The sequence below is a fragment of the Peromyscus eremicus genome, chromosome 23 (genome assembly GCF_949786415.1).
Source record: "Peromyscus eremicus chromosome 23, PerEre_H2_v1, whole genome shotgun sequence".
NCBI lineage: Eukaryota > Metazoa > Chordata > Mammalia > Rodentia > Cricetidae > Peromyscus > Peromyscus eremicus.
The window spans coordinates 5,312,626-5,382,814 of NC_081438.1; the positions used below are offsets into that span (position 1 = coordinate 5,312,626).

Genomic DNA, 70,189 nt, shown 5'->3' on the forward strand with positions numbered 1-70,189 from the left:
GGAAGGCTGAGTGTGGTGGTGGTTGCCTCTAATCCCAGGGCTGGTGCGGTGGTGGTAGAGGGAGAGACAGGAGGATGAGGGGCAGGGCCTGCTGGCCAGGAAGTCGCGCCAAAATGGGTTGCTCCAGGTTGAGAGAAGCCGTTTCCAAAACGAAAGCGATCTAAAGCGACCTCTGATCTCCACACCCATATACACACACACAGGCGAGTGCACCTCCCCAACCCGCACATACATATGCATGCATATATATTAGCAATAGCGTAGTTTTAGTTGAGCGCATGTATGTATATATAATAGTACATACACTGTTATATGTACATTATATGTTATATTTACATTATACTACATCTCTGGAGAAGATAGGAAGAGTGAAGATGACCAGAAGGTAGGATGAAGGAAATTGCTGAAGGAAAGATAAGAGGCAGTTATACCACGATTCACAGAGAGCCCGTTGGACTGAGTACAGCGTGTAGCAGAGAGCTTCCCTGGCGTGTGCAAGGTCCTGGCTTCCACCCCCAGAAACCCTTTCAAGAACAAGAAAGATTATTTTCCTTCTGGCATGGAGGTGCACACCTTTAATCCCGACACTCAGGAGCCAGAGGCAGGGGGATCTCTGTGAGTTTGAGGCCAGCCTGGTCTCCAGATTGAGTTCTAGGACAGCCAAGATTACACAGTGAGATCCTGTCTCATTAAAATAAAATAAAAAGTTTAAAAATAAATAAAAAGCAAGCCGGGCGGTGGTGGCGCACGCCTTTAATCCCAGCACTCGGGAGGCAGAGCCAGGCGGATCTCTGTGAGTTCGAGGCCAGCCTGGGCTACCAAGTGAGTTCCAGGAAAGGAGCAAAGCTACACAGAGAAACCCTGTCTCGAAAAACCAATAAATAAATAAATAAATAAATAAAAAGCAAGCATGATCTTCATATGTTATACCATTATATATATACGTGTTTTTTGTTGTTGTTGTTGTTGTTGTTTGTTTTTTAAACAGTTTCTTTGTTTGGTCTATGCTGGTCTCAACTTTGGAATCCTCCTGTCTCCACTTCCTGAATGTGCTGGGATTACAGGCATGTGCCACCACAGCTGGCCCATGACAGTAATTCTTTTAAAAGAATAAAAGCCGGGCTGTGGTGGCACCTGCCTTTAATCCCAGGACTCGGGAGGCAGAGGCAGGAGGATCTCTGTGAGTTCAAGGCCAGCCTGGTTTACAGAGTGAGATCCAGGACAGTCAGGGCTACACAGAGAAAACCAGTCTTGAAAAACAAAACAACAATAAAAAGGAGTGGGCTGGGGCTGCTGCTTACTAGATAGAGTGCTTGTCCAGCATAAAGTCCTAGAATGGACCCCCAGAACCACGTAAATCAGGCACGGTACTGCACACCTGTGACCTCGGAACGTGGGAGATGGAGGCGGAGGATCGGGGGTTCCAGGTCATCTTCAGCTACATATTGAGTTCAAGGAGACTTTGTCTGGAGAAACTCCAAGACTAGGCTTCCTGGGTTCAACTCTGACTTTCTGGCTGTGTGTCGTCTTGGGAAAGTTACTGTATTCAAACACAGGAGTCTATGGAGGCCATGCCTGTTCAAACCGCAACACTCCTTGACTTGACATCTTCAAGGGAGAGGTCATAATAATCAAGAGCATTTATTGCATGCCTACAGCATGCAGGTTCAATGCTCCTTGTGAACCTGCTCTTAACTAAATCAGGAAGTGTCTACCTTCACTCTACAGAGGAAGAGGCTGAAATGGAAGGACCTTGGGAGTAGAGCAGGATGTGAGGGCAGGCATTCACCCACCAGCACAGGCCGACCATTGAACCTCGTTCACAAAAACGAGCTAAACATGGAGTTCTTGTAGGATTTCCGTGTCTATGAAATTCTAGAAAAATGCAAACTAATCTATAGCGACAGAAAACTGATGAAGGGTTGCCTTGGGAACAGGGGGAAGGACACTGACTGTCAGGGGCACGTGGGGTGTTTTCTGGGAGATGGCAATGTTTTTCATATGACAGTGAACTACTCCGGTATGTGCAGTTGTCAATGTTCATTGAACTAGACACTCAAAATGGGTGTCTTTCCTTGCTTATAAATTATTCTTCAGTGAAGCTGATTGTTTTTTTAAACAAGAAAATATAGCTGTGTACTAGATTCCAGGTTTCTACAACCCATCTTACGTTATTTGAGTATCTGATTTCAACCTCATTTTCATGCAGAAACTATATCAGATTCCCCTCAGTTCTCAGCAAAAAAATTTTAAAAAAAATTTTTTAATGACTTATTTTTATTTTATGTACATTGGTGTTTACTCGCATATATGTCTGTGTGAGGATGTTGGATCCCTTGGAATTGGAGCTAGACAGTTGTGAGCTGCCATGTGGGTGCTGCGAATTGAACCCGGGTCCTCTGGAAGAGCAGTCAGTGCTCCCAACTGCTGAGCCATCTCTCCAGCCCCCGGTAAAAATCTTTAAAAAAATATTTATTTTGTGTATATGTGAGACTGTATGTATGTATGTCTGTGCATCGCATGTCTGCAGGGCCCAAACAGCCTAGAAGTCGACAGATCCCTTGGCACCGAGGTTAAAGATGGTTGTCCACCTCCATGTGGGTGCTGAGACTTGAACTCTGGTCCTCTGCAAGAGCAGCCTGTGCTCTTAACCCTGAGCTATCTCTCCAGACCTTCAACAAAATTCTTTTTTGTTTCGAGACAGGCTTTCTCTGTGTATCCCTGGCTGTCCTGGAACTCACTCTGTAGACCAGGCTAGCCTCAAACTCAGCTCTGCCTGCCTCTGCCTCCCAAGTGCTGAGATTAAAGGCACTAACTACTCCAAGTTTAGCAAACACTTTTTGCCTGTCAGTGCTGGGGATAGACCCAGAACCCAGGCAAGTCTTTCATCATTGAGCCACACTCTCAGTCCCTGGCCCTCAGCTTGGTTCTTAAACCCAAGATTCAGATCAATAAATAATTCACAGCCACCCTGGTTTTGCTGGATGCCAAGGTCACCGTGTCTGGTGGGGAAACAGACAAAGACGGACACATGGACTCAGTGCAGGGTGATAAATGGACTAATGGGACAACTCGGTACTAGGCCACACTAGTATTAACAGATCTGCCCCTTGCTAGCGCTGTGCGTTTGGGGGTTACCGCCCTCAGCATACCAGACCTCCATTTCCATCTCTGAAAAATGGAGGTCACCACGGAAGCTCAAATCTGGAGGAATGCTGTGTGAGTTGAAGGAACCTGGGGTATGGCATGTGCTACACTTCTGTAGAGCAGGGGGGATTACCAATTTGAAGCTAGCCTGTGCTATACAGAGTTCAAGCCCAGCCTGGGCTACATACACACTGAAGCGCTGTCTTAAAAACAAACAAACAAACAAACAAACAAAACAAAACGCACAAAAAAAAAGCAAAAAAAAAAAAAACCAGAACAAAACAAAACAAACGGAAAACAAATAAAAAAAGGATCCAGCCGATGTCAAATGCTTGGGGGCCCTAGGCATAGAAAGTGCTAGGTAATTGTTAGCTGTCCTTATTGTGATTGAAGAGCTGGGGGCTGGAGAAGGGCACAGAGGGAGGGGGGCTCCCTGCCCAACCTGAGGTGGGAGATGGGCCAAAGATGCTTTCCCAGAGAGGTGATGATACTCGGAGAAAGGATTGGCGGGTTCAAGTGGTCTTGGGAGTAGGAGGGGACGGGAACAGCCTGGAGCAAACGCTCAATAAATATTTACTCAATAAATAAATTAAAAAAAAAAAAAAGAAAGAAAGGAAAGACTATTCGAGGAGGCCTGCCGGTAACCAGGGGGACAGATCTGACGCGCTAGGGCGGACTGGGGGGTCCTCAGGAGGCGGAGTCTGGGTGGCTGCACTGTTGACACGTTCGACCCCACTCTGTCCCCAGATGGACTTGGGATCCCCCCCTCCTCCACTCCCCGATCTGCGGCCTGGAGCCTATAGAAGGGATGCTACGGAGGAGGGTTGGGGGCCAAGGGTCCTCGAGGGCCTTCGCCCCTAATGAGAATCGGCCGAGTCCCCGCGAGGCGCCTCTCCCGTTGTCGGAGCCACAAAGGAGAGGGATCAATGCAAGGCGGGAGCGGCCGAGGGGCCTCCTCTTTGTGCGGCTGTCTCGGGCCTGTTTGCGCCGCCGTCTCCGCGCCCCCATTGATCAGGCATGTGGAAAGATTCCGCCTCCCGGGCTCCCTTTGTGGCCGCGTTGCCAGGCTGCGGCCGGCGTGACTGCGCGGCGCGCAGGGCGCTCCCCCTGCGGTGGGCACGGGCTTGCGAGCCGGGCGGGGTCCCGGGAGGGGGGCGACCGCCAGATTTAGTGAGCGAAAATAGAGGACGCCCTGTTAAGTTCTTGCTTATGACAGATAACAAAAGGGGGGGGGGAAATGAAGTATGTCCCAAATATTGTATAGGGCATGCTTGTACCACGTGTTGTTTATCTGACATTCAAACTTCGCTAAGTAGCCTGGATCTCATTTGGCATCCTAGGAGACAGGGATGCCGGCGTTTACACGTCATCCTGTGGGATTTTTGTTTGTGAGCTTGCTTTTTGTTTTGGCCATGTCTGCGCATACTCTCTGAACTCCACCCTTATCCCCATCCACCCCCCTTCCCGCCCTCCTACTCACCAGGTCACTCTATGTAACACAGGCTGGCCTAGTACCTATAGCGTGGCCTGGACTGGCTTCAAACTCAACATCCTGCCTCAGCCTCCTGAGAGCTGGGAGCACAGGCCTTTGGCCCATTACCTAGCTAGGCTAAATTGAATTCAAAATTTTTACTGTGCTGGGGGTTGGACTCTCCAGTGTATTAGCGCTTGGCTGCTGAACCACACCTCCAAACATGAACTGCTCTTTACTTATTTCCTCCCTTTCCTCTCCCTATAGCCTCCCTCTTTCCCATTATCCCCAGCTCCCCACACACTGACATGGTCTGAGGTAGCCCAGGCTGGCCTCAAACTCACTGTAGAGCGGCAGACAGAAGCCCTTGAATTCCTGGTCCTCATACTTCCATCTCCTAAATCAGGGATTAGCGGTACCACAGCTAGCGCTGTTTACCTTTAAATGGAAAAAAAAAAAAAAGTTGTTGCTGCTTGAGACAGGATCTCACTATGTAGCCCAGGCTGGCCTAGAATCCTCCATCATCCTGCTTCAGCTTTTGGAGTGCTGGAATTACAGAATCGCTTAAATAAGAACAACTATCATCATCATCATCATCATCATTATCATGGTTGGGCAGTGGTGACACACATGCCTTTAGTCCTAGTGCTGGGAAGGCAGAGGCAGGTGGATCTCTGTAAGTTTGAGGCCAGCCTGGTCTACAGAGTGAGTTCCAGGACATCCAGGACTGTTATATAGAGAAATGTTGTCTTGGAAAACCAAACCAAACCAAACAAAAACAAAACAAAACAAAAACCATCATTATTGTTGTTTTTATTGAGATCAGGTCTCACTGTGCACACCAGGCTGGCTCTTAACTCCCAGAGATCCACCTGCCTCTGCCTCCTGAGTGTGATGACTAAAAGTGAATACTACCACATTTGGCTAGCATGAAATATTTTTTAAATTTTTAACTTATTACAGTGATATAATAATATATATTAGTGTGAATAGATTTTTAAAAAGATTTATTTTATTATTCATTTATGCATATTTGTGTGTGTGTGTGTGTGTGTGTGTGTGCACAAGCTCTCTAAACCTAGCACAAGTGTCCATGGAGGTCAGAAGAGTTCATCAGAGAGCTGAAGTTAGTTGTGAGCCGCCCAATGTGGATGCTGGGAACTGAACCTGGGTCCTCTAGCAGAGCAGCAAGCACTCTTACCCAAAAGCCCTCTTTCTAGCCCCAAACATGGATAAATATTAAATCTACTTCCTGGCAAGTGGTTACCTTTGGGGACACTGCCGTGAGAGAGACTACATCCACATCAGGACGTATAGAATGTTCCCATTGGGTTGATTGGAACTCATTCCCTGGTGATAAACGGTCACTAGTTGGACATCTGTACCAAGGACTGACATCGGGCGTTCTTGAACATCGTCGGAATGGGACTGTGTAGTCCGTACTCTGAGTCTCGCTGTCTCTTCTCAATGCTACGCCTGGGAGGTTCATCCATGCCGTAGGTTGGCTCCATCTTCTGTGGCTGAGGAGTATTCCGTGGCATGATCATATCACGTTATGTTCTCCCGTTCTCCAGGCGAAGAATGCCTAGCCCCGGATCTTTCCCGGGTTGTGTTTTCTTTTTGAATCAGGGTCTCAATATATAGACTAGGCTGGCTTCAAACTCGGAGCTCTGCCTGCCAGATTAACGGTGTGCGCTCCCACGCCTCAGCTCTTTCCAGCTTTGCTAGGACCACATTCGTACCAGTCGTTTCAAGGTCTTCCACGTATTTCATCCAAGCCAGACTGTGGTCCGAAGACTTCAAACGCTACTTTTATGTCTCTTCCTGCACATGCGCTGTGTCTTAAACTGTTCTGCGTTTATGGGAACTCTGCGAAGACTGCCCTCTTCTGTAGCAGCCACCGCCTCAAGCCTTACTGAAGTAGTTGCTAGAACAGGCAAGACGAGAGATGTGACTTTAGAGCAATTGGCCAGCATACGCCAGGGTCTCAGTCAGCACGTGTCGGGAGAAAACAGAGCGGGCTGACTTAGTGGACCGTGGGCAAGAGACACCCTCCGCTCCCAGGCTTGTGCTTAGGTAAGGTGGTGGGATGGTGTTAATGATCTCCCTAGGTGGTTGGGTAGCCTAGGTGGGTAATGCTTAGGAAAAATACAAAGCATGGCAGCGCGTGGCAGTACTGTAATCCTGGCACTCAGGAGGCCTAGAAGTTGAAGGGTATCCTAGACTACATGGGGCAGTGCTGAATTCCAGGCTAGCCTGGGCTACATAAGAGCTGGTCTTAGCCGGGCATGGTGGCGCACGCCTTTAATCCAGCACTCGGGAGGCAGAGGCAGGCGGATCTCTGTGAGTTTGAGGCCAGCCTGGTCTGCAGAGTGAGTTCTAGAATAGTCAGGGCTACACAGAGAAACCTTGTCTCTAAAAACAAAACAAAACAAACAAAAAGAATCTGGTCTCAAACCAATAGCAATTAAAACAGCACAAGGCTAGCCCATAGTGGCTGATCCACATGGGAGTTGCTATCACGTTTTTATTATTGTTTTTGTGTTTTGTTTTCCATTTGTTTGCTTACTCACAGTGGGTGGCATGCAGGGACATGTGTGTGTCACGGTGTGCATGTGACAGTGAGAGGAAAATGTGGGGGAGTCGGTTCCCTCCTCTCACCACACAGATCCGGGGGAACCAAACTCAGGTTGTCACACCTGGCAGCAGGAAGTTTCGCCTGTAGGGCCATCTTGAAGACCCTCGTATCGAGTCCTTCATCCCAGACTGGTGAGCTGGCACATCAGATGCCTGCTTTACTCCAGCAAGCCTTTGAAGTAGATGCTATTCTCACACACCTATTTCACAGATGGGGAGACAGGCTAAGAGAGGCCAAGCCACTTGCTAAAAAAGCATGATAAAGCCGGGCGATGGTGGCGCACGCCTTTAATCCCAGCACTCGGGAGGCAGAGCCAGGCGGATCTCTGTGAGTTCGAGGCCACCTTGGTCTACAGAGTGAGATCCAGGACCGGCACCAAAAACTAAAAAAAAAAAAAAAAAAAGAAAGAAAGAAAGAAAGAAAAAAGAAAGAAAGAAAATATGATAAATGGTAAAGGTGTGGTTTCCTAAGCCAGGCTCGGGAGGGACAGATATGGCTCCTGCTTGGAGAGTAGGGCCGGTTGTACGGATGAGCTGTTTACCTCCTCCTTCCTGCCTCTGTCCCCTACTGGTACCCACCTCAAAGGCAGGTGGGAGGAAGCTGGAGGAGAGGAAGCCCAGCCCTCCTCCAGTGGCAGCCTCTGGGCAGCGCTCAGAATCACTACCTGCCACCTGAAGGGCACAGGAACTGATGATCTCAGCGGATTAGCGGAACGATTCTGATCCGATCCTCAGCCCCGAAGCTGGGTCTGCACAATCCCATTTCAAGCCAGCTTTCTTTAGCCAGCTAATTAGGGAAGGAATATGGGGGCATAACCTTAAAGGGCCTCTGCACCTAAGGCCCAGTCTGCAGCTCGGAGCTAAAAATGGACCTGACCATCCCTTCAGCCCGGAACAGTGTGAGTGGCCCCTTCCCCACAGAGTCTCCCCCAGGCTGAAGGCATGTGCCCACACCACAGACTTGACTGGATTTCCTCTTTCCACGTCCTTCAGCCCTTCTCCAGGGCAGCCATCAGGCCAATAGATGGAAACTCCCTTATGAGTTAAGACACCTTTCTTGTTATCCAGGCTGACCTTCAATTCCTGAGTTCAAAAGAGCCCCCTTCCAGATCAGCTCCCTAAGCAGTGAGGACCACAGTCATAGGGGATACTGTGAAATATAACTTTCTTTTTTCTTTCTTTCTTTTTTTTTTCTGACACAGGGTCTCCAGCTCCAAGCTATCCTCTAATTCCCTATAAGGCCAAGAATGACTTTAAGTTTCTGATCCTCCGGCCTCTACCTCCCAAGCATGCACCCTCCAGGACCTCTGGGTTTATGCAGTTCCTGCTAACTAATCTCAGGGCCTTGTATATACTATGCAAATAACCTGCATTCTCACCCTCAAATATATATATTTTCAAAAATGTTTTTCACTTTTAAATTCTTTTTTTAAATAATTTATTTTTATTTTGTGTTCACTGGTATTTTAGCTGCATGTATGTCTGTATGACAGTGTCATAAACCTTGGAATTGGAGTTACAGATAGGTTTGAGCTGCCATGTTGGATGCTGGGAATTGAACCCGGGCTCTCCAGAAGCAGAGCTAGTGCTCTTAGCCCCTGGGCCATCTTTCCAGCCCCCTATATTCATTTTTTAATTTGTGTATGTGCATGTGGATGTAAAAAAATGGAGAGAGGGGTCTCACTATGTAGCTTTGGCTGTCCCGGAACTCACAGAGATCTGCCTGCCTCTGCCCCCTAACGCCCCCAGCCCCAAGTACTGGGATTAAAGGTATGTGCCAGGAAACTTAGTCTCAGATATGTTTAAAGTAATTAGAGCACAGAGACAGTGGTCCAGAACTCAGCCCTCTACCTATAATACCGTAAGGCCTCCAGCTGGACGCTAACGGGGGGACCTGGGGTGGCCCCTTCCATACCTGCTTGTGCCACTTGGCTGTGGCTCTGGCTGCCAAGTTTCAGAATTCAAAGAGGACAACGGAGTTGAAGAAGACAGAGCACAACCTTTGGGGTGAGGTAGAGCTGGTTTTGAATCCTGACTCTGCTCCTTCCTGTGTGTTCTCGGGCGAACTCTAAACCTCCCTGAGACTATTTGATCATCTGTCAATAGGACCGATCGAGTCATGCTGGGGACGGGGGTGTGGGGGGGTGTGGGGGGTGTGGGGGGGTGCAGTTTAGTTGGTAGAGTACTTGCCTGGCATACTCAAGACCCTTCTTTTGGTCTCCAGACACGTAGGCAAACAAACTAAAACCTGCTTCGGAAATGACCTATCAAGCCAGGCATGGTGTTCCGCACCTGTAATCCCAGCACTCAGGAGGCTGAGGCAGGAGGATCAGGTTAGTTTTTTTTTTATAGCTAGATGGTGTCTCAAAAACAAAAAAACAAGGGAAGGAAGGGAGGGAGGGAGGGAGGGAGGAAGGGAGGGAGGGAGGGAGAGAGGGAGGGAGGGAGAGGAAAATGAAGTTAGAAGTTTGCCTAAGGCACCCCCCTACAAAGTTTCAAAGAGAGGCCCGAGTCCACCTGACCCTAAAATCAATGGTTTTTAGGCAGAGGAGGGATGCGCGCTGTGGCAGCCACCGCCCTTGCCCCACTTAGCCAGGCAGGCTCAGGTGTCTTAGTCACCACTCCGGTGAAGCATTGTGCTGACCTCCGGGAGAGAGAGAGCTCAGAGCTCGGCACAAGATGGATGGGGCATGGCAGGTTTCTCGTTTCCCTCTGAGGGGGTGGTATCTGGGATTACCGGATCAACAACGTAATCCTGTAGGTGGGTGGGAAGCAGGTCAGGTGGAGGGACGGGCAAAGGCAGAAACCCAGAGGCGAGATCCAGCTTGGGGACTTGGAGGAACTGCGAAGCGGGCAGCCAGTGTGACGGAGAGCTAGGAAGAGCCTTCATCAGGCAGGACGGTGGACCACTGAGAACTTTCTAACCTTTCCCTGGTTTCCCTTCTCGGCTCCCTTTCTTCCTCCAGTGCCTTCTATTTCTCAGGCCCGGGGCCAGGCTGTCTTCCATTCTCCCCACTTTGCATCCTCCCTCCTCTGCACCCCCCCATCCTCTTCTGAACAGCCGCCCCACCCCCCACAGGTCCAGTTCACACCCACCCCTGCCCCTCCCTCCCCTCTCCCCCTGACAATGAGGCCTGAACCCTGAGACCAGTTAGCCCACAGCATTGTCCCTTTAAGGAATACCGAAATCCGGACACCCCTCTCCTCCCCCACCTGAGAACCAATTTGGGTTCCCGAATTCAAGTAGAGGCTTTTGTGTGTCACGTGCTTGGGGAACAAAGCCCTCTGCGGCAGGAATAAAAGCTCCCATTCAGGGGCCCGTTTGTTCTCATTCTAAACGTTTCCACTCCAGCCTTGCCTCTTTCCCGGGTTCCCAGGGCCGCCCAGCTCGGCCTCACCTTCTTGCCTCAGCACCAGGCATTAATGCCCTACCCAAAGCAGGTGGCCACAGACCCGGGGCTCTGCCCACCCCCCCTCCCACCCCAAAGAGATCAAATGACACCAGCTGGCCCTGAGCTGTGCCCTGTGTTCTCTCTCTCTCTCTCTCTCTCTCTCTCTCTCTCTCTCTCTCTCTCTCTCTCTCTCTCTCTCTCTCTTTCTGTGTGTGTCTGTGTGTGTGTGTGTGTGTGTGTGTGTGTGTGTGTGTGTGTGTGAATGTCCCCAAGGCATCTGAGACCCACAGAGTTTAGGTAGTTGTCTGAAGTCATGCTGCTGACCAGAGAGGGAGTCTGGACACTTAGCTGGAAGACAGGACAAACTACAAGACACAATGACTTTAGCAAAGCAGGCAGCCTGTGGGGTCAGTCACCTGCTGGGAGTTAGAGCCCCCACTCACAGTGCCTGTGAAGGAGGTCACAGTCACAGGCAAGCCTGAGGCAGACAAGTTGGAGCTTAATCTTTGAGAGAAACAGTGGGTTGGTCAAGTCTAGGGTGGAAGAAGAGCCAGCACCAGGGAGAGCCGCATGCTGGAGCCGTTAAAAAGAATGTACTGATATTTGCCTGATGTGGTGGTGCGCACATCTTTAATCTCAGCACACAGGAAGCAGAAGCAGGTGGGTCTCTGTGAGTTCAGGGCCCGACTGGTCCACATAGCAAGGTCCAGGCTAGCAATGGCTACATAGTGAGACCCTGTCTCCAAGAGAAAAAGGGAAGGGGAAGAATATGTTGATCTGGAATGGTAATTGATACGTTGCCAGGAGACTTGGTGAATACCGTGTAATCCGGTCTGTGTAGGAAAACTGGAGAGATGGCTCATGGGTTAAGAGCATATACTTCTCTTGCAGAGGACTTGAGTTCTGTTCCAGAACTCACAGCAGGCAGTTGACAATTGCCTGTAACTCCAAGTCTAAAGGATCCAGTGCCTCTGGCATCTGTGGGCATCTGCACTCACATATACATGTTTTATTTATTGTAATTTATTTTTTTCTTCCTGCTACCTCAGCCTCCGTTGCTGGGGTTGCATGCAAATATACCTGGCAAACAGGACTTTTTTTTTTTCTTTTTCTGGTACTAGGCATTGAACCAGGGTCTTCCACATGCTAGGCACACATTCTACCATGGAGTTACATGCACAGCCCCCAGTTAGCCACCTCAAAGTGTGCATCGTAGGACCATCCCAGTGTTGTGCATCATTGTTTCTACCATTTCCTCCTTGTCCTCGCCTCACCGACAAGCCTGTGGCTCACTTAACCATCACTCCACTTTAAAAAATTTTTTTTAAAAAAAATTCATTTTACATACCAACCACAGATCCCCTTCTCATTCCTCCTCCCTCTCCTCCCCCTGGACCCACCCCTCATCTCCTCCTCCAGAAGATTAAGTCCTCCCATGGGGGGACAGCTAAGGCTGGTACATTCAGTTGAGGCAGGACCAAGTCCCTCCCCGCTGCATCAAGGGTGAGCAAGGTGTCCCACCATAGGTAATGGGACATCAGTCCACTTTTCTCTACCCCATGGAGGTAGCCCCTGACCTGCCTGCTGCTTCTCTAGCCTTGGCCCCATTTTGATAGGTCAAGTAAATGGAAATACATGACATTGTCTAGCTAAAAATATCTATGTTTACTTAGCATGAGTTTTTTAATGCATGTATATATACATGTGTGTGCAGGTGTGCATGAACTTGTGTGTGTAGGTTATCTGTATATTGGTGTGTGATACTGCTAGCATGGGGTGGGTGGTGGTGGTGGCGTGTGGCAACCAAATCCTGTGTGCCTGTGGGTCCAGCAATGGAAGCTCCATGCCATTCAGGTCCCTTTTATTTCATTTTGTATTTTATTTGAAAAGAAAAGGAGCCAGGCGGTGTTGGCACATGCCTTTAATCCCAGCACTTGGGAGGCAGAGGCAGGTAGATCTCTGTGTGTTCCAGGCCAACCTTGTCTACAGAGTGAGTTCCAGAATAGCCAAGACTACATAGAGAAACCCTGTCTTGAAAAGGAAAGAAAAGGAGAGAAAGTGAGAGAGAGAGAAAGAAAGGGAGAAAGGAAGGAAGGAAGGAAGAAAGAAAGAAAGAAAGAAAGAAAGAAAGAAAGAAAGAAAGAAAGAAAGAAAGAAAGAGAGAGAAAGAAAGAGAGAAAGAAAAGACTCACTTTGCATCCAGGCTTCTTCTCATACTACCCCAAGTCCCAACACCACCAGAACTTGCTCTGTTCTGTATACTGTGATGAATCCCAGTGTACACACACACTGCTGAGATCAGAACCCTAGACTAGCTCAGGTTCCCAAACCAACATCTGCAGCTTCATCTCATCCCCAGGCCAGATTCCCTTTGCTTTTATTCATTTTTGTCTTTATTAATGCCAGGTTAGTTAATTATTTTAATTTTAATTTTTTTAATTGTGTAGGGAGGCCAGAAGCTTTGGATTCTCTGGAGTGGGAAGACATAATAGAGGAAGAAAAAAGAAAGAAAGAAAGAAAGAAAGAAAGAAAGAATATCTTCCTCCATCACTCTTTATTTTTATTTAGTTTTTTGTTGTTTTTTTATGTGTATACTATATATCCATATGTGTATGCATGTTCACAAATGTGTGAGCACACATCCGTGTTTGGGTACATATGCGTGTGTGTGTGTGTGTGTGTGTGTGTGTGTGTGTGTGTGTGTGTGTGTGTGTGCCTGTCCCCCTTGATTGCTCTCCAGAAGAACCAGGAACTCACTAATTCTGGCTAGCTTAGCCAGCAACTTGTCCAGGCCTGCCAGGTTTTATGTGGGCTCTGAGGACCTTACTCCAGTCTTCACACTTGCATGGCAAGTGTTTTATCCACTGAGTTGTCTCCTCAGTCCCTCCACCTCATTGAGAAGGGTCTCTCACTGAACTCCTCAGTCCCTCCACCTCATTGAGAAGGGTCTCTCACTGAACTCCTCAGTCCCTCCACCTCATTGAGAAGGGTCTCTTACTGAACAAGGAACTTGCTGACTCAAGCAGGTGTGCTGGCCAGCAAGCCCCAGGAATCCTCCTGTCTCTGACCCTGCAGTGCTGTGATCACAGGCATGTGCCTCTGTGCCCAGCTTTACATGCATGTTACCGCTCTAACTCAGGTCCTCTGGCTTGGGAGGCAAGCTCTTCATGAGCTGAGCCATCTCCCTAGGCCCCGCTTATGTGTAGCATTTATCAGCTCATCGTTCCCCGCCCACCACCACCCTTTTTTCCCCTTGCTGTTGGGACATAGAACTCAAACTGGCAAAACTTTCTGTGAGTTAATTAAAAAAAAAAAAAAAAAAGTAAATAGGGGCTAGAGAGATGGCTCAGCAGTTAGGAGCATTGACTGTTCTTTCAGAGGATCCGGGTTCAATTCCCAGCACCCACATGGTAGCTCACAACTGTCTGTAACTCCAAGATCTGACACTCTCACACAGACATACATGCAGTATGAACCAATGGACATAAAAAATAAAATAATAAAAGTAAATAAAATAATCATTGAATGGAAAAAGAAACTTTAAAGTGATAGGGGTCAAATCCAAGTTCTTGCATAAGCCCCCTGCCACTGAACTACATTCCAAGGTTGTATCTTGTGTGTATGTGTGTGTGTGTGTGTGTGTGTGTAAATACAGTGTGCATGTATGTGTTCACATTCATGTGTGTAAGTGTGGGTGCACAAGCGCCACAACTTGTGTACGGAGGTCTAACTTAGATGTCAGTCCTCACCTCCCACTTGGCTTGCGACGGTGTCTCTTTGTTTTTTGCCACTGTGTGTGCCAGGCTAGCTGGCTCTTTAGCTTCCGAGGAGACTCCTGTCTCTACGTCTCATCTCTTCATGAGCAGCTATGGATGACCTTGAAACCCCTATGCTGTAATTACAGATGTGCCCGACCACACCCCAGTCAAAAATATCTGGGTGTTTTTTGTCATCAAATATGAAACGTGCCAAAAGTATGACTGTACAAACTTAAACCCAATAAATACAAAGAATACATATCGACGAACTAGGCTTCTCTCTCTGGATCATTCATTCTCAGTGGCTCCCAGGGACTCTGGCTTCTCTGGAGCCTGCTAATGCTGATGACCCAGCAAGCACAGCATTGCTACAGGGACAGCTGGGTCAGTTGCAGTAAAGCAGAATCGGGAAGTCCTTGCTTTTCGGGTTCAGCATCTCACTTCTAGGTCACAGTTGAGAGGACAGATTTTGAACCCTGCTGCCTGCTCTTTCTAGGTGCTGTAATACTACGTTAAGGAGCCGCTCCCACAGACTTGCTGGTCTCCCGATGGTAGCTACAGAGTTCAAGGCAGAAGCCCGTTGGTGGAGGAACTGAAGGGACAAGGGGGCAACATGGACAGTCCCGGAAGCACCTCTGTGAGGTGACACCAAGTGATTGTTGTGGTGTACCTGGGCCAGAAGAAGAGGCCTGGGTAGAAACCCTGCTCTCCTTCTTACATGTGATGCCACTTTAGCCAAGGAGGGGCGTGTCTCTGGACCTCATCTCTCATATGGATATACTAGTAATTAAAACAGCATCAGAGAGTTATCTGATGAGCCAATGAAATAGCATGAGAAAGTGCTTAGGCTGCTGAAAGAGCTGAATAAACCATAGTGGTCATTATTATTATGTCCAAAGGCTTAAAAAGGGCAGTGGGTCCACCACATGGCGCATTCAAGATGGAGTGCCTACTGTGTGCTAGTCCACACCATGGGGAACAAGAGAAAACAATCCTTGCTTTTGGGAAGGATTTAATGAGGCTGGGATGTAACTCAGCCGGCAGAGTGCTTGCCTAACATGCACCCTGGGTTCCACCCCCAGTGATCCATAAACTGGGATGGTGATGCGGTGGGGAGGTGGAGGCAGGAGAATTCCAAATTCAAGTTCATCCTCAGCTACGTATTGAGTTTTAAGCCAGTCTGGGTTACATGAGACTCTGTGCAAAGAAAAAAAAGAAAGAGGATTAAGAGGGGGAGGGGGAGATTCAGGGGCATTAATCAGGAGACACATGCACACAGTCACATGGGCACGAAAACACACAGTTGTAGCAAAGGCTGTAGGGAAATGCAAAGGGCAAGGGAAAGTGAAGCAGAAGGTCTCCGTGGGGAAGTGACACTCATTCTGGACAGAAAAGGAAGAGGGAATTTATGAGGCACAGGAAGGAGAGGAGGGTGCAGTCAGGGGATAGAAAGCTCAGGCTGAGGAAGAGTGCCCAGGCTAAGATGGGTTTGCCCATAGCAGGAAGATGCTGCAGAATGGGGAAGGGCGCTCTAGGTAGACAGAAGAAAGCTCCGGGAGAGAAACATAAGGGATGGGTATTCTGGCCAGGGAGAAGGTTGTTGCCAAGGATGAGTCTGGCAATTTCCAGATTCTTCAAGGTCAGTTAATAAAAAAAGAGGGGTAACAGCTGTAGGACAGATGAGGCAGGGGCCAGGCCACCCTGAGCTTTGTCATCTGCTGGCCATGCTCAGCGAGATTTGCTCTATAGGTTCGAGGGAGCTGTTGAGTTTCAGCTAGAGCAGAAGGCAGTATGACACCAGGTCACATGTTGTCCTATGTCACTGAGCTACTCTTTTTACTTTTCTATGCCTGCATGGGCCAGTGGTCTATGCACATGTACCTGTTTGTGAGTGCGTGCATGTGCATGTAGAGCCCGGAGGACAGTTTCAAGCATCTCTCTCTATTGTTTTCCATCTTAATTTTTGACACAGTCTCTTCACAAAACGCCGAGTTCTCCGATTCAGCAAGATTATCTGGCCAGCGAGCTCCAGGAGTTCTCCTGTCCCGGCCTCCCCAGTGCAAAGATTACAGGCATGTGTCACCAACCTTGGCTTTTATTTAGTGCTAGGGAACAGAAGTAAGGTTCCCACCGTCGCGCAGTAAGCCCTTTTATGGACCTCACCATTGTCCTAGCCATCCTAGGTCAATATCGCCCAAGGAAGGCAGCTCCTTGATTCACTTGATAGACAGAGAGGTAAGACAGAAGTAGTTGGATTCAGGTGGGACGACTTAGAGTCTATGTTCAAATCCTGGCTCCCTATTTGTTTGCTATGTGGCCTTGGGATTCTATGCATGTTCTCTGGGCTTGGCTTTTCTCTACTGTGTGAAGTTAATGGGAGCTGAGGGTGTCAGTCTCTAGTGGAAGACATGCCTGGTATACTGGGATCTGAGTCTCACAGACTCCACCCCCCCCCCCCCAAAGCCTCATGTCTTGAGGAATGACTGAATGAATCGGTTGGTGTGTATTGCTTAGCAAGCCCGTGGGATATTCTGTAAATGGCTGCTACCTGCTGCTATCTTTGTTTATCAGGAAGAGAGGGAGGGAAAGTCGGGCTTGGCGATGGTTGGCCTAGTGGAGTCAAGTCCCAAGGAAGAGCACTGAGCACTGTGCTTGGAACATAACAGACATTTATTAAACATTTGCTGAATGAATAAACTCATGCACTTGATTTTTTGAGATGGACTCTGTTGTAGCCTGGCCTCCGAGAAGAGGAAGACCTTGAACTCCCAAGCCTTCTGCCTTTCCCTCCTAAGCGCCATGAGCACAGCCTGACTTCCTCTCCATTTTTGCGAGAATAAGTTCTAGCCTGTGTAAGTCGGTGACCCTGGTTGAGCTTTACTGTAGATGGAGCGCCATGGCAGGTACTAGAGACAATAGCTGGGCCGAGGGGAGAGACACCAGTTCAGGAGGGTTCTCTCCTCCATGTCTGCCTCAGACTCTGCTCGAGTGCCAAACTTCTTCCCTCTCCATCCACTCTCTTCTTCCTTTGAGCCTCCAAGGTTCCCTAAAGATCTCATTCTCTGTTATAACTTCTTATAATATGTCCTTGGGTTGGAGGCTAGACTCCATGAGAACTGGCGGAAGGTCTTACTCAGGTGGGGTACTGACTGCTGAAGTAACAGGCGTGCTGGCAAAGGTGAGTTTGATTCACTGAATGAAAAGTCAAGATTCTTTTTTTGTTTGTTTTTTTGTTTTTCAAGGCAGGGTTTCCCTGTGTAGTCATGGCTGTCCTGGAACTCACTTGGTAGACCAGGCTGGCCTCGAACTCAAGAGATCTTCCTGCCTCTGCCTCCTGAGTGTTGAGATCAAAGGCGTGCGCCAGCACCGCTGGCCAGGAAGTCAAGATGCAAAGACGGGGCCACCAAGCTAGTTGTATGGCCTTGGACAGAACACTTCCTTGTCCGGATCCCCGAGCGTCTGTCTCCCTGTCAAGTGAGAGGGTGGCAGAGCCTCTCCATGGTAACATGCGCTCAACCATTTTGAAACTGGTACACTGATGACGGACAACTTTCCCATGTGATACACTTCCGTGGGTATTCAAATAACGCCACCTGAAGTTCTAAGTCCCCACCAGGAGAGTTTGTCTAAAGGCTGAGAGCAGGAGTGACATCGTTAGTGGATGTAACCTTGACGCCACTCTCTCTCTCATTTGTCTCTTTGCTCTGCTCGCCTTTTCCTTCACACCTTTCCAAGACTCCGTGGCTCAAAAAATGAGACCAGGGTTTTAGGGAGATGACTGAGTGGTTAAGAGCACGGGCTGCTCTTGGAGAGACCAGAGTTCAGTTCCCAACACCCCTGTGCCGGTACACAAACCACCCATAGTAACTCCAGTCCCAGGGAATCCAACATAGTCGTCCAGCTTCCAAGGGCACAAGGCACGTGCGTGGTACACACAGAGCACTCGGAGAGTTTCAGGACAGTCTGGGGTACATAGCAAGTTCAAGGCCAGCCCAGGCTACAGAATGAGACCCTTTCATAAAAAGAGGGGGGTGGGGCATTGAGGATGTATGTGGCTCAGAACAGTGCTTGCTTAGCATGCCTGAGGCCCTGGGTCTAATTCCCAGCAACAACAACAACAACACACACACACACAAACACATACGCACACGTTTTTGTTTTTGTTTTTTATTCCATGGTTGGTTAAATTCATGGATGTGAAACCTTTAGACACATCTTGCCCTATTCCCCAATTACCTGTATCCATGGCAGACATTGATAATCAATCACAGATTTCCATCCTCACCCAGCCACAGCTACTGCCCGTCAGTAGAATAACTGAGTTCAATTTCCCATCTCTAGTATAATTTGGCCACTTTCCATTTTGCACATGAATAAACTAGGGCTCTGGGAGGGAAGAGCGTGCTTCAAGGTCAGAGACAGAGCCCCAGGCTCCGGCCTCCCTGTCAAATGCTTTTTCCTCTTTATTCGCTGACTCCAAAAGCTATTTTCTCTGGGACTGCTGAAAACCTGATCTCTAGGGAGAGGGCACAGAGCAGGGGACCCTACCCTCTAGCCAGCCCTTCATCTTTATGCCCTGCCCGAAGTACAGGGGAAGCCCCTGCCCACAGCCTGCCATCCCCTCCCCCACGGGCACCAGCAACAGACCTGTGGTTTCTGTTCAGTTTCCCAAAATAAATACTTATACAAAATGTTTTTTTTTTTTTTTTTTTTTTTTTTTTTTTAATAAAGGAAGCATGCTTTTAGCATCTTCGTGTTTGGCCCCTGAATTGTGGGATTATTAATTGACCAGACTAAATCAAATAGTTAATTACAGGCAGGAGGAGGCAACTCCGGTGGCCGAAAACATACAACTCTGAAAAGCAGCCTCACCCCCCTCCTTTCACTAACACATCAGACTCGCTCTGGTTGTCATTGGAAGCGACAGTGAGAAGGTGAAGAAGAGGGAGAGTCAGCAGATCTGGACACACTGGGTGTTCTCAGCCGGGCCAGCAGAATCGTTCAGTTAATTCCCTCATGCCAGGGCAGGGGCACAAAGCAGGGGGGGGGGGCAACTCATGCTTCAGTCAGGCACACGTGGGCTCTTGAGGTGGCGGGCTGTTTGATCTTACCTGGCTTGTCATCCTGGGCACCTCAGCCTCGGTTTCTTCACCTGCAGGACAGGCATAAGACCATAACCTATATGTCTTGAAATGCTGCCCTAGTTCCCATAGGGATGCATAATTACAGACCTCTACTACATAGTGAGTAGAGGTGCTGGCCGCTAAGCCTGCCAACCTGAGTTTGATCCACGAGCCCAACCTCGTAGAAGGACGTAAAAGGCTCTTGAAAACGGTCCTGACCTCCACATGCACACGGTGGCACACGTGGGTGGGCATACACACATAAATGTTAAAGAGGCGTGCCATTATTACGTATCCATTAAAACCGAAGTTATGGAGCTGGGAGTGGTCATCTCTGTGATGACGACAGTATAGGGTGCTAGTCCCAGCTACTGATGAAGTTAAGGCCGGTGGCTGGCTTGAGCCGAGGGTTTTAAAGCCTCCTGAGCAACACGGTGAAACCCCCCCCCATCTCAAACCAACGTATCTGAATACAGCACCTGGGTCTGTGGGTATATATCGCCATGGGACAAAGCATTGCTTGCATGTGTTGCAGGTGTAGGTCTCTGGGTTTGATACCCAGGACCAATAAAATAAGATAAACATAGAAGATATTTTGAGAGAGAGAGAGAGAGAGAGAGAGAGAGAGAGAGAGAGAGAGAGAGAGAGAGGGAGAGAGGGAGAGAGAGATTGAGATTCTTATGTATGGAACCCAAGTCTAAAAATAAAATTCATGGCTGGGCAGTGGTGGCCCATGCCCTTAATCCCAGCACTCAGGAGGCAGAGGTGGGCAGATCTCTGAGTTTGAGGCCAGCCTGGTCTACATTGGGAGTTCCAGGACAGGCAGAGCTATACAGACAGACTGTGTCTCAAACAACAACAACAAACAACCAAACAAAAAAAAAAATCCCAAGTAACTCTGATCACAGTAGTGCATATAATCTCAGATCAGAAGTTTAAGGTTGCTGGGTGTGGTGGTACATGCCTTTAATCCCAGCACTCTAGAGACAGAGGCACTCTGTGAGTTCAAAACCAGTCCAATGTACATAGTGAGTCCCAGGACAGCCAGGCTACATAGATAGACCCAGTTTCAAACATCAACAATAACAAAACAACAACAACAAAAGTTTATGGTTATCCTCAATTTGAGTCTAGCCTGTGGTATGTGAAACATTTAAAATAATGTCTTTCTCTTTTTAAAAATAATGGTTTTAGTGGAAGCTGCAGACCGGGGTGTGTGGACCAGTCCTTAGCCCTCACCGGAGAAGCTTCTTTTTGTGGAGACCTACAGCTAGTCAATGTGCAGAAAAAAAAGAGAACGTGATGTGCTCAACTCTAAATGGGACACCTGTATCACACCTCCGTCCCCCAAGGCTCTGGGATCATCTCCAAAGAAGGGGCAGGAAGACTGTAAGAACCAGAGGGAGTGGACATGGGCATCGAAACTACTTCCTGGACAGGACAGAGCAGCTGCAAACACAACTCACTGCGGCCGGGCTGCATGCACAAGACTTGCACTAGATCAGGCTAGCCCAAACCCCGGCACAAGTGGGGGCAGGGCTGGTGATGACATTCTAGCTCTATCTGAGGATCTCTGCCAATCGATAGCTGCTGGGGCATGTGTGTGTGTGTGTGTGTGTGTGTGTGTGTGTGTGTGTGTGTGTGTGATGGGGAGAGTTTTCTTCAGGGATGTGGGCCCTGAGAGGCTACCCATGTTGCAGTGGATGGTCGCAGATCCATGCACTAAGGCATGACACTGCGACCCTTTAATACAGTTCCTTGTGTTGTGGTGATCCCCCCAACCATAAAATTATTTTCATTACTACTTCTTAATTGTAATTTTGCTACTGTAATCATCATCATCATCATCATCATCATGTAAATATTTTTGGAGATAGAAGTTTGGCGAAGGGGTCGTGACCCACAGGTTGAGAGCCACTGCACTAAGTGGCCTCAGTAGGTAGAGCACACGAAATTGGGAGAGGGGAGTGGTGGGGCTAGGAGAGGGAATGAAGAAGAAATGGGAGGTGGGTTTGGTTAAAATGCACTGCATACATGTGTTAATATTAACTATTGTTTTAAACTTTACTGTGAAATAGTTGGCTGTGGTAAGCTGTCAGGGGCCTCACATCCTTGGTGCTTGACTGTCTTGATCACATCAAGAGAGCACATCAAATGATCGACTGTACCGTTTAGGTTGACATTCACACAACAAAACCCCTCAGCTCACCTCTCAACACTGCATCGCTGTTGGGAAGTGACATGTGGACGTATATAAATCTGTGTTCCGGTTTGTGAGTGTGGGAATTGCTGTCTTACTTGCCATCCCATGCTACCTAACTGAGATGACCTTGAACTTCTGATCCTCCTGTCTCAGCCTCCTGAGGGCTGAGATGGCAGGCATGTACTACCATGTCCAGTTTATGTGGTTCTGGGGATTAAACCCAAGGCAATACTCTACCAACTGAGCCACACCCCCAGCTTCTGACCTTGAACTTGTGGTCCTCCTGCCCCCCCTCCAGAGCGCTGGGATTACAGGCAAGCATCACCCCACCTGGCCTCTGGGTTAACGCTTAAGTACTCAGTATCTGTAATACATGGGTCCAAAGGTGGAGAGGGGGATGGAAACTTCAAAGAGGCTTAGAACAGGGTGCCTGCTCTTAGCAGCTCTCATCCTAGCACAATAGATAATCCAGAACCATCTATGATTACCAGGTGTATTGTGTATACTTTAAAGAGGTGGGTAACATGGTACAGTGGTTTATGATGGGAACAGTGACATCATAAACATCTCTGACGTCCCCAGCTCACCCACCTGCTAACCATCTGACATTTGTTTATTTATTTGTTGTTATTTTGAGATAAGATCTCACCACGTAGCCGAGGCTGGCCTCAAATGAATGGTCCTCTTGTGTCTGCCTCCAGAGTGCTGATACGACAGATGTGCACCATCACAACTGGCCGATCGGAGCTAATAGGAATATATTTGCTCCTCCGTGCTCCTGTTTCCTGGTCTATGAAATGGAGTCCTGCCCCAGAGTAGTTGTAAGCATTGAATGAATGTACTGGCGCCCAGTGTTCAGTACAGGGCCTGGTACATCCTGATTGCTCAATACACCATTACATTGAGATGTTATTTTATCATTTATTATACGACTTTGGACAGATTGCTTAACTTGGTGCCACTTGTTTTCTTGGTCAGGAAAATAAAAATAGAATAAAATTGCCAGGAGGACAAAATTGGAAAATCCTGGGAAGTGCTTAGGACCGTGTCTGACGGACGAAAAGTGCTTCATAATGTTTCGGCGATGATAATGAAGGAGAAAGCATGTCATGGCGGGGGGGGGGGGGGGGGGGGCGGGGGGGGGGCGGGGGCGGGGGCAGTACATTCATTTTTGTTGATAGGCACTAGGTTAGGGACAGGGTCACACTAGGTAAAATTATACTTTTTTTTGGCAACATCTTTACTGCAATATAATTCACATACCATCCAATTTACCTACTTCAATCCTTAAAATAGACTCATAGAATTTTGAAACATCACTATAATCAATTTTAGAACATTTTCATTATTCCAGAAAGGAGGCTGAAGCCAGGTGTAGTGGCACGGCCCTGGAATCCCAGCACTCTGGCGTAAGGAAGAGGATCATTTCAAGGTCATCCTCAGGTACAGAATGAATTCAAGAGGCCAGCCTGAGGGCCAGTGGCACAACTCAGTGGATAAAGATGCTTCTCGCCGAGGCCAAAGATGTACCGTGATCGATCGCTGTTGGACCCACAAGGGAGAGGGAGAGAAGTGAGTTTGAAAGTTGTCCTCTGACCTTTGCACACATGCACATGAAATGTAATACATTTTAAACAAGAAGCTAGCCTGAGCTACATGAGACCATGTCTCAAAAACAATGATAAGAAACAAAACGGAGCTGGAGAGATGGCTCAGCAGTTAAGAGCACTGACTGCTCTTCCAGAGGACCTGAGTTCAATTCCCAGCAACCACATGGCAGCTCACAACTGTCTGTGACTCCAGTTCCAGGGGATCTGATGCCCTCACACAGACATACATGCAAACAAAACACCAATCAATCCTCAGAAAATAAAAATAAATTATTTAAACAAACAATCAAACAAAACAGCCCTTCCGAGGTAGAGGCAGGAAGATCTCTGTGAGTTCCAGGCCAGCTGAAGCTACATAGTGAGACCCTGTCTCAAAACAACAATAACAACAACAAACCAAAAAAAACTCCCCCCAAACATAAATGAGTCAGGCAGTGGTGGCACACACCTTCAATCCCAGCACTTGGGAGGCAGAGGCAGGCGGATCTCTGAGTTTACAAGACCAGCTTGGTCTACAGAGTGAGTTTTAGGCTCGCCAGAGCTATATAGTGGGCCCTGTCTCCAAATAAAACCGAGAAACATCAAGCCCTAACCTAAGTTTTGCTAATTACGTGTGTGTGTGTGTGTGTGTGTGTGTGTGTGTGTGTGTGTGTGTGTGTGTGCGCGTGCGTGTACGCACGGATGCTTGGGACACAGTGCATTAGAGGACAAATTGTCGAGTCCATTCTCTTCCCACCATTAGGCACAAGGTTTGGCGGCAAGCACCTTTACCTGCTGGCCTACCTTGCTGCCCCAGGGAGTTTTGGGGGTTTTGTTTATTTTTTTTGGTTTTTCAAGACAGGGTTTCTCTGTGTAGTCCTGGCTGTCTTGGAACTCGCTCTGTAGCCCAGGCTGGCCTTGAACTCACAGAGATCCACCTGGCTCTGCCTCCTGAGTGCTGGGATTAAAGGCATGTACCATCACGGCCCGGCGGTGCTCTTAATGGCTGAGCCCTCTCTAGCCCGCAGGGGCTGATTGCTAAACCGCCAGTTCTTCCTGTTGATCTGTATGTCTCTGGGTAGGCTAACACGACACATACTTCATTTTTCTTTTCTTTTTCCAGTGCTGGGAGCTGAACCCAGAGAGCTATTTGTGTATGTGGGGACCACTGAGAGCTGTCTGCCAGGCTCCAGTCTGATAGTAACAACTGAATCTGAACTGGAGCACAGAAATGCACAGAGAGCTCTCTTATCTTTCCGCCCACGTCAGAGTTTCGGGACGCTTCCAAGTGCAGGATCTCAGTGCTGAAATATCTGTGAGGGGACACAGGGCTCGGAAGGCTTCATGGTAAAGCTTGAGACCCATATAGAGCATCGGAGATCCCTGGACCAGTCTATGGGTTGTTTGACTCCCAGTCAGCCGCTCTCATCTCGGCTTATTAACTCCTGGTGGAGTCCAGAGATTTGAGAAAACAAAAGAGGAGAGAAAAATTAGAACCGCCCTCCCCAAAAAAAAACATTGCACATGGCCATCTCAGCAGCTTTGTTTATAAGTTGCCCAAACTTGAAAGCATTCATAATGTTCCTCAACAAACGAATGAATGGGTACATACAGAGAATGGAGTATTATTCAGCGCTGAAAAGGAATGGGCTGGGTATAACGTCACACACCTTTAATCTTAGCACTCAGGTGGCAGAGGCACAGAGGTCTCTGAGTTCAAGACCAGCCTGGCCTACAGAGAATTTCATGTCAGCCGTTGCTACACGATGAGACCCTGTCTAAAACTAACCAAACGACAAATGAATGAAGGAATGAGTCGCAAGGCATGAGAAGGTATGAAGGGACCTCACATGCACATTACTATCCGAGGATGGCAGTCTGCAAGGCTACGTACAGTGCGTGTCCCCAGGAGCTCTGTGGCATTCTGGAGGAGAAGTTGCTACGGCAGTGGTAAGATAAATGGTGTCTAGCGCCAGAGAAAGGGGGTGTGTGAAGAGGTAGAACTTGGAGGACTCTGAGGACAGCAAAACGGCCCCATTTGCTCCCATGACGGTGGAGACACAGCATGTGTTTTCTATACTCCACAGCGTCCACCCACGGCAGCCTCTGCAGTAGACTATGGAGTCCCAGGGATACCGGATCTGCAACATTTGCCTATTCCTACAAATGAAGCAGTTGGTGGGGGACATTGTTGACATGGCTGGTGCTGGTCATGCGTGGTGGCCAGGCATCCATGCAAATCTCCCCTACCTTCAGACCAGTGCTGCTGCGAACCAAAAACCACTCTCAGAAGCATGATCTTATTTTACTTTTTAAGCGAGGGAAGGTTGTAAAATGGACCAGTTCTCCGGGCAGGTAGGCCAGCATGTACCTGCGAGACCAGCACTTGGGAGGCGGAGTGAGGATGACCAGGAGTGTTTAAGACCAGCCTGGGCTCCATGAGATCCTGTCTCAAAACAAAACCAAACAAATCAAAACAAAGCAGAATTCCAGAAGAATGAAAGGAAGACCTGGGAAATGGCTCGGACTGTACGGAGCTTGCCGCACAAGCGTGATGAGGATGCCAGGCGTGGGGGGTGCTAGCCCCTGAGGTGCCACTCTCGTTTAGTTGGTGATTGAGCATCAGGCCGTGAGAGACCCTGTCACAAAGAGGGGACTGCGTTCCTGAAGATACCTGAAGTTGTCCTCTGGCCTTCACACACACACGTCATCCACACAACCTCACACTCCCTCACACACACACTAGAAAATGGAGGGAAAAAGAAAGGACACAAGAGAGGGAGAGAGGGGTGGGGGAGATTATGAATGGAGACTTCCTAATCAGGTTAAAGTCAGATTTCCCTTCCGTGGGAAGAACTGGGATGCACTGGCTCATCCGGGCGCTTCGCCTGGGCATTGCATTTTCAGAGTGAAAACACAGTGCCGTGCTTTTAAAATCACACTGACTGATGGTGCGTGCACGAGCATCTGTGTGAGCACGCAGGCGCGGAAGTCAGGGGGCAACTTTTGGGAGTCAGTTCGAGCCTCGGCAGCGGCGAGAGCCTTTGTCCTCTGTGACATTTTAACATAACATCGAACCTGGACCAGCAAGACGGCTCAGGGGGTAAAAGGGCCTGCCACACAGGCCTGGCGATCTGGGTTCGATTGCAAGAACCCACAGTGGAGAGAGAACTCACCCCCTCAAATTGTCCTTTCACTTTCACGGGCATGGCACAGTGTGCCTACACACCCTCATAGCACACAATAATAAATCAAAACATTTTGAACTAAGTCCTATAAAACCAAAGGCAAAGATATTATAATTTAATCCTCAGTTTGGCAGCTGCTCCCAAAGGCTCCTTAAAGTAGTGTTTCCCCAAAACTTGCCTAAAGTGAAACCCCAGCTATCAGCATCGTCTGAGAGGGGCTTATTTAGGAAAAATGCTGATGTCAGAGTTCTGCTGCCAGGCTTGGTGGTACATGCCTGTTATACCAGCATTTGAAAGATGAGGCAGGAGGATTGCCTTGAGTTTGAAGTTAGCCTGGCCCAACTCCACACAGTGAATTCTAGACCTGCCGGGGCTACAGAGTGAGGCTCTGTCTCAAACAATGAAGTTGGAGAAAGCACAAGGCAAGACACTCAACAGAGTTCTTGCTTGACATGTGTGAAGCCCTGGATATAATCCCACCACTTGGGAAGCAGGCAGAGAAGGATCAGAAATTCAAGGTCATCCTTGTTACACAGGCCAGCCTGGACTACATGAGACCTTGCCTTTAAAAAAAAAAAAAAAAAAGGCAGTGAGGTGGTGGTGGTGGTGGTGGTGGTGGTGGTAGTGGTGGTGCACACCTTTAATCCCAGCACTCCAGAGGCAGAGGCAGGTGGGTCTTTGAGTTCGAGGCCAGCCTGGTCTACAGAGCGAGTTCCAGGACAGCCAGAGTTACACAGAGAAAATCTGTCTCAAAAACAAAACACAACAACAAGTTCTGGATGTAGGTTCACGTACTTTCTCTCCAAGTCTTTGCCAACTTACCACCTTCCCTAGGAGGGCTTTTCCTGACTTAAAATTAAATATAAGGGGCCAGCAAGATGGTAAAGGCATTTGCTGCCAAGCCTGACGTTCTGAGTTTGGTCCTTAGGAAGCACATGACGGAAGAGAGAACTTTTGAGAATTGTCCTCTGACTTCCTTCTGTGGACCATGGTGTGCACACACGTACACACGCACACACACACCACACCATACACACACACACAGAGACACTAAAATATAATAGAAATCCAAATTGGACATCAAACCAGGTGTGATCTCATGCATGTAGTCCCAGCACTTAGGAGGCTGAGGCAGGAGGATCATGAGTTCCAGGGCATCCTGGGCTATATAAATGAACAAATCAGAGTATCACTTTCTCCTGGATACCTTCCAATCTCCCCATCCCTTCTCCATAACACTTGACAGTGCTCCTATTTATTCATCTGATTCTCGTTGGCACAAACCAACCATCATAATGGTGGCTGTGAATACCGTATCTGGGATAGTGTCTAGAAGGGAGGTGTTCTGTAAATATTTGAGACGGGCTACATCATCTCCGTGGCTGGGCGCCATGTCCCCTTGTCTGAGATGTCTTTCTCAAGAGTATTGAAAAGCATTATAAAGCAAATGATTCTTTTATGCTTGGAGTGAGCGCGGGTACGTAGTACTGGAGAGGAAGAGCAGGGGGCTACCTCCTCTAATCTCCCAATTCTAGAGTCTGGGTCCCAGTGATCTGAGGATCAGTTTTCCTTAATACTGTCCAGATCCTCCATTTACTACAAGGATCATGCATCTTGCAGCTGCATTGTCCTGGGAGGGCCACCCTGAGAAGGATTCCTTGTCCCTTGCGTGAGCCAAGTGAACTGAACCAGCCAGGTAGCCATGAACCCGCAGTGGCAGGGGACGTGAGTCCACTCCATACCACTGTGCCTACACACTAGTTATTGACACAAGGAAGTAGAGGCTTTCTGCTCCAGGGGCCTGAATGAGGGTGCCAATAAGGGATGCTATCTTAAGCTACTACTTACAGTCTTGGCTGGCTTTGAACAAACAATGCTTACTATGTCCTGGCCTCCGAGCCACCTGCCAGAGGCATGAGCACAGAGACCAATGTTTACACGCCCTTCCCCGCATGTCTCCGAGCACATTTTCATACACAAGGAACCCGAGATTCAGATCTAGAAGGAATCAGGTCACCAACACCGGGCACAGGCAGTGGTTTACCTGCTGACCCTCTTCTAGGTGTCTGATAAAGACACACCTGAAGTTTCAGCTTATGTTGAGATGGTAGGAAATGTCCTGTATAGGCTGCCCACCCCACCTCCCAATCCAGGGGATGCTGAGAAACGGTGGGAGAGCAGGAAGAGATAAATAGGAAAAAGCTAGTTTGTTTGTACTCCGTGGCAGGATATACCTGCTGAGCGTTCCCACAAGGTCCCTAAGGAAATCCTTAAAGGAGTCTCAGTCTCTCCCCGGGGTGATGGATGGGGGAGGGGGTGCTAAGAGGACCCGGATAGCACCTCCAGGTTGGGATGCCAAGGCTGGGGGGGGGGGGGCACACATCAATACAAAGGTACGTAAGTGCAAGGTGGGTACAAAAGGCTACTGGGTGACACTGGGTGGGTTTAAGGAAGGAAGGATGAGGGAGGAGAGGCAAGGTAGTAGGGAGGAGCTTGTGGAGATCCACAGCAGGAACAGGGATGGAGCTGAGCCTCCTGTCTTGATCATTTCTAATTTGGTGTCAACCAGGGAAGTCAAGAGGTCCCTTAGCCTTGAGGAAGGAGGGTGGACTCTACCTCCCGTCAGCTATAAGAGACTTTCTTGGTCTTCCCAGGCTGGAGAGGAATTTCAGGACTGAGTGAAGAGACATGGGGTGTACTAGGAGGGAGGAGATCCTAAAGACAAACGAGAGTCAGACCGAGGAAGGGAAGGAGTTCGGCTTCATAGAGGCGAATGAGTTACTGAGGGAAGTTAACTCCAAACTCGGTGGGTAGGCAGGCAGCTCAGGTTCTTCCAAAGCAGGCTGGAGGGAGTTAGGACTCTGTAAAAGAGGGGGTTATTCGAGGGGAAAAGTGCACAGAGGGAATGAGACACTGATTCTCTTCCAGCTTCCTCGGGATCCAGCGGCGTCTGGAACCAGGTCCCCCCACTCCAGACAGAGTCGGGAAGGGGCTGGAAGAGTGAGCCAGGAGGAGCTAGCTGTACACACAAGGGCGGGGAGGCAGCAGACTGAGAACCCAGGATCCAGGCAGGGCATCCTCTCAACAGACCACAGGGGTCCCAGGTGTGGAGAGAAGGGATTTGGGGGGAGTCGCGCGAGGCACTCTCAATTTGGACAGCGAAGGCCCGGGAGGGACGAGGAAAACTGGGGGAGATTGTACTGGTGTGCTGTAGAGGTTCCCCACTCGGGACGCGAGGGACTGCGAGGGCTCCCCAAATTGGGACGTGGGAAGCTAGGAGTGGACTGGAGACCATAGTCAGGGTAGTCTAAATTAGGTTCAGGAGAAACTGGGGGGCTCCAAGGGCGGCTTCTCGCTCGGACTGGGAGGAGAGATTCTTACCCGTTGGAAGGTGTGGGGACTGGGGCGGGGGGCCACTGGGCTATCTCCCACCCGACCCGGGAAGATTAGGGGCGTCTTCTAAATTCTGAATAGCGGGGACCTGGGAGGTAGGACTGGGGAGGGTTCCCGATCCGGAGCCGAGCTACCTTGAACGCACCGGGAAGCGCTTCATCCCGGGAGGGCGTTCCCGCGGCCGGGCCCCCGCGCCGCTGTGGGTGAGGGGTGCGGCCGCGCCCCAGGCCCCGGGCCCGCACCGGGAATCGGGGGGAGCTCGCTGGCCCGCCCGCTCGCTCGCCCCCAGGACGCCCAGGAGCCCCGCGGGAGGGGGGTCCCAGCGCCGCCGCCTCCGCGGGCGCCCGGGCGCGCGCCGGGCTTTATGCGCGCAGGGCGGCGGGGGGAGGAGCCGGCAGGTCGGCCCCCGGCGGGCCCTCCCCTTGGCCGTCCCCGCCCGCCCGCCCGAGCGGGGTCGGGGGAGGGGGCAGCATGGCCTGTCCGTCCGGCCCCCTTCGCCGCGCTCCTCATCTGCCCCGCGCCGAGCGCCGCCGCCGCCGCCGCCGCCGCCGCTCCGCTGCCCGCGCCGCCCGCGGCTCCCGATGGAGACTGACGCGCCCCAGCCCGGCCTCGCCTCCCCGGACTCGCCGCACGACCCCTGGTACGGTCCGGCCCGGCCCGGCCCGGCCTGCCCAGCCCGCGTCCGCCCCGGCCCCGCCAACATGGCCGATCCGGGTCGGGCCGGGGCCTCCCCGGGGCCCGAGCCCGCGCCCCCTGCTCCCTGGCGCCCGGCGCTCACGCGGGCCCTTTGTGTCTCTGCTCCTCCCGCAGCAAGATGTTCATCGGAGGACTCAGTTGGCAGACCACGCAGGGTGAGCCAGCCCGGGGAGCACCCGCCGGCCCCGCACCGCCACCCTGCACCCCTTGCGGCGCCCCAGCCCCGGACGCCCCTGCCCGGCCCTGCGCCCTGCTGACCCCAGGCGTCCTCGTGCCCTCTTCCGCGCCCCGCCCCGGGGACCCCGAGAGCGCAGCACGCTTGGCGAGCGCGCACGGCCCGGCGCGGGTTGGGGAGCAGTTGAAGTGGGGGGGGGTTCAGGGGGCATCGGGGGGGCGGGCTGGGCCCCCGGGACCCGCCAGCGGCAGCTCCAACTCCGCTCGCACCTGCGGCTCAAACTTTTGTGAGGCGGCTCCCGGAGCGGCGGGAACCCAACCGGAGCGGTCCCCCACTCCAGCCCGGCCCGGCCCTTGCCTCCCCGAGGCCCCGGTGGGCGCCAGGAAGGCTCCACGGGAACCCCCGGCGAGTGCAGGGGTGGCGCGCGGGGGGGGGGGCGGCCGGCAGTGGAGAGCGCGCGCGGGCAGCTTGGCGCGGGGGCGGCAGGGCCGCGCTGGGGTCACCGGGGGCAAAGGACGGGGGAGGAGGGGGAAGGGCTCCGGGCCTGGGCTGGTCCGAAGGCGGGTGTGTGGTTACAGAAGGGCTGCGCGAATACTTCGGCCAGTTCGGGGAGGTGAAGGAGTGTCTGGTGATGCGGGACCCCCTGACCAAAAGATCCAGGTGAGTCGCTGAAACCTCCCCTGCCGCCGGGCTCGCCCCTACCGTCGCGGCCACTCACTGCCCTTGTAACCATCTGCCTGCTTCTCCCTCACTACGCGGCGCAGGGGTTTCGGCTTCGTCACTTTCATGGACCAGGCGGGGGTGGATAAAGTGCTGGCGCAATCGCGGCACGAACTGGACTCCAAAACCGTGAGTGGCCCTCGGGGTTTCGGGGGGATCCTTTGGGAGTGGGAGGCTGCCGGAGGGGAGAGAATCAGGACGCTCTCCAGGGGACAGTTGGATGGGGGTTCTGGAGGAGAGGGGGAGAGTTTTCTGAGACTTGAGAGCTGTCATGCATTGAAACTTTCTCAGTAGAGTTGGGGGCAGAGAGAGGAAGGAAAAAAAAAAAAATCCCAGGCCAGGCCTGGGAGAAGATGCCACACACACCCACTCAGGTATTGACGAGGGCAGCAGTAACAACTACTACCCTCTCTCTCTCTGTGAGTACTGATCGTGATACTTCAGGGCTTGGGGTCGAGCTAGGTCCCTCTCCTACCCCAGATTGAGTGAGTCAGGGCTGCAGTGACCCACGGTGGCTTCTCTGAAATCTAACTACTGTTTGACTCTGTGACACCCCCTTTTGCATTCCAGACCAATGGCAAAGCATCCCAGAGCCCCCCTCCCCTTCTCCTGCCCTCCTTCCCGGACTTTGGTCAATGAGCTCCTTGCTTTGTGTAGAAGACATGCACGCACCTTCTTTGCCCTTACCGGGGATTTATGAACATGGAGCTAGCTTGCATGGAGGGGGAAAGTCCTTCTGAAGACTAGATCTCAGGAGAAGCCAGATCTTAGGAGAAGCCGCTTGCTTGGCATTCAAACTCCTGGAACATTTTGCTTGTTTCCCCACTGTTCCCCAGTGTCTAGAACCCTGCAGGGGGCGCTGGCGGAGGCCAGCTCAGGGGGTTCCACAAGGAAAAGGAGAAAAATCATAGGAAGGCTTACTTGGTGATGGGGGTGACTGTCTGCCGGGAGGGGGGGGGCCGGGACAGTGTGACCTCTCTCCACACTCCCCCATTCTTCCCCAACCCTGGGCCTCCCTGCTTTGGGCCAGTCCCTGGCTCCTGTTTACCTGCAACAATGGCTGGTTGTGCCCAAGAATTTGTTAAATTACCGTCTGTCCCCAGCTCCTCTTATCTCTGCCCAGTGGCTCCCACTCCTGTTCACAGTAATGAGCGAATGAGGCCAGGCCTCTGACTTTGCCTGCTCTGAAAGGATCCTCTTGGCTCAGCCTGAGTGACCCAGGCTGGGAAAGCAGAGACAGTGGCCTATTGTTTTTTTGTTTTTTTTTTTGGTGATTATCTGCCACCCAGCAGCTTGGTTCTCCTACCATCCCCTGTCCTCAGAATGTCCCGATGGCTTCTGCTGCTTTTAGGAAGCTTGAGGCTGAAGCTGGGGCTGGGGGGCTGGAGGAGTGCACGATTGATAAGGGAAGGAGGGGTGGTGGTGGATGGCAAGATGGGTATCCTTAGGAGATGGAGACTGCCAACCGCAAGGGCTTTGTCTGTGTTTAGCATCTCTTGGGCTGGGGAAGGGGGCGGGCAGGAGTCTATTTTGGATGCTGACTTTCACCTTTTATTTACTTGTTGGGTTTTATTTATGTTGCCAGCTGTGAGTCAGAGTGGAGGTGGTGGTGGTGGTGGTGGTGGTGGTGGTGGTGGTGGTGGTGGTGGTGGTGGTGTGTGTGTGTGTGTGTGTGTTGAGGATTTGGTGCATGTGGGTCTGTCCGTCGGGGTCTGTGCATTGAGGTATGTAGGTAGGTGGCTGGGGAGCCTGCATCTGGGAGAAATGAAAGGATGTGAGTGTCCATAGAGATACGGAATCAACACTTCAGGCGGTCAGTGCGTGGTTTTGATTGTCCCGAGAGATCACAGAACCCTTGCTGGAGGAGGGACGTTGTCCTAGGGTAGGTTTTTGGAGTTCCGTCTCTGGGCAGATTCCAGTAGGAGAGCTGGCGAAATTCTACTTCCTGGTTCATGCCGTGCAGGCAGAGGGAGGCTTCGGCCAGTTGTCTAGAACGAGGCCGAGTTTTGAATGGAAGGAACTTTGGGAAAAGATAGATCTTGCCTGTGATTGGCTGGTAACTTCTAAATGATGTCCGTCCGTGTGAGCGGCAAGAAATTGGCATGACCAAACCTCGTAGGCCCTGTCTCGGTCACAGAGTGTCGTGTTCTGTTTCTTACCGTCTGTTCGGGGCGGCTTGAGCACCCAGGAGTCGTACCCAGGTGCATCCTGATTTGGTTCCCTCTGGCTGTTCACAGTCAAGGGCAAAGGTAGCCTTCTGGTAATAACACCTTTGTTTGTGCGGCGAAGGGATGTTCACAAAGGGCCGCTTTCACCCTTTATCTCATTTGGTTCCCCCCACCCCACCCCCACCCCCGCAGCTGCCCTCAGCAGAAGTGGGTGTGATTTGTCCCCACTTTGCAGATGAGGGAACTGAGGCAGGTGAAGCTTCCGAGATCACAGGCTTGGCCTCTAGCCCAGAGTTTCTAAGTCCAAGCCCCAGTGCCCTTTCACACCACCAAAGACTGCGGCCTGCCTCACCTGGAGCCTGGCTGGCTGCACTAACAGGAGCTGTTTTGTGTGCAGCAGCGTCTAGGAGGGCTTGTCAGGGGTCAGAGGTCGTGAGGAGAGAGAACTGAGTCTGTTCCTGGGAGGGTCTGGACTCTCCTCCTAGCCCTCTCCAGGCAGAGAGTCTCCGTTGGCAAAGTTAGAATTTCGTGCCTCACCGAGGCAGTAGGTCACGACGCTGACACCCGTGTGTGGCGTCTGTTCGGCGAGGCCTTCGGTGTCTCATACTTGGTGAAGTAAGACTTGGCTTGAATTTTTACTGTGAACTAGACACTGCGTCACATGCTTGGTTGGCGTGGATTATCTGAAGTCACCAACCTGCCGGCGACCCTTTGGAATAGGTATTAGTTGTCCATTTAGCAGGTGAACTTGACCTTGAAGCTCTTCGAAGTTTAAGTAACTTGCCAGGGGTCTCATAGCTAGAAAGTGGCATACATGGGATTTGAACCCAGCGTGTTTTTCTGCCCAAAGCTACTGTGCTTATTCTTACTTCTGTGTCCTGGGATGAAGGAGACTGGAGGCCGTGCAGCCACCCCAGGCTGTATGTGATACCCAAGACTACCCCTTACCTGTCCCCTTATATGTCTCTTGCAGATTGATCCCAAGGTGGCCTTTCCTCGGAGAGCACAGCCTAAGGTAGGTGTCCAGATCGTGTGTGTGTGTGTGTGTGTGTGTGTGTGTGTGTGTGTGTGTGTGCGCGCGCGCGCGCGCGCTGGGGAAGCACCTTTATCCTGGGCAGTTCCGGGTAATGGTTTCCCCAGCATTCTCTTCTCTGGCAGATGTATTGGGAACCTCTGTCTGGAGTGTTTCTGGGATGTGCTGGGGTGAGGAGAGGGGATACCTGTGTTGTACGGAATGAAGACACTGTGCGTCTTTCCACCTGTGTGCTGGGGTGGGCAGCAGATGGGCTGGCGTGTGTCGGAAAAGAGGAAGTCATTTTGTTGTCCTGTATTTGAAGCCAATACAGGTAGGACCCCGAGTGTGATTCTAGCCTCATAGGTCACAGTCTCTGGACCCTGAGTCTTGGAGGGACAGGCTTGTCTTAGCTTGGATGAGAGAGTGTGCCTCTGACTTCAAGTCACTGTCCTGTCACTGGTGTGAGGTGTGTTGTGCTTTTGGAGGGGAACCCTTCAGGTCTGTCATCTGTTGTGGTTTTTTGTTTTTGTTTTTTGTTTTTTTTTTTTTCAAGACAGGGTTTCTCTGTGTAGCCCTGGCTGTCCTGGATCTTGCTCTGTAGACCTGCCTGCCTCTGCCTCCTGAGTGCTGGGATTAAAGGACCGCCACCGCAGGGCTTCCTGTTGTGTTTTAACTTGAGCATCTGGGGCTCTCAAGGGTTTTCTTCCAGAGCAAAGGGTGGGCAAAAGGAAATCTGAGCAGTTGAGCAAAAGAGCACTCAAAACTTGTGATGCAAGGCAAGGACCTTAGATTCAATTCCAGACATCATGCCGACTGACCAGATCTTAGTTTTTTAAGCCATTGACTTACGGGGATGGGAAGAAAGGCCAAGTCTGGTACCAGGAGTCTGGACTTTGCTGAGATCACCCCAGGACTGGATGATCCTTCTCAAGGAGGTCTCATTTCCCCCCTTGGTGGCAAGTAAGGTGCTCTGAGATTCTCCACCATGGATTCCATCAAGGCTGCCAGCTCCTGCCAGGGCGGAGGGAAAGAAACCCGTTTTTAGGGGACAGAAAGGGGCATCTCTGGAAAGGGTCCAGCAGAGGGTCTGAAAGCAATTACGGGAGCAGGTATTCGAAGGAAGCCACACCAGGGAGCACATGGTCGGAATTGGGTTAATTCCATTAAGCAGTTTGGTGACAGAAGGTCCCTTAGTGTTAGGATGGGGCTGGGAATTGCCTGGGATTAGCCATGCGCTCCTGGGGTAATTAGGACCATGTGTTCTTCCTAAAACAGGGCTGGGGCCACAGGGCTGCCAGAGGTTGGGTTGGGAGGAAGGTTGATGAGGAAAATGTCGGTGTTAAGTTTGGTGACACCCTGTGGTGGCTTTGGTGTCTCCCAGGAGGACTGGTGGAGTCTTCGTGCTAGGCAGTGGGTCTGGGCTATGGGCATACCCCCCCCCCCTTCCTTGTATAGGTCCTTAGGGAAGGCATTCTCCATACACAGACCCCAGGGTGGGAGGCACACTCGTGCCAGCCAGAGTGTGGGGTGCACAGCTGCTTATGGCAGGCCTAGAAGCAGGAGTCCAAGGGGGCCTTAGAGAAGCTGGGGCCCTGGAGAAGCTGGGGCCACCGTGAGCTTGTCAGCTGGCATCTTGGCAGGGGAATCCCCCCCTCCCCCAGCTCCTGCTGGTGGTGGTAGGCCACAGGACTCAGATGCCCACTTTCTCATTCCTTCCCCCTAACAGATGGTCACTCGAACGAAGAAGATCTTTGTAGGGGGGCTGTCGGTGAACACCACAGTAGAGGACGTGAAGCAATATTTTGAGCAGTTTGGAAAGGTAGGTCTTCACTGGGGGTGCTTTGCTGGGGCCAGGGAAGCACCAGAGAAAGAATAGATCAGGGCAGATTAGGGGTGGCAGTCAGATCATCCCAGTTCCAGCGAAAGGGCAGAGGAGGGCCTGGCCCTCCCTCAGGTGAGGTCAGACCAAGTCAGTTTGGGTTCCCCACCCATCTATGGGCCTCAGACTCTGGACCTCTCCAGGGAGAGGAAGCAGCATGGTCTCTGTCGTCACCCTTCCTCTGTATTTTTTTTTTCCTGCTTCTCTTCACTCTCCCAAGGGAGGAGGTGCTCCTGTAGCCAGTTCAATCCAGTCCCCCCACCCACCCCCCTTGCCTCTTGGGGAGCTTGCACCTGTCCAGGCCACAGGCAGCTGCACCTTCCTGGGGAGGATGATAAGACGCCAATAAATAAGAATCCTTATTGCATTGGGTACCCTGCTTACCCAGGTGGGGAGCTGGGGATGGTGCTGATCCCTTAGGTATTGGGACTGAAGAAAAACATCCCAAAGTCTGCTCTGGCCCAGATAGATGACTAGCCCTCAGCTCTTGGGTGTGTTGAGATTTCATTTCTGGGCCTTGGAAGAGGTAGGCCATGAACAGGAGGAGGTGTGGTACCACTAAGACAATAAAGGTATCCCTAGAAAAATCGAGCAGTGTAAACTTGAAGGTTCCATGGGGAAGTGTCAAAGGGGTCTGTCTGTCTGAAGAGCAGGGGGTGAAGGAGGGCCGCCTGCTGGAGTGTTTCAGGTGAGATAGGCCAGGGGTTGGGTCCCTTGCTCTGTCCATCATGACATGTGAATTTCCCCAGAAGGCCAAGCTGGACCAGGCTTGGGAGATAAGACAGTGAGCTGTGGCCGGGTGGGGGGTCTGCAGGCCAGAGGATGCTGACCTGTTGGGGCCAGAGGCCTTGGCTCAGGCGCCTCCTTGGGGACCTGGGTCCAAGATGCAGGGCAGGCAGAGCCTGGGCCCCAGAGGGAAGGGCGCTCCTGGGAAGCTGCAGGCCCCAGCTCGGCTCCGGCGGGGTGTCTTTGTGTCTGAGCACCGAGCATTAGAGCCCGCACTAATCTGATCCAGCAGCTGTGATTGGAGGCCGCCTGCCCCCGGGGCCGGCGTTGCCATGGCAACCGGGCCCCAGGAGAAGCCGTCAGCGGCCGCGTCTTTTGTTCGGGCCTAAATCGGCGTTGGCATGTGAAACCGGCCCGGGGAGGCCAGGGGGAGCTGGAGAATAGGCTGCCAGGGAGCGAGGGGGACAGCCGGGAATGCCAAGGGCCCCGCGGCTGGGGGGCCACCCCCCCTCCCGCCTGGATCGAGGGGCCGCCACCAAGGGGGGAACAATGGTCAGCCGCCATGGCTGCCACTCAGGCTTAGCCGCCGCCGAACTTGGCGGCTCCCACTGGTCAGCAGGCCTCGGTCGCCTCCCCTCCCCCCTCCAGAGCCCCCCTGCCCCCAGGTTCCCATGGAGACCAAAGCCTATTAAGGACACTGGGCTGGTAGCCGCTTCCCTCCCCTCAGCCGGCCCCAGGAGGGGGGGGGACACCACCGGTGTGGGGGTACCCTAGACCCCCAGCCACTCTCCTCAGGGGGCCCTACCCCGGCTTCCACCCCACCGCCTCCATGGGGGTCCGTCCTGCCAACCGAGCCCAGCTTGGAGGACGTTGGAGACCCAAGGATGTTGAGTTTGGAAGGTTGGGTGGAAGAGGCCGGAAGGACTGGATTTGACCTGAATCAGTTTGTGGGTCAGGCAAGGAACTCAAAGCTGCAGGATTAAGGAGAAAGGGTGTGGCTGTTTTTTTTTTCTTCTTCTTTCTGTTCATTCACTCATCCATTCAAAAAATAATTAATTGAGCACAAGTCAAGATGCCCGGTAGAATAGCGATGTCGATTATAACTGATGCAGCTGCCCTGGTGGGACCTGGGAGTCATTCTCTCCTGTTGGGACTGTGGGCAGGTCCCTCCATAATAAAGATAATAACAGCTGCTGTTTATCGCGTGCATCCTGAACCCCAGCTCCTGGAAGCTGAGTATTCTGTGTACTCCTTACATTTAACTTCTCTAAGAAATAGTCTCTATGAACACCCATTTTACAGACGGAGGGATCAAAGTCGTAGAAACCCAAAGCCATTTACCCTAAGGACACCCAGCCAGCAAACACAGTATCCAAGACGCCAACTCACGCCTGCTCTCCCTTTGATCAGACCCTCCTGGGTGTCCATTTTCCAGTGCTTAAGCTAGGGATGAGATGTGCTGAGCCTGACGAAGGTCGGCTTAACTGCCGGCCGAGCTGGGGTTAGAGGTCTGAATGTGGTCATTGGCTCGCGAGTGAGGATGGCATTCTGCTGCATGCAGGAAGCTGTCATTTTCTGCTGAGATTCTCCAGGAACCCCACGGTCTCCGATTTCAGTGGGGGTCTTGGTTCCCTCTGGGAAAACCGGAGGCCTGGTCTAGTTCGACCCTTAAGGACAGCTTCCGGGTTCTCTAAGGAGGCCCACCCTATTTCTGGGTCTGCACTTCCTGCTTTAATGAGGCTTGAGAGGCATCTTTTTAAGACCGAGGAAGGGCCTGGAGTAGGGTGGGGAGAGGCTGTGCCTTCTCGTCTGAGGACTTTCCCCTGCCGTTAGGAGTCAGGTCAGCGGTTGGGTCAGACGCAGGCCCAGAAGGCGGGCAGGACCGGCAGAGGTTGTCCGTGTGTCTGGAGAGGATGTTTGGAGGGACTAGCCAGGAGGAGCGGCGGCCGGGTTCAGGAGAGTGTAGCTGATGTTGACCCTCCCCCTCCCCCTCTCTCACCTCCTCCCCTCCCCCAGCCAGTGCCAGGCTAGCAGCTCAGGCAGTGAACTCTACTTGCTTTAATTACAGCCTCTAGCTAAAGGAAACCTCAATTAGAGAACAGATCTGTAGCAGAAGGGAGTCTGGCTGCTGGCCTTTTCCAAAAAGGGAAGAGGCTTTGGTTTTCCCACCTCATAATCTTGGTCCCCCATATTTCTTTCTCTAGTACGTACTTTGTGCCTTTTCCTCCCTGGCTTGGTGCAGGACTTGCTGTGTGACCTTGGGCAGGCAACTTCACCTCTCTGAGCCCATTTGCTTTAGCTATGCAGTGGGGATGAGCCTGTGCAGGGAGCATTGGGATGATAGAAGCCCAAGTGTCAGGCATACATTTGGAGTCTAATAAATGCAAGGCTGATTGGTTGAGAATCTGACCCGTGGACTCTGATGTGCTGTGATGTCTAGGGTGCTGTCCCCCTGGAGAGAGCAGGTTTAAGATAAAGCCTGGGGTAGTCAAGAGCGGTGTAGGTTTGGGGAGCCCCTGGTGTCTGTGGGTCTAACACAGCGGGCTGTGTTTCAGGTGGATGATGCCATGCTGATGTTTGACAAAACTACCAACAGACACAGAGGTGAGTGCGGCCCCTCCCCCCTCCCAGGCTGGGCCCGGGGCCTGTGATCCATCCGCCAGGGGGCTGCAGGTCACAGCTGCCCTTTCATGGTGCCTCCTGACATCCTATCCCTGCAGATCCAAGTCCTCTCCAGGGCCTGGCCTCACAGAAGGCTTTTGTCCTCTTTCCTGCACTCGAAACTTTACCAGTTGCAGACACACACACACACACACACACACACACACACACACACACGAGGAGCTGAGGACACCCCCAACGGTACCCTGGACCCCTCCTTGGTCAGTGTCTGCCCCCCCCCCCCCCCCAGCTACCTTGTCCCTGGTCACCAGAACTGAGGCCAGGCTGCCCCAGGGTCAGGTAGACTCTACAGCTCCAGGCAGTCTGCATCCCCCCCACAAGCTAAGCCCAGGCGCCGCCTCCCCCCCCCCCCCCCCAGTCCTCCTGGCCCAGAACCTGGTCACATCTGGGCCTCTCTGCTGTGTCCTGCCTGGTGATTTTCTCCCAAGGGTTTTGCCTTCTGAGAAATCCCAGCCCAGCCCTTGGGGGACTCCCTGAGGAGGTGGCAGGGGCTGTTTCTCCAGTGGCTTCAGGGCTTTTAGCTTCTTTGGGCAGAGTGGTGTGGGCTGTGAGTGTGTAATGGGTGTGGTGAGGGGGGTCTTAAAGTGTGCCTGGTATGTTGGGGCAAGTACACCTGTAGAGTGCCCCCCCCAGTGTCTGTGAGATAGGGTTTGCATGTATACCTATATGTTCTTTGTAGGAAGGTTGGTTTGGGCATCTTAGGCGTGAGGTCATCCCCACATTGCTATGGAGTTGTGTACTTTTGGGTTCAAGCAACTTCAATTTAAAAAGACCCCCCCTCCCTAAAAAAGTGATATGTAAAGGGCTGAGAATGTAGCCCAGTGGGCTGATAGATGCAAGACTCTGGTTCTGTCTCCAGCACTGAAAAAAAGAAAGAAAGAAAGAAAAATAAATAAGAGAAAAAGCCCCTAAGCCCCGTTACATCTGTACTGAATACAGATGTTTCCCTTGCCATTAATCTTTGAGCCGTAGAGTGTAATGGGATTTGTGGACCACTTACACTGTGCTGGGCAATAGAAGGACCCGAGATTGGACTGGAGTTCACTGAAGGGCATGCATGGATTCTATGCAAATGTGCCATTCTGTATAAAGGACTTGAGCACGGCCTAGATTTGGGGCTCAGGGCAGGCACCTAGAACCCTTAGCCCTCTGATTCCAAAGGATGACTGTATTTTCATGGTGGCTCTGCCACTTAAAAAAAAAAAAAAACAAAACATTTATTTAGTGGTGTGTGTGTGTGTGTGTGTGTGTGTGTGTGTGTGTGTGTGTGTGTAGGGGGTGTCTTTGGAGGCCAGCTGGAGTTACAGGCAGTTCTGAGCAGCCCAATGGGAGTGTGGGGGAACTGAACTCACGTCCTCTGGAAGAGCAGCGAGTGCTTTTTAGCAACTGAGCCGTCCCTCCAGCCCCAGGGCTACCACTTTCTAACTTGGCTGTGTGACCTTGGACAAGTGAGCTCACCTCTCTGAGCCTTGGCTTGTTCATCTGTAATTTGGGACTTGAAACCTTGACTCAGCCAGTAGTTGAGATGCTCTTAGGCTGTGGACAGAGCCTTTCATTAACTCTCAGACACTCGCCCGCAAGAGATGAGCTGTGGTATATGTGTGGCATGGGGCTGGGTGTTGACCGTGAGCCCTGGCTCTGACCCTGCCCCTTGTCTAACCTCTAGGGTTTGGGTTTGTCACGTTCGAGAGTGAGGACATCGTAGAGAAAGTGTGTGAGATCCACTTCCACGAAATCAACAACAAAATGGTGAGCTGGGGCTAGATGGAGGTCGGGGGTCGGAGGCTGGACTCCAGGATGAGGCAGTCAGGGAAGCGCTGGGGTTCTGAAAATGGGCAGGGGTGGGGTTCTCCCCGAAATCAGCAGAGCCTGTTCTCCTACACCCTTGAGGACGCAATGTCACAGGGTGGTCCTTCTCAGAGCCCAAGTTTTTTGTTTTTTGTTTTTTGAGACAGGGTTTCTCTGTGTAACTTTAGAGCCTTTTCCTGGCCTCAAACTCACAGAGATCCGCCTGGCTCTGCCTCCCGAGTGCTGGGATTAAAGGCGTGCGCCACCACCGCCTGGCCGAGCCCAAGTTTTCATAAGACAGGAATCCCAGCTTCATGGGATGGCACACATCTGTAATCGCAACTTTCTGGAGAAGGGCAAAAAGACGGTCACAAGTTCAAGGCCAGCCTGGTCTACATAGCAAGTTGCAAGCTAGCCAGAGCTACACAATAAGACCCTGCCTCAAAATCAATCAATCAATCCATCAATCTATTTAATTGAAACTGAAAGTAAACGGAATCACAGTACATGTTCACCGTATGTTTGGTGTGAGCATTCATTGAGCGAACTAGTGCATGTAAAGCCCTTTAGACGTAGTGAGCACTCCATAAATGATAATTTAAATAGTGATAACGAGACCAGCTATGGCACAGGAAGCTCTGACCGTCTGGTTTCATCGCAGGTGGAGTGCAAGAAAGCTCAGCCAAAGGAGGTGATGTCCCCGACAGGCTCGGCCCGGGGCAGGTCTCGAGTCATGCCCTACGGAATGGACGCCTTCATGCTGGGCATCGGCATGCTGGGTACGTGCTTGGCCCTATACCTGTGGCTTCTCCCTGCCTAGAACCGTTCCTGGGGCTCCTGGGGGTCTGTGTGGGTGGGGCTTCTCCTCTGTGGTCTGCCCTCCTGCCTGAAGGCAAAGCTGTGCTTCAGATCCAATGTGCCGGCCCAAGGTGGGCAGTTTGGTGTGGAGCACTGCCCTCTTGTGGTGGCTTCGGTGTAGTCCAGACACTCCATATTATTTGGTCCTTGGCCCATTCACCCCTACTCTAACCCATCGGGATATCATCCATCCCGCATATCCATGCCATGCCCTCTTCCGGGAACTCCAGCAGTGACTTCCCTGATATTTGTGGTCTGTCAGGGAAAACAAGAAAAGACAGACAAATTTAGGGTGAAGTGTAGGATACCAGGAGAGTGTGGTCATAGGGAATTGGACCAAGACTCTGGAGAACCAAGAACTATGTACGAGTTATGCTGAGTCTGCAGGGTGAGTGGGTGCCCGCTGTGGGAGGTCAGGAAGAGGAAGGGAATGGTGAACCGGACACAGGGAGCAGCATCCCAGAGGCCCAAAGTCGTGGAGAAGTCTGCCTCTTCCTACTCAGCTGATTTTTATAGTGCTTTTTGAGAGGCAGGAACAGCTCTCATAGGGCTGTGATTCAAGTGAGAAATAGGAGTCTCTCTATAGAGTGACTGGAGGCCTCGGGAGTCTCAAGAAGACACATTAAAGAGCCGTGGGCGTCAGGGAGGCTCCCTGAGCGGGTGATGGAAGTGGCTGTGAGCCCTGACAATCAGACAGGACTCAGCTGCACCTTCAAGAAGCCGGGCGGTGGCGGCTCACACTTTAATCCCAGCACTCGGGAGGCAGAGGCAGGCGGATCTCTGAGTTCAAGGCCAGCCTGGTCTGCAAAGCAGGTTCTAGGACAGCCAGGGCCACACAGAGAAACACTGTCTCGAAAAACCAAAAAAAGAAAAGAAAAGCACCCAAGCCACTGGGGAGATGGTTCGGTGGTTAGAGCTCTTCTGGAGGACCCAGGTTCAATTCCCGGCACCCACATGACAGCTCACACCTGTCTGTAACTCCAGTTCTAGAGGATCCGACACCCTCTTCTGGCCTCCACAGCATTGCGCACATGTGGTGCAGGACACATACTCAAGCAAAACACTCATACACGTAAGAGAAAAACAACATTTGCAAAATACACACACACACACACACACACACACACACACACACACATATGTGGGTTTTGCAAGACAGGGTTTCTCTGTTATTTTGGTTCCTGTCCTGGATCTCGATCTGTAGACCAGGCTGGCCTCGAACTCACAGAGATCACCCTGCCTCTGCCTCCCAAGTGCTGGCATTAAAGGCAGGCGCCACCACTGCCCGGCGCAAAAATATTTTTTAATTAAAAAAAAAATGGTGAATCTCAAAAAAGAAAGAGAAGGGCCCAACTCTTAAGTTGTTATAGGTGCTCAGCCCTTAGGAAGCATGTGTGAGGAGACACAGATACATACATGCATGCACACACGTACACACACACACACACACACACACACACACACACACACACAAGTAAATAGGGTCTGGGGAGCTAGCTCAGCAGGTAAGAGCATTTCCTGCTTGTGTAGAGATCCTGGGTTTCGTTCCCGGCACCCACAACTGCCTGCACCCCCAGTTCCAAGGGATACTGCCGTTCTTCACCCTGGCATGCAGGCGACTCACATATGGCAGACATACATACAAACACATAGAGTAATAATAATAAAATTAAAAAACTAACATTAAAAAGAAGAACATGCAGCCAGGGGCGGTGAATGCCTACAACCCTGGGCTACTGGAGGCACGACACCCCCCCCCCCCATTTTGTGTGTGTGTGAGAGAGAGAGGAAGAGGGAGAGAGAGAGAAAGAGAGAGTTTAGTATCTCCTAAAGAGGCAGAGGCAAGTGGATCTCTGAGTTAGTGGCCAGCCTGGTCTGCATAAGGGCTGAAAAGATGGCTGTGTGATTAAGAGTGCATTGCTCTTACAGGGGACTTGAGTTTGGTTTCCAGTACGCATGTCTAGCAGCTCCTGAGTCTGGCTCCAGGAGACCTGACCCCTCTTGTAGCCTCTGTGGAGACTTGAGGGCTCCCACATAGTCACATAGTATACACATAATTAAAAACTAAAAATAAATCTTTAAGGAACTGGGCTTGGTGGTGCATGCCTTTAATCCCAGCACTTGGGAGACAGAAGTAGGTAGATTTCTGAGCTTCAGGCCAGCCTGATCTACATAGAAAGTTTAAGGTCAGCCTGGTCTATATAGTGAGTTCCAAGACAGCCAGAGTTACATAATGAGACCCTGTCTCAAAAATAAAAAACAACAAACAAAAATAATAAATAATAATAATAGTAATAAAATAAATCTTGTAAAGAAGTACAACTCTGGCAGTTCTGGAACTTGCTCTGTAGATCAGGCTAGCCTTAAACTCACTATGTAGATCAGGCTGACTTTAAACTCACAGAGATCCGCCTGCCTCTGCTTCTGAGGGCTTTAGAGTACTTTTTATTTTTTTTTATCTTTTTATTTTTTATTTGTATTTTGGTTTTTCGAGACAGGGTTTCTCCGTGTAGTTTTGGTGTGAGACACAATTTCTCGGTGTAGTTTTGGTGCCTGTTCTGGATCTTGCTCTGTAGACCAGGCTAGCCTGGAACTCACAGAGATCCTCCTGCCTGTGCCCGGCTTAGAGTACTTTTCAATTTTTAAAGTGTTATTGTGAGTATGTGTAGGGTGTGTGTGTGTGTCGGGTAGAGGGGGCATACACCCGTGTGTGCACATCCTGTGGAGGTTGGAGGACAGTTTCATTCATTTCTCGCCTTCCTCCTTCATGTGGGTTCTGGAGACTTACACTCGGATCATCAGACTTGCTTAACATGTGCTTTGCCCCCTGAGCCATCTTGCAGGCCCCCCATCTTTTTATTTTATTTATTGTGATTGTGTGTAGATGAGAGCAGGTGTACACAGGCAACAGGGTACACGTAGGGGTCAGAGGACAACTTTCAGGAGTCGGTTCCTCCTTTCCACAGTGGACTCCGCTGGGCACGAACCCAGATCGTCAGGGGTAGGGGTGGATCCTCTTACCCGCTGAACTGACCCTCCCACCTCACCTCACGGCGCAGTCGTCAGCGTTGGGATTTTATATTGATTAAAAACTGTCATCTAATGTACTATTTTCTCCTGTTGTTAGTTGAGCAGATTATTTTGCTGTTGCCAGATTATTTGTTTGTTTGAGGCAGGGTCTCACTTTGTAGCCGTGGCTGTCCTGGACCAGGCTGGATTCACAGAAATCCACCTGCCTCTGCCTCTCAAGGGCTGGAACTAAAAGTATGTGTCACCATGCCTGGCTGTACTTTATTTTATTATTTATTTATTTATTTATTTATTTATTTATTTATTTATTTATTTTATTATTTATTCATTCATTTATTTATTTATTTATTTATTTATTTATTTATTTATTTATTTATTTATTTTTGAGACAGGATTTCTCTGTGTATCCCTGACTATCCTGGAACTCACTATTTATAGACCAGGCTGGTCTTGAACTCAGAGATCTGCCTGCCTCTGCCTCTCGAGTGCTGGGATTAAAACAGATGTGCCACCACTGCCAGGCTTTATTTTATTTGATATTATTATTATTATTATTATTATTATTATTATTATTATTATTATTATTATTTGAGATGGACCCTGTAGCCCAGGAGAGTCTAGAACTCAGGGTGCAGCCAAAGATGACCTCGAACTCCCCAGAGGACTAGCAGGCATGCGCTGTCATGAGTTTACGTCAGGCTGGAGATTGAGCTCGGGCTTTATTTATGCGCCGCAGCAAGCGTTCTGCTGAACGGGCTGCATCCCAGCCCCAGAGTTCTTTCTCGCAGATCTTGGCCCTCCCAGACAGGATGGGGCTGGAATGAGGCGTTTCACTGTCTTGTCTTGTGTCCTCACTTCCACCCTGCACTTTGAGAAATGCCTTTGTCTTTTGTTTGTTGTTTTTGGCTTCCGTGATCTGTGAGCTGCTTTACCCTCCTTTCCAACACTGAAGTGCAAGGAAAACCTGTCTGCAATCAATAGTTTCCCGGGTCCTGGCTCCGTGGGTGGAGGGTCGCTGCGCAGTCGTGGTGACTGAGCTCATAGCCCTAGGACCCTCTTGAAAGCCAGTCACAGCTTACGGCTGTCACCTCTGTACCGGGGGCTCACTGGTCACCCGGTCTAGCCAATCAGTGAGCTCTAGGCTCAGTGAGAGACTCTGCTTCAAAATAAGGCGGAGAGTGCCAGAAAAGAACACTCAGCATCAGTCCCCGAGAGCAGGCTTGCACGCACACCTCTACACCACACACACACACACACACACACACACACACACACATATACACACGAAACTTAAAAAAATAAAAGGAGTGAGGTTGGTGGTGCAGGCAGGAGCTAATCAGGTCTGAACTTGAATTCCAGTGCTCCATTATTATTGACTGAGGCGTTTTCTTTGAGAGGTGGACTGTCAGCCCTCACAGAAACCGTGCACTGTAGCCTCCGGCCGGCCGAAAGCTTCAAGTCCGGAGGCCCGGCTGACACTAACGTAACAAGGCCTCGGTGGTCTCTCGGGGAATGGTGCAGGCAGAGATGACAGTGCACACAGAGACCCCGGGCTGCGCTCTGCAAGCTTGAAAAGTAGCAAATCAGTGTGGCCGAGGAGGCGGGAAATGGGGACGGAGGAGAGGGGGGTACAGTGGGAGGGAGTTGGGTAACAAGGTTGCATTGTTCTCAGTCAGTGCCGTCCCTCTGTGCCTCAGTTTCCACGCCTGTACATTGAGACTCCCTGCAGTGTCTCCCCATTACAGTCGTTGCAAGGTCTAATGAGATAATAAAGTGGACGCTGTGCTTAGCGTGAGACTTGTTTGCACCAGAAGGCCTTTGGGAAACTGAGGATTATCTGTGGCCGAGGTGTGGGAAGAAGATAAATAGCTCAGATCCAAGCCAGCTGCCCCCAGCTGTGGGCCAGGTGTCTCATGCTGCCCCCTTGTCCCATCAGGTTACCCAGGTTTCCAAGCCACGACCTACGCCAGCCGGAGTTACACAGGCCTTGCCCCTGGCTACACCTACCAGTTCCCTGGTAAGTCCTGCTGGGTGACCCTCTGCCGCTAGCATGTTCCCAGTTCCCAGGCAGTGTTGACTCCTCAGGGTGGTGGTGTCTCGGGTGCATGGCTGGGGGGGTCTACCTACTGGAGACTTGGAAGGAAGGGCATGTCTGAGGAAGGAAGTCCTCCCCCCTCCTTCTTCAAACCCCTCCCCAGAAGTTGAGAGTTGGGGCGCCTCGTGTGGCACTGCATGGTACAGTTCTCGCCCAGCCATTCATTCTCTGTCTGTCTCCTCCCTTTCTCGAACCCCTACCCGATTCCAGGATTGCCACTTCTACCAGAGACAGCACTGGACTTGTAGCGGGGGCTTCCCCAAGGGTCAGTGTGAGTCAGGCCTTTATAGAGCTACTTAAAGGTGCTGTACTGAGCCCTTACGGGTCACGCAGACAGAGAGCCTATGTGCTAATTCTTTTTTTTTTTTGGAGACAGGGTTTCTCTGTGTAGTTTTGGTGCGTGTCCTGGATCTCGCTCTCTAGACCAGGCTAGCCTCGAACTCACAGAGATTCACCTGTCTCTGCCTCCCGAGTGCTGGGATTAAAGGTGCGCGCCACCGCTGCCTGGCCATGCTGACTCTTAAAGCTGAAATACTCAGCATAAAGAGAACATTAGACCTGCCATTTAAACAGAAATTTCAACAAAATTCTGGGCTGGCCTGTTATTATTATCATTTTCTTTAAAGTCTCAAATCATTCCCCGGCCCTTATTCATTCATGTAGTGCTGGGAATGGACTTGGGACCTCACACACGCTAGGCCAGTACTCTGGCAGAACCACATCCCTCAATATTGGTCATTTGTCTTTGAAACAGAGCCTCCTGTAACCTAGGCTGGCCTCAAACTCTCCATGCACCTCTTCAGTGCCGTGATCACAGGTCAGGCACCCAACCAGCTAAGCTACAACCCCAGTCCCCTGGCATTATTTATCTTCCCCCCCCCCCAGTACTGGGAATTGAATCCATGGCCTTAAGAGTGTTAGGCAAGTGCTCCACCACTGAGCCACATCCCAGTTCATCTGAGTCTTAGTTACTGGAGGGTCCCTAAGCATTTGTATCCTGTGCCCTTGGGCTGTTTAACTTGGAGTCCTTAGTACGCATGTTGTCCGACTCTCTCAGGAATCCTGTTTTATAGACTGAGAAACCGGCTGCTCGGGAAAGATGGGGGGAGCTGCTGCAAAGATCCCCGGGAAGCGGTGTCGCTAGGCGCTGGCCCCACTCAGGGACACTGGCTGTTCTAGAGGACTGAGGTTCAGTTCCCAGCACCCATATGGCGGCTTACAGCTGTCAGTAACAGCAGGGGATCTGAAGTCCTCCTGAGCTCCAAGGGCACCAGGTGTGCACGTGGTATGCATGTATACGCGCGTAGGCAGAACACTCATACACACAAAATACATCTTTTTTGGTTTTTTGAGGCAGGGTCTCTCTGTGTAGCCCTGGCTCTCCTGGAACTCACTCTGTAGACCAGGCTGGTCTCAACTCAGAGATCCACCTGCCTCTGCCTCCCGAGTGTTGGGATTAAAGGTGTGCACCACCACTGCACGGCAAAAATAAATAAATAAATCTTAAAACAAAAAAACGGGGCTTGGAGTACCGCTGAGTGGTAGAGTGCTCGTCTGGCTTATGTGAAGACCTGGGTTCGACTGTCAGCAACAAAAGTCAAGAATCTAGTGCCCGTGTTGCCTTGTGCCCAGGTTTAGGTGGTGCCTCTGGCTTCCTTCATCCTTCTTTCCTGTTCCTCTCTCGGCTGTGCCACCCCTCTGCCCCTGCCTCACCCACTGAGACTGTGCACTCTCCATTCCGGGTTCTCGAGTCCCATGCATGGCCCGTTCCCCCACCCATGGGTCCCCGTGGGTGCATCTCTTCCCCCTCGGCCCCGCCGGAGGGCCTCCCTTACTTCTTCCTAAGCTGTTTTACGTTTCATTTTAGAATTCCGTGTAGAGCGGACCCCTCTCCCGAGCGCCCCAGTCCTCCCCGAGCTTACAGGTCAGTGGCTCGGATTTCGTATATCTCATAGGCCACGTGGGGAGAAAGAGAGAGGGAGAGGGACCGTCCCCGGGGAGAGCTGGCAGGACCCTGTCCTCCTGCCCGCCAGCCCCATGGCTGTGGGGACACGGCACACTCACTGTACCTGGGCACTGGCCAGTTGGTTCAGCTTCCTGGCCCTCAAGGGTGGGGTGTGAGGCCAAGCAGAGCAGATGGAGGTAAAGTCACTCATTCATCCATTTGGCAAATATTTATCTAGCGCCATGCGCCAGGCACCATGGAAGCTCTGGTCCCCAGTGGGGAACAGACCAGGGTCACAGACTTGGAACACAGTGGGCTCTGGGGACTTGGTACACGGACCCGGGCATGCCTGTACTGGGTGCCAGCCCATCCTTGAGGGGCTCCAGATGCGGTACTCACGTCTCATTTCTCCCAAGAAGCCAGAACTCCCAGCTTTACTCTCTCATACGAATTTTCAATCTTTATTCTGTCATAGTAACGCTTCCCACAACTCACGATACTGTGGGCCAAGTGACATGTGTCTGATGGCTCCATCTGACCGCAGGGATGTCCGTGGGCTCCCACTGGGAAAATGAGGTCAAAGTCTCTGGCCGTGAGGGCCCCAACAGACTCAGCTGTGAGGCTGGGGCGAGGCTGAGTGGGGAGTACTGTGCACATGAGGTGGGCCCCAAGGGGTTTCTCTGTCCATCCGCTTCTCTCCCACCCTACCTGTAGACTCCGCCCCCGACCTGGCTCTGTGTGGGGGACTGCTTCAGATCTTCCTTCCAAGGGATGCCCCAGCGGTCTGTCAGAACCGGAGTAGGAGAAGAGAGACACGGGGTAAAGGACAGGGAGCAGGAAGCAGAGTCCTCGTGGCGGAGGAGATGATGGCCGTTTAAACGAACAGAGTGCTCTGGCACTTGGAGCAGGAGGGCTTTCCTGTCTGCTCATGTAAGACCTCTGTGTGAGGACCTACTGTGTGCAACATGCGCCACGAGGCCACGGAGGTGGTGGTGATGGGAAGGAGCAAGGCCCTGCTGTTACTGAGTGTGCAGGCTGCCAGGGATAACAAATATTTATTATGCCAAGAATAATTCTTTACACTTTGATAAATGCTCAGTGAGGTTGGCTACTTAAGAGGTTGCTTTGTGAAGGGTTAGAACCCAGACCTTAGTGCCCAGGGTCTACCCTGTAGGCCTGAGTCAGGAAATGTCAATGCTCATGGTATCTTGGCAGGGGAGGGCATGGGTTCCAGTCTCCGTAGCTCTTGGGAGCGTGGTGTCTGAACTTTTCTCTTGGCTTGGAACAAAGCGATTTGGGTACTTCTTTTATGTGTTCAGTACATATTTATTGTGCTGACTCCGGGCCAGGCACTGGGGGACATATAAAAATAAGCAGATAAGGCCCCTGCCTTCCAGGAGCTGGTATGCTAGTAGAGTCGGATGGATTAATTAAGTAAATGAAGTTTCTTGGGAAGATAAAGCACAAAGCTGTGCAGAGCGCTTAGGGTTTCACGCTGGTGGAAGCGCCAGGAGAAGGTGAGGGGGTGAAGTCTCAGTGAGGAGCCACCAGGCAGATGACGGTTTGCAGAAAGGGGAATCCAGAGCTCCGGAACCGCAGGCGCTGGGTCTGAAGCCCCTGCACAGTGACTTTGCTCAAGATTTTCAGGGGATGGACTGCTTGCCTCGTATGCCCGAAGCCCAGGCGTCGGTCCCCAGCACTGTGTAGAACCAGTTACGATGGCACACCCCTGCAACCTCAGCGCTTGGGAGTCTGAGACCGGCCTGGGCCATGACTCAGAAAGCCAAAAAGAAAATGGAGGGGAAAAAAAAAAGAGCAGAAGTCTCTTTTACCTTTTTAGTGCAGGCATTTATTAAGTACCTGTTGTATACAGAACTGAGGAGGGAAACAGACATAGAAGACAAGGGAGGGGCGTGGATCACTTAGCCTGGTAGTCAGGGAGGCCCTGGGGAGTGTGAGGGGATGCAGGACCCACAGCAGCAAGATATAGCAGAGCTGGGTCATTACCAGCCTGACACCGAGGGGAGCCCTGCAGCTCACAGTCCTCAGCCTTGAGGTAATGGGCCTGGCTTCTGTGCCCTGGGCCAGTCGGTGACAAGGAGCATCATGTCCCCTGCCGAGGGCCCTGTGGACAAGGTGCTACTGCCTCTGCCACAGCGGATCAGCGGTGTCCTAGAGTCCAGAGTGGAAACTGAGGCTGGGCTGCTCCCTGGGACCCATCAGGTCAGGGCACAGAATGGCTATCCACAGAGGCTATCTGTGCTTTGATCCGGGGGGGCGGGAGGACACAACGACCCCCTTCTCCAAGCTGGGGCCAGGTAGGAGGGGCTCTGCCAGGTGGTAGGGTCCCCTCCTCCTCGCGCTCAGTGCCCACACTTTGTCTTCCAGCTATTCCTCTCACCGCTTATGGTCCGATGGCGGCGGCGGCAGCGGCAGCGGCTGTAGTCCGAGGGACAGGTGAGGCCTTCTGGGAAGGGAGCACGCGAGCAGGTGGAGGAGCCCAGGAGGAAGAGGCCTCCTGCTCCACCCGCTGACAAAGGGGTTCGTTTATTCACTCACCCACACATGGGCTGAGCCGAGTACATGAGCCAGCCGAGGGCGACACTGGCAGCGTCCCCCAGAGCGTACACGCGGTGGGGTGTGGGTGTGCCGAGGAGCGTAACCCTGAAGATCGCTGCTGCGCCTGCGGCCGAGGAAAGGCTTATGGAAGGAGGGATGGAAGAGGGGGCAAGGATTGTTCTGGCTGAGAGAACAGCCAGTCTGCATGGGTCAAGTACAGGAGCAGGGAGCAGGGGTGGGGAGGTGGGGGGGTGGGGGGGAAATGGCTCCAAGCCACAGGGTGACCTAGGCCAGCCTTAGACAACGTGCTGGGCTGCAAGAGAGGAAGACCTGAAGGGACTCACAGGGAGAGGAGGCTGTCCTGTGGTCAGACAGAACGTGGCGGGGGCTGGGGAGGAGGCCTTCGTGATCTCCAGGGAGGGGCATCTCCAGGTCCTGGGCAGGGATGGAGTGGCTGTGGTGGGGGTGGCCGTGGGCATCCGGGCTATCACCGTCTTCTTTCTGGGTTACCAGGCTCTCACCCCTGGACGATGGCTCCTCCTCCAGGTTCCACTCCCAGCCGCACAGGGGGCTTCCTGGGGACCACGAGCCCCGGCCCCATGGCTGAGCTCTACGGGGCGGCCAACCAGGACTCGGGGGTCAGCAGTTACATCAGCGCCGCCAGCCCCGCCCCCAGCACTGGTTTCGGTCACAGTCTTGGGGTGAGTGGCGAGGAGGCCTCATGGCCTCCACCTCACCCCCTCATCCTGGGAGGTCTCCGAAATTGGGGGAGGGAGAGGCCTTGCCCATCTTCTCGGGCAAAGTGAGTCTGAGGGATGATGACAGAGAAGGAAGTGTCTGTAAGAAGGACGAGAGGGTATCCCGTGATAAGCTTTACTCACTGTCCTCTGGACACTGCCCAGTGGCTCCAGGATGTTGTGCGAATGGAGTACCATCTCCTTTCCGTGTGGTCAGAGTCCAGCTCAGGGTTGCCCTCGTTTTATCCCTGGTTCTATGCAGGTTCCCAGGCCCTGCTTTGTACATGAATAGCTCTGTATTGGGGTAACATGTGCCAGCTAGAAGAATCTGTGTCTCCCCCTAGGGTTCCCACGGGGATGACAGGAGCCCCCAGTTTGTCTGAACTTAGCCCAGGATCCTAGGAGTCTTAATTCTTTTCTTTTCAGGGTCCCTTGATTGCCACAGCCTTCACCAATGGGTACCACTGAAGCAGGGGAGAGGTGGCAGGAGGTGAGGAATTGGAGGTGGGTGGGGCCGCCACCGCGGAGCCTGATCATTTGCGATGCTGTTGTGAATGCCAGCCCCGTTAACCACTAAATAGCGTGCACAGCCTACTGGGGGAGACAGACCTGGATGCCCTCAGTGGCCAACAAACACAAGAGAGAAGTTGCTTAGCTTGCTACAGCCTGATGTAAATTAATCCAGGCATGGTGGCAGAGGCCTATAATCCCTGCACTTGGGAAGCTGAGGCAGGAGGATTCCTGTACACTCTAGGTCAGCTAGGGCTACGTAATGAGACTGTCTCAAAAAGAGAGCTGGAGAGCTGGAGAGCTGGTCAAGGGCCTGCTGGGCAAACACGAAGACCTGAGTTGAGATCCCACATAAAAGGCTGAGCACAGTGGCACGTGCCTGGGAGCCCTTCTAGCCAAATGGAGAAGACGATTGCCACCAGCCACTGGCCTCCACATGCACACAGGTGCACTTAATGTCCTCACATGTATGTGCATACACCCACACCAACAAGTAAATACACCATACAAACACACACGGCTACACAAAGAACATATAACTTAGCCCAGCACTGGGGGGACAGAGGTCGGTAGATTATAAGTTCAAAGCCAGCCTGATATGCATGGCAAGACCCTGTCTCAAGAAGCAAAATATTAATTAATTAATAGAACAAATATGTAAATGAAATATAAGTTAATCATGCTTCATTGGACTGACAGAGTTTTTTTGCAATTGATGACACCCAACATTGCTGTCTGTCTAAATTAGCTCCAAGTTCCCAAGGGACAGTCTTACACATTGAGGGTTTTAATTTGTGCTGGGGATTGAACCCAGGGCTTATGCGTTCCTAGCGTGATCTACACTGAGCCACAGCCCCGGCCCTGTCCAGGTTTGGTTTGGTTTTAAATTTATTTTATGTGTCTGCATGTTTTGCCTGCATGTATGTATGCTCACTAGGAATGTATATGGTGCCTGCTGAGGCCAAACAGGGCATCAGGACTTCTGCAGCTGGAGTTCAAGGTGCCTGTGAGCTGCCATGTGGGTTCTGGGAGCCAAATCCAGGTCCTACATAACAAGTGCTCTTAACCAGCCTATCATACACACAGTAAATCTTTTAAAAGGTGTAAAAATAACGGGGTGCGGTAGAGATGGTTCAGTGGTTACGAACACACACTACCCTTGCAGAGAACCGGAATTCACATCTGGTAGCTCACAACCACCTGTAACTCCAGTTCCAGGAGTTCAGATTTAGTGCTCTCTTCTCTCCACACCATCCTGCACTCACGTGCACGTATACACACAAGTGAACATGGTTTTCATTTTTGAGACAGTCGTACCGTGTAGTTGCGGCTGGCCTGGCACTTGCTGTATAGACCAGGCTGACCTCAGATCAGAGATCTGGCTACCTCTGCTTACAGGGCATGTACCACCATGCCCAGCAGTAAACATAGTTAAAAACATAATACGATAAATCTTTAAAACTGTGAGAATAAAGCAAACAAATGAGATACTTCCAAATAGCTTACAAGGTGCTGTTTTCAGTGGGATTCAGATAAGCTTCCCAGGGAACAGGACATAAACCTAGCCACTCAAGATGTGGGGTAAGCACCCAGCGCCAGCCCCCCCATGTAACAGGAAGTGTAAAAGTCTGAACAAAATTCCTCTAGGAAGGGCTTAGGAAAGGGCATGCCTATCCTGTGGGCCCTAGAGACCAGGTGGGCTACAGCGCCCTCTATCTTGCCGTTACCTTTCAGCGCCCCAGCCTGCAGCTGACTGAGGACCAGAGTGAGCCAGCAAGGGGATGGGGACACCTCAGCAGCCCAGCCCCTCCGCTGCAACTCGGACCGACCGCTACTGCCTGTCCCCTAGCCCCTGGGCCCAGCCCCTGCTCTGCTGTCCCCACACATCTGGTTCCCCTACTAACCTCCCCCTTTCTGACCTTACCCCCCGCCCCCACCCGCCTCTCCCTGTTCGCTTTTATTTATTTTGGATTAACCGGTTGCCCCCCCCTCCCCGCCCCCGCCCCCACCAGATTTCCCCTCTCGGGTCTGCCCCGTCCTTCCCTGCTGCCCCGTTTAGAACACCCCCAAGAAGGCTTTTGTATTGTGGCTAGCTAGAGTGGGGACAGAGGGAGGCGGCTACAGGCTGCAGCCCCAACCCTGGTTTTTTTTATTCTGGCTTTTCCCCCTTTTGCTCTTTACATTTTTTTTTTTTTTTTTAAAGGAACTGTTTTTAAACTATTTCTAGGTTTGTGAATGTGAAGCCCCAGGCCGCAGGGGGCAAGGGGCCAGGTGCCCCCCCCCCCCAGCCGAGAACAAAGTGTCTATGGGTGTGGTCTCCTGGCCACCTCCCTCCAGTCCTGGAGAGGAGGGCAGAGGGCAGGGCGGCGGGGAGGCCAGGCCGAGCCCCTGGAACCATCCCGTCCTGTATCATATGTAAATACTGTGAGGTGAAGTCCTATCCCCACCCACCCCTCTCTAAGGCCCCTCGGGGTGTGGGCATTGCCTGACCCCACAGGGCAAAGGTCTCCCCTTCTCCCTTCCCTGTGCCCTCCTCCTCAGACTTACTGTAAGCTTGCAGACCTCAGCTCTGGCCACGGCAGGCCCACACTCTCAGGCCTCCAGGGTTCAAGGCCTTGGGCCTACTCTCCCCAAAAACCCAGTGTCGGGCAAGGGGCCAGGGAAGAGGAGGGCTGCCTAGAGCCCCCGCTGGAAAGGAATTAGCTCTCCAAAGGTCCCCTGGCCGCTGCTTAGGCGGGACCCTCATGGTTTCTGCTCTGAGCCCTCCACCGTGGGTGGGCATCAGGGGCACTTCAGTAAAGAGTAGATGCTAGGGAAAGCAAAGGGCTTCTCAGGGAACCCCCACATTCTCACTGAAGTTTCCCACCAGGATAGTCCCGCAACCAGAGCCCTTGGTAGCCCCCTCCCCTGGAACCCCTTTCAGAGGAAAGAGACAGGGTCAAGGGGTGAACATGGAGTGAGACCTGGCTGGTGCCGCAGGGCTGAGGCCTTCCTGCTGTTATCCCCTCTCTGTGTCCTTCCCCACCCAAGTCTGAGGCTGGGGGCTTAAGCTCCCTCCCCCAGCAGAGCCCCCAACCCTCAAAACCCCCTCCGGAGAGTTAATTGTCCGTGTGAGGCGCTCACTCAACCTATTAGCCCTGAGAACTCAAAGCAATAATCTTCGTCACCAAGATGCGCGGCTGTTTTCGTTTTTTTTTTTGTTTTTGTTTTTGTTAAATATTTCCTAATAAAAGAGAAGCTGCATTTTACTGTTTTTTTATTTTTAATTTTCTACGCATCTGAGCTGAGCCCTGGGAGACTTAGCCCCCCCCCCCCCCCGCCCCCACCCCTGTCCCTGTCCCTGGACCCGCTTACCCCACTGGGCCTAACCGTGGGTTCAGGGACCTGGGATTCCATTTTCTGATTTGTTTGAGGAAAAAAAAAAAAAACAACTTTTTTTTTTTTTTAAAGATGTTACATGGTGTTTTTGAAGCCAGCAAATTCCACCCTCGGTGTCTCTCCACATCTGTAACTTCTTTTTCCAGGTCTTACTTTGTTTTGAATTCCTAATAAATTATTTGAAAACGGTGCTGAGCTTGAGCCTCCATGTGTCCTGTTTTGAGGTGCCCCTGGGGAGGTGCGAGGCGCCTTATGACTGCATCAAGCCTGTTGGCCTAACTTTGATCCCTGGGTCCCACACGGTGGGAGAAGGAAGAGACTGACTCCCAAAACTGTCCTCTGCTCTCAATAACCATGCTCTTACTCATGTGCGTACGTGGGTGCATGCACACACAAACGATGAACTCATACCGAGAAAAAAGCTTTATGACTCCTAAGTGCCAGGTGTGGTGGTTGTGCCTGTAATCCCAGCAATCAGGAAGCTGAAGCAAAAGAAGCTTAAATTCCAACGTAGCGTGTCTCCAGAGCGGAACCCTGCCTCAAACCAACAGCCAAGAGCTAGACGTAGTTCATGACCACAGTTCTGGTACTCAGGAGGCTGAGGCAGAGGATCCCTGCAAATTCTGGTCTACGCAGTGAGTTCCAAGCCAGCCAGAGCTACGCAGGGAGGTCCTGTCCCACCTCCCACCCCAAAGGAAGAAATGCCCCAAACGCAAAGACTTCTGGGGGTGGTGAGTGGTAGCAGACAGCTTTTTTTTTTTTTTTTTAAGATTCATTTATTATGTACACAGAAGAGGGCACCAGATCTCATTACAGATGGTTGTGAGCCACCATGTGGGTGCTGGGAATTGAACTCAGGACCTCTGGAAGAGCAGCTGTTGCTCTTAACCTCTGAGCCATCTCTCTAGCCCCAGTAGACAGTTTTGATCCCAGCTCAGGAGACAGATAGGTAGAGCTCTGTGAGTTCAAGGCTAACCTGGTCTACATTTTAAAGATCTTCAAAACAAAACGGTTCAGGTTTGTTTTTCGTTTTGAAGTTCCACCGTTGTTTTTCATTTTGAAGTTCCACCGTGGTGTAGGGTGGTTGAACTCACATCATCAGGTTTATGTCCAGTGCTTTTACTCCACAGACCAACTCACTTGCCCGAACAAAAACTTTAAATCGTTAAATGACTCAAATGGGACAATGGGTGAAGGTTGCTTGTACAAGGCTGGTGACCTGAGTTGGATCCCTAGGACCCACGTCAAGGTGGAAGGAGAGAGCTGATTCCAGAGCTGTCCTCCGACCTCCGGAAGTTCTCCATGACAACACACACACACATTTTTAACTTCTTCACTACTGTTGTTCCGTCTTCTTTTCTTCCTGGGAACGGTCCTGATTTTCCACTCCACCTAACTTCTGTCTCCAGCTTCTTGACCAAGCACAAGGAAGGGAAAAAAGAAGAGGGGGAGCAGGATGGATGAGCTCTGGAGCCTTTGCACTGGCTGGGTGGAGGGTGGAGCCTCTGGTAGAGTGCTGTATGAAGACTCTTTGTTTTGTTTTTGTTTTTTTTCAAGACAGGTTTTCTCTGTGTAACCCTGGCTGCCCTAGAACACACTCTGTAGACCAGGCTGGCCTTGAACTCAGAGATCCACCTGCCTCTGCCTCCTGAGGGCTGGAATTAAAGGCGTGCACCACCACCACCTGGCTTATATGAAGAATCTTAATCAAATTCGTTGAAGTAAATGACAGTAATGGGACTGGTGATAGAATGCAGTGGCAGGAAGCTTACCTAGCATGTGGGGCCTGGGGGTTCACTCCCCAGGTTAACAAAAACAAAAACAAAACAGCCCTCCAAAATACCATAGTAGTTGCCCGTGGCTGGGAAGGGGTGAAGTGTTACTCAATGGGTTCACATTTTAGAGGTGCAGGGTGAAAAATTTAACAGTGTTAGTACTCTTATATTTTTGGTTGTGAGCCTAGCCTTTAACGGCTGAGCCATCTCTCCAGCCCCAGTGTTAGTACTCTTAATACTATTGAACCATCAACCTAAAAACAATGAAGATGCTCCCCCCCCCAATAAAAAGGTCCTTGTGAGGGGACTGGAGAGATGACTCTGTGGTTAAGAGCATTGTTTCTCTTGCAGAGGACCTGGGTTCGGTTCCCAGCAGCCATATGGGGGCTAAAAATATTGCCTATAAACACTCCCTTCTGACCTCCATGGACACAGCACAAATGTGGTGCAATGACCCACACAGATAAAATAGAAATCAACCTTGGTCAGGTGTGCTGAACACTCAGGAGGCAGACAGAGGTAAGTGGATCTCCGTGAGTTCGAGGCCTGCCTAATCTACATAGTGAGTTCCAGGACAGCTAGCACTATGTAGTGAGACCCTGTCTCAAAACAAGCAACAACAACAAAAAATTCAAAATAAAAATAATAAAATTATTTTATTACTTGAATAAAAATGGCCCCATAGGGTCATACATTTGAATGCTTAGTCACCAGAGAGTGGCACTATTTGGGAAGAATTAGGAGGTGTGTTGGAGGAAGTGTGTCTCTGAGGGTGGGCTTTGAGGGATCAAAAAGCCCAAGCCAGGCCCAGTGTCTCTCTTTCTCTTCCTGCTGCCTGTGGATCCAGATGTAGGACTCTCAGCTCCTTCTCCAGCACCATGTCTGCCTGCATGCCGCCATGCTCCCACTATGATAATGAACTAAACCTCTGAAACTGTGAATTAGCCCCAGTTAAATGCCTTCCTTTATAAGAGTCGTCATGGTTATGGCATCTCTTCACAGCAATAGAACACTGACCAAGACAAAAATAATAAAGGGCTGGAGGGACGGCCTGGTGGTTAAGAGTACTGCGTGCTCTTACAGAGGACCCAGGTTCAGTTCCCAGCACCCACATTGAGCAGCTCACAACCTCCTTTCCCTCCAGTTCTAGGGTATCTGACACCCTCTTCGGACCTCCATGGGCTCCAGCACGCCCCTGGTGTACATACAGACAGGCAGGTACACACACAGGCATACAAAGAAAAACTCCAAACTTCCAATAAAAGTGCAAGAGATGGGGCTGGCAAGACAGCTCAGAAGGTAACAGTGCGTGCCACACAAGCCTGATGTGTGACACCGGCAGATGTGGTGCCAAGGGTCTGTAACCTCAGCACTCCTACCTCGGGACGAGCGGTGGAGACGGGAATCACAGGGTGGTAGAAACAGTGAGAGACCCTGCCTCAAAGACATAGTGGAAGAAGGGAACCAACTTTAGAAGTTGTCTGTGGGCCTCCATATGTGTGCTGGGGCATGCATGCATTCTCTATCCACCCCCTTCTCTGTCTTTCTTTGTGTATGTGTGTCTGTTTCTCTCTCTCTTCTCTTTCTCTCTCTCTGTCTCTCTGTCTCTCTCTCTGTCTCTGTCTCTGTCTCTCTCTCTCTCTGTTTCTTTCTCCATCTCTCCTCAGTCTGTTTCTCTGTGTCTCTCTCTGTCTCTGTCTTTGTTTTTTCTCTCTGTCTCTCTCTGTGTCCCTGTCTCTGTCTCTCTCTCTGTCTTTGTCTGTCTGTCTCTCTCTCATCTGTCTCTCCTCTCTCCCTCTGTCTCTGTGTCTCTGTCTCTCTCTGTCTCTCTGTCTCTCTGTCTCACACACACACACACACACACACACACACACACACACACACACTGATAATAGATTAAAATAAAATGAAATGACTGGAGATGTCGCTCAGCCGGAAGAGTGCTTGTCTAGCATGCATCCCATAACTGGGTGTGGTGGTGAAAGCCTATTAATCTAGAACTTGAGAGGTGGAAACAGATGATCAGAAGTTAAAGGTCATCCTTGGCTACATGTCAAGTTTAAGGCCACCCTGAGATATGTGAGACTCTGTCTTAAAAAAAAAGTTCAATGTAGAAAAAAATGAAGAAGAAGGAGGAGGAGGAGGAGGATGAAGAAGAAGAAAAATTGAGAAACGTTGGCAGGAACTGGAGCTGAGCTTTGTTACGTGAGTTTATTTTGCTGTCTTCTCTACTTCTGCCTATATATTTTCACTAAAAGTTCCCTAATATACAACAGAAATTAAAGAGAGAGAGAGAGCATATAGAAGTGTTCTGTTTTGTTTTGGAGATGGAGGTCTCCATCTGCCACTGGGCTTTAACTTGTAGGCTTACTCGGTCCTCAGCTTTCTGTGTCGCTGGGATCACAGGTGTGTGCCACCACCACCACCACCACTCTTTGCACACACATACTCTCACTCGTATGTGTGTGCGGGTGTGATTTTTTTTGTATGACTGTGTTTACTCTGTGTGTGTATATATACATGTTCTCATGTGAGTGGGCACATACATGTCTGCAGTTGCTCATGAAAGCCTGAGGTTGATAAACAGTTTCCCCCATCTCTCTCCACTTCATTCAGGTTGCTGTGTGTATGTGTGTGTGTGTGTGTGTGTGTGTGTGTGTGTGTGTGTGTGTTGTTGAGGGGGGGTCCCCTTTCTCCACCATCCTGTGAAATGGGATTACAAGAGAGCTGTCCTGCCCACCAGCATTGAATGAGTTCTGGGGATTTGAACTCTGATCCTCCTACTTGCATGCGAACACTTTATCCTGAGTCATCTTCCCAGCCCTCTCCTCCCTTTTAACTATTTTCTTATTTTTATATTTTATGCATAGGTGTTTTGCCTGCATGTATGTATGCATGTGTGCCACGTGCATGCCTGGTGCCTGCAGAGGCCAGAAGAGGCCATGTGGGCACTGGGAATCCAACCTAAGTCCTTTGGAAGGACAGACAGTGCTTTTAACTTGGGTGCCTTCTCTCCAGCCCCTGCTCACCCACCTTGTTTTTAGACATGGTCTCTCACTCTATCACCCAGGTCGGCTTGGAACTCACAAGTGTCGTCCCGCTTCAGCTTCCCAAGGGCTGGGGTTTCAGGCATGCAACACTCCACGCCCCTCTCCATCTCCCTTTCAGGCTGTGTGGCTTGGAGCAAATGATCTAACCTCTGTGAGGCCACTTCATCACTTGTCAAAGGGGGAAGGATGGCTTCAGGGGACCCGTGGCTGGGGGTTCTTGGGCAAAATTGATCACCTTCTGTGCCAGGCCTACGGGAGCACTCGGTGGCGGCAGCACGCAGCTCTTTTAAGCATTTCCAGGAAGCCGGGGCCTTATCCTTTGAGGCCCCGGCAGATGTGACCTTGACCTTGCTGGAGTGTGGGTATGCCGGCACCTGAAGGAGTCAAGAAGCTATCGGGGGCTGTTCTTTCCACTAGAGATTGTGGGTTTTTTCCAGGCAGGGAGAGGCGGTGCCTCGCACACCTGTGCATGGATTTCCGCCAGCAGAAACCAAGACACAAAGAGCGCAAGGGCCCCGGGGAGGTCTTCGGTGAGCGTCTTTCAGGGACTGCAAAGATCGTTGTCACTTAGCGTGACCTTGCTGCGTGGCACACACTGTTGGGCCATCTCTCCACCCCGGACTCCAGGTTCTCTGCCGGAGCCCCAGCACAGGAGAATTTGTCCAGACTGCCCTGCAGGAACCTGTAGTGTTCACTGCCCTGAGGTGCCACCGGGGTATCGCTGTGCTTCTGATGGGGTGTCACTCAACCTTTCTCAGCCTCCAAAGCACCCCCTGGAAAATGGAGGGTTTGTTGTTGTTATTTGCACTTCTGGGGATTTGAACCCAGGTCCTTCCACACAGCAGGGAAGTTGATCTACCGTTGAATACATTCCCAGTTGTTTTTTTTTTCGGGGAGGGGGTTGATTTTTTTGAGACAGTCTTTCTCTGTGTAGCCCTGGCTGTCCTGGAATTCACTCTGTAGACCAGGCTGGCCTGGAACTCAGGATACTCACCTGCCTCTGCCTCCAGAGTGCTGGGATTAAAGGGGTGCACCACCACCATAGCCTGGTTACATTCCCAGTTTTTAAATGGAGTTTGAAGACTAGTAAGATGCAGCCTATGATGCAAGCCTGTATACCTGAGTTCGATTCCTGGAACCCATTTAAAGGTGGAAGGAGAGAACTGACTCCACAGAGTTGTCTTCTGACCTCCACATGTGTGAACATACAAGCACATGCACCCTTGAGTGTGTGTGCATGCACACAATTAATTAGTTAAAGATCAAATTTGCAACTGGATCTGTCTCATAGGCTGTGTCAGGTTCTTTCAACAGACTTAGAATGTAGTTTATACAGTTAACATGGAGGATTGTAGGGTTCAGCTCCTCCTGCCTGGGACCAAGCATCACTATCAGCATCCCTCAGACCTAACCCCAGGAGCAATGTATATGTCTTCTTATGACCTCAAAGCATCCACGGGGGAGGGATTTGGCAGTTTGCCAGTCACTGACTTGAGCTGGTTGTGGTGTTGAGCTAGCCCTTTCTCTTTGTCTCTGTGACAGCACTGATTCAGGCTCTGTCACCATCTACAGTAGCTCTGCAGGTCGGGACTGTGTGTGAAGGTGCACATATTCTACTTCTGTGCTACACACACAGTAGTCACAGTCCCCGAGTGCTGACTGGACACTGTCAGAGCACAGCTAGAGGAGTAAGAGTGATTCTGTAGCCCAGGCTAGCCCAGGACTCTCAATTCTCTTGCCTCAGGCACCTGAGTGCTGGGATTACAGTCACATGCTACTATATTTGTTTTATTTTCTTGTGTTCGTCTTTTTCTTCTCTCTCTCTCTCTCTCTCTCTCTCTCTCTCTCTCTCTCTCTCTCTCTCTGTGTGGTGTGTGTGTGTGTGTGTGTGTGTGTGTGTGTTGATAGGGGTTGATCTCAGGGCCTCACACAAGCTAGGCAAACACTAAACACTCTGGCACTGTGATAGTGAGAGCTACACTATCAGCCCTGGTGCAACCTCCAGAGCTGGATCACAAGTGGGCCGAGGTTAGAACTGAGATTACCACCCACTCAGGAACAATTGACTCGGCCGTGGCTCACACACACAGGGGACCTCACTCCAGGTGGAGGAGGATGGTCGGGTGGAAAGCTGCTGGTGTGGGCTTATACCAGAATGTGGCCATTTCTGGCTGTACCTCTCAGCCGGCTTCCTCACCTGGAAAATGGCCAAAATGCTTCCCCCTCCCCCCAAAAAAGAAGTGATCCAGTGCAACATGGCAGTGTGCTGAAATGGTGCTTCCTCCCACATCCTACCACCTGGTGCTTCTACAAGATACCTGACCAGTGCACCTCAGAACTATCAAGGCCACACAGCAAGAGAAGGCTGGAAACTGCCACACGGGGGTCACCAAGGACACAGGACTGTCCAGGATGGGACATATATTCAAAACCAGCTGTGGAGGCATGGTGACACACATCTGTAATCTCATCGCTCAGGCTCAGGCCCCAGAGGAAGAAGGACCACTACAGGTTGGGGGTCAGCCTGGTCTACATAGGTGGTACATATCTATAATCAGTAACTCAGTAGGCTGAGGCAGGAGGATTAGGAGTTCAAAGCCAGCCTTGGCTACATAGAAGACCCTATCTCCAAAACAAAAAAAATATGTAGAAGTAAATGCCCTTGCAAGGGAGACGACATCTCAGTCGGTCAAGTGCTTGCCATACAGGCATAAGGACCAGAGTGTTGTGGAATATTTGTTTAACTAGGCGAAGATGTGTTACATTTATTTGTTCATGCTGCATTTGTTAACTATGTAAAAATATGTTGCATTTGCATTAATTAAATAGAATTAACCTGGCTCAGAGAGGCGGGGTTAGCAACTGGTTGACAGGAAGTAGCGGGGAGGAGCTTAGCGTGGCGGTGTGGAAAGTGGTGGGTTCCCGGACGCCAGCAAAGAGAGAAAGTTAGCCAGTTGCTACTCTAACTCTCTGGGCTCACAGGTTTTCACCCTAGCCTCTGAATCCCGAGTTTTATTAGAACAATAGAGATTTAGAACTACCTTTAGGGGTAGCAACAGAGCCATTGTCTGGGGGAATAGAATTCCCCCCAGGCTACGGCCTTAGAGCCTGGCCACTGGTAGCTTAAAGCGCAGCCACTGTTAGGAACGTAAAACAGCGCTGGAGTTTGGATCCCCAGCATCCATGGAAAAGCTGGACATGGGGCACAGAGACAGGCAGATCCCGGGAGATTGCTAGCCAGCCAGTCTAGCTGAATTGGTGAGCTCCAGGTCCAGGGGGAGACCATGTCCCCCCAAAAATAAGGTACAGAGTGACTGAGGAAGAAACTCTGGTCTCCACAAGCACAAACATGCACATGCATGCACACACACACATACAATACTTGCAAACGTTTACACACATGTGCACACACCAGACACAAAGCACACACAGGCAGGTGTGGTAGTCCACACCTGTGATTGCAGCAAGCTGGAGGGGGAGGGAGAAGGATTGGGAATTTGAAGCCAGCCTGGAGGGGGAGGGAGAAGGATTGGGAATTTGAAGCCAGCCTGGACAGACAGTGACCCTGTCTCACAAAACCAAACACAGAGTCTAGAGATGTAGCTCAATTAAGTGTTTGACTAGCATGCACAAAGCACTGGGTTCCACCCTTAAGGCCACATAAACTGGACATGGCGGCACATGCCTACATCTCAGTGTCCCAGAGGTGGGCGGGAGATCAGGGGTTCAAGGTTAGCTGGGCATGGTGGCGTACACCTTTAATTCCAGCATCGGGAGGCAGAGCTAGGCGGATCTCTGTGAGTTCAAGGCCAGCCTGGTCTACAGAGTCAGATCCAGGACAGGCACCAAAACTACACGGAGAAACCCTGTCTTGAAAAAAACAAAAAAAACAAATAAACAAAAGAAAAAAAAACCCAAAAAACTGGGGGTGAGGAGGAAGAGACTAGAGAGATGGCTCGGTGGTTAAGAGAACTGGCTGCTGGTCCAGAGGATCCAGGTTCAATTCCCAGCACCTATAGGTCCGCTCACAACTGTCTGTAATTCCAGTTCCAGGGCATCAATGCCCTCTTGAGGCCTTTGTGGGCACACACACCATGCACAGACATATACACAGACAAAATGCTCTTATGCTTAAAAAAATAATAATAAAATAAATTAAAAAAAGGAACCATCAATGAACTTGCATGCCGTTTTTTAATGCTGTGATTAGCAATATGTTAATATTTCACTAGTTGTAGAGTCCACACCATACTAATATAAGACATTGATTAATAAGGGAAACTGTCAAGTGAGGGGAGGGTGTGTGGAAATCTCTGCTCAATAAGCACAATCAAATGAGGAGACAAATAATTATTATTTGTCTGGGGCTAGAGAGACGGTAGACAGTTAAGAGCACTTGCTGCTCTCGCAGAGGACCTGGGTTCGGTTCCCAGCACCCACATGGCAGCTCACGCCTGTCTATAACTCCAGTTCAAGGGGACCCAACCACCTTCTAAAATACTTTTGTCTGAAATGTTGGGGATAAGGGACATTGGAAGGTGTAATAAGTAACGTCTGGAGAATTCTGTCCTCCTGGCAAGACAGAGTCATCACCCTTGTGAATTCAGGACAGCTGTGAGGACCCATGCTCATGAGAACTCCGTAAGATCAGGCCTGGGTGGTGTGAAGAGGATCATTAGACACTCACCAGTGACTTCAGCCTCTCCTTCCTCCCCTCTGTCCCCCGGACGTGTGTAACCTTGTCTGTGGCGTGTGGCCTCTCGAGGCCCTGGGAGGGGAAAGGGACTCCATCTATGAAACTTTTGGAGATCATCACCCATGCTGAGGTGGGAGTTTTTGGTGATTCGGCTGTTTTGGAGGTCACCCGAGTTCCCGTAAGTAAGCTCTGTGAACTCACCGGCCCACCATCAGCCTCAGGTGGAATCGTCCCGATAGTCTGCTGTTAGTGCGTTGTGTAAAGTGAACACACATTCGTTCGTTCGTTCGGATCTCCCAGAAAATTGTGCAACGTTTATAACTGATTAACTCTGCTTCCTAAACTACCGGACCCGATTTCCTCAGGTTTAGGTCTACCTGTGTGTGTGTGTGTGTGTGTGTGTGTGTGAGAGAGAGAGAGAGAGAGAGAGAGAGAGAGAGAGAGAGAGAGAGAGAGAGAGAGAGAGAATCTTATGTATGGAACCAAATAAAATTCATGGCTGGGCAGTGGTGGCTCATGCCCTTAATCCCAGCACTTGGGAGGCAGAGGCAGGCGGATCTCTGTGAGTTTGAGGCCAGCCTGGGCTACAGAGTGAGTTCCAGGACAGCCAGGTCTATATAGAGGGACCCTGTTTCAATAAATAAAAAAAAAATGAATAAATAAAATTCATGTATGTTCTAAAAATACTCAAACACCTAACCTGGGAATAATAAGTACTTTGATATTATACTTTTAGTGCACCTGAACTTTGACAGCAACCTGTACATGGAGTGGAACTTCCTAACTGTGGCGTGAAGTTGGTTGATGCCCAACATTTTGTATTTTGCTTTTGTCTGACACAGGGTTTCTCTGTGTAGCCCTAGCTGTCCTGGAACTCACTCTGTAGACCAGGCTGGCCTCGAACTCAGAGATCTACCTGCCTCTGCCTCCCGAGTGCTGGGTTTAGAGGCCTGCATCACTACTCCATGCTCTGGGGTTTGGATTTTTAGTTTTTTTAAAAGAATTATTTAATGTCTGTGTGTTTTGGGTGTACGTATGTACACTATGCGCATACCTGGTTCCCCCAGAGGCCAGAAAAGGATGTTAGATTCCCTGGGACTGGAGTCACAGACAGCGGTGAGCTGCCATGTGGGTGCTGGGAACTGAACCTGGGTCCTCTGGAAGAGCAGCCAGGGCTCTTAACCACTGAGCCAACTCTCCAGTTTGTGGATTTGAATAAGAATATTCAACATGCATGAAAGATCCCGAAGTGAGAAGGCCACGGAGACACACGGAGCATTAGTAGTCGTCAGGGGTTGGGAAGGAACACGGTTCTTCTTGGGAGGATAAAAATGTTTTGAAACTAATTAGAGGTGATGGTTGCACAATGCAGTGAAAGCACTCGGTGCCACTTACACACTTACACTTACACTTACACACTCACAGCAGCTAATGTAATGTTATGTGAACTGTGACCCCCCCCCCCCAAATGTTATGTATTGGGACTGGTTAGAAGGAAGGCTCAGTAGTTAAACACACTCTGGGCCAAGCTTGACTACCTCAGTGTGACCCCTGAACCCACATGGTGGAAAGAGAGAACCAGTCCTTCAAGTTGCCCTCTGACCTCTACCTGTGCACCACTGCCTAGGTACGTACACACACACACACATACACACACACACACACACACACACAATGAACAAACAGACAGATACATATTTTTAAAATGAAATGCCACATACGCACCTGATAGAACTCCACTAAAAGTCTTTGCTATTCTGTTAGTCACACCTAAGGCTTTAGAACTCCACGTCTCCAAAAACGTTCTCACAAACCTCCACTGGGGAGTGAGAAAGGAATGTTTACAGAGTGGGAAAAAAAATTAAGATGTGTGCCTTGGAATCTGGCAGATCTAAACTTGAGCTGGCCTTGCTCTGCCGTTTACTGTTTGTGTGTCCTCAGGCAAATGACTTCCGCTCTCCGAACCCATCTCTTCATCTGTAAAGTACGTGACAGAACCATGTAATGACATCCCCCACCCAAACTCGAGCGTTACAAGACGCAAGGGCAGCAGCCATCCCCACTTTGTCCTCCTTCTCACGGGTGTCCAACAGGATAGATGCCCTGGTCCCTTGAAGCTAGACTGAGGGCTAGTGGATGGAGGTGAGGAACGAGATTCTCCGTCAGGGCTGGGGATGTGGGTCAGTAGATAGAGTGCTTGTCTAGCATGCATGGAGCCCTGGGTTCAATCCCCAGCACCGTGTAAACCGGGCACAGGGGTTCGGGGAGCGCCTGGGGCATGCCTGCCACCTCAGAACTTGGAGATCAAGGCAGGAGTGTCAGAAGTTCGAGGTTGGGCTTTGGGTTAAGAGTGTAGTGCTGCTGCAGGGCGCCAAGTTCTATTCCCGGCTATGTTGGTGGCTCACAGCTACTTGCCACTCCAGCTCCAGGGAATCCGACACTTTCTTCTGGCTTTTGTGGCATCTGAATCACACATGCCACACATAATTAAAAATACACATAATTAAAAATAAAATACATCTTAAAAAAAAAAAAAGAAATTCAAGGTCATCTTCAGCTCCATAGCAAGTTTGAGACCAGCCTGGGCTAGAAACCCTGTCTATAAAATTAAAATAAAATAAAAAGGAGTTCAAAGTTTTCCTCAGATACCTAGCAAATTCCAGGACAGCCTGAGACTTGGCAAAAAGGAAAGAAAAAAGAAAATAAAAGACTCTAAGGTCTGAAAGCTCCAGAACCCATCCCCTTGGTGAGGAAACGCCAGCCACAAAATCCATGACATTGTTTTCAGTGATCTCTTACAGGCAAATCCCTCTGGGCTGTTCCCCCATAGACTCAAGGCCGGCCCAGAGTGGCTAAGAGCAAAGCAAACAGCCTTATCGTGAAAGTGTGGGGCCCCGACTATAAATAGAGGAGCCGCTTGAGTCCTCCCCTCACTCAAGATGAAACTCCTTCTGCTGGTCACTCTGCTCACAGGTAGGACCCTTGTCCCCTCTGGTACCCCACCATCCCCCTTCTCTTCAATGCCCAGCCTCCCTGTTGATCACACCTGAAGTTCCGTGTTGGGGTTCCCTTTGGGGTCTAATAGCCTCTGGGTTGGGGTTCCATGCTCACCCCCATGTAGACAACAGCTGGCACCTCTAGCCTCTAGATTGAACTCAGATGGCCCTTTAGAAGAATCCACTACATTCACCTACCCAGGTAAAGAAAGCCCCTTCTGCCTCTGCCATATTGCCTGGGCACCAATTTTACCTGACCCTAAGGTGCCCTGGCCATTTGATTTTTCTTGTTCTTAAAAAAAAAAAAACCTGACTTTTATTTTATGTGTATGAGTGTTTTGCTTGCGTGTGTGTCTGTGAACTGTGTGAGCAGTGCCTACAGAGGCCAGAGGAGGGGTCTAATCCTCCAGAACTAGGGTCTTAGACAGTTGTGAGCTGCCATGTGAGTGCTGGGACTGAGCCTGAGTCCTATGCAAATTCAACAAGTGCTCCTGACTGCAGAGCCATCTCTCCGGTCATCATCATGATCATTATTGATATAATCTTATAATGGCGATGAGGATGTCCTCCAACTCACCATCCCAGCCCAGACTTGCCTCAGCCTCCCATGTGTTAGGATTACATACATGCCTGGCTTGTGTCTGCAATTCTTTTCTTTCTTTCTTTCTTTCTTTCTTCTTTCTTTCTTTCTTTCTTTCTTTCTTTCTTTCTTTCTTTCTTTCTCTCTCTCTCTCTCTCTCTCTCTCTCTCTCTTTCTTTCTTTCTTTCTTTCTTTCTTTCTTTCTTTGTTTCTTGTTTTTTTAGGACAGT

The 70,189-nt window shown here is 50.9% G+C and overlaps 2 protein-coding genes and 1 long non-coding RNA gene across 13 annotated transcripts in view; 2 read left to right on the top strand and 1 right to left on the bottom strand.

Moving 5' to 3' along the window:
* Positions 1-30,452: 30,452 nt before the first annotated feature.
* Positions 30,453-56,732, top strand: Msi1 (musashi RNA binding protein 1). Of its 11 annotated transcripts, none has more exons than XM_059248872.1 (15): positions 30,453-30,541; positions 30,712-30,752; positions 31,351-31,432; positions 31,537-31,621; positions 34,634-34,675; positions 36,402-36,494; positions 39,836-39,884; positions 41,629-41,711; positions 42,412-42,529; positions 47,575-47,655; positions 49,601-49,657; positions 52,067-52,135; positions 52,751-52,938; positions 53,401-53,464; positions 55,219-56,732. In XM_059248872.1, the coding sequence occupies exons 1-14, from the start codon at positions 30,483-30,485 to the stop codon at positions 53,440-53,442; spliced, it is 1,089 nt and encodes a 362-aa protein (XP_059104855.1). In that variant the 5' UTR covers positions 30,453-30,482; the 3' UTR covers positions 53,443-53,464; positions 55,219-56,732. The 11 variants fall into 11 exon arrangements, with proteins under 11 accessions (XP_059104855.1, XP_059104857.1, XP_059104858.1 ...); XM_059248874.1 differs by having other exon boundaries at positions 52,784-52,938; XM_059248875.1 differs by lacking the exon at positions 49,601-49,657.
* Positions 35,440-37,930, bottom strand: LOC131897881 (uncharacterized). Its single transcript, XR_009375819.1, has 2 exons — positions 36,939-37,930; positions 35,440-35,686 (listed from the first exon to the last, which is right to left on the bottom strand). It is a non-coding gene; the product is annotated as an uncharacterized LOC131897881 (long non-coding RNA).
* A 12,461-nt stretch (positions 56,733-69,193) lies between the features above and the next one.
* Pla2g1b (phospholipase A2 group IB) overlaps positions 69,194-70,189 on the top strand; it is an 8,084-nt gene continuing 7,088 nt past the window's right edge. The window contains exon 1 of the mRNA XM_059249402.1: positions 69,194-69,356. Within this exon, the coding sequence (XP_059105385.1) occupies positions 69,323-69,356 (34 nt within the window). The 5' untranslated portion in view covers positions 69,194-69,322. The remainder of the gene's footprint in view (positions 69,357-70,189) is intronic.

What these genes read in the sequence shown, in the direction of transcription:
- Msi1 (XM_059248872.1), top strand. Translation starts at nt 30,483, where the DNA reads ATGGAGACTGACGCGCCCCAGCCCGGCCTCGCCTCCCCGGACTCGCCG. An exon ending in CAGTTGGCAGACCACGCAGG is followed by an intron (nt 30,753 to 31,350) that starts GTGAGCCAGCCC and finishes GTGTGGTTACAG; the next exon opens with AAGGGCTGCGCGAATACTTC. An exon ending in AACTACCAACAGACACAGAG is followed by an intron (nt 39,885 to 41,628) that starts GTGAGTGCGGCC and finishes TCTAACCTCTAG; the next exon opens with GGTTTGGGTTTGTCACGTTC.